The sequence below is a fragment of the Vidua macroura genome, chromosome 3, assembly GCF_024509145.1.
Source record: "Vidua macroura isolate BioBank_ID:100142 chromosome 3, ASM2450914v1, whole genome shotgun sequence".
Classification (NCBI taxonomy): domain Eukaryota; kingdom Metazoa; phylum Chordata; class Aves; order Passeriformes; family Viduidae; genus Vidua; species Vidua macroura.
In genome coordinates, this window is record NC_071573.1 from 9,998,326 (window position 1) to 10,070,414 (window position 72,089).

Consider the following 72,089-nt stretch of genomic DNA (forward strand, 5'->3'; position numbering starts at 1 on the left):
GCATGGGCATAGCCACAGTGCCTCACTGATTTGTGAATCGGTTTGCGGTGCGCTCCTAGCCGGGGCAGCGGATGAGCCATAGGCACCTAACATATACGCTGTGGCTTTGCGTGGGTCCAGTTTCCTCCAGCAAGCCCCCGTCCCTGGTACGATTTCAGTTGCGTCACGCTGGGGCTTCAAGCGCCGCTCTTGTAGCGCACTTTGCACCCAGCTAAAGTTGGTTTTGCAGTAATTTTCAAGCTCCAAGTGTTTGTGGTGAAAGCTGTTCCACACTTTTTGACAAAATAATATGACCGTAGCGGCCGCGTGGTGTAAAATCAGCTGTGCACACAAGTGTGAGGGAGTTCTGCAGCCGAATTTCTTGTTGTTCAGCCAGCCCAGTGGGTTCCCTTCCTTTGTGTTTATTTTAACAGAGTGGGCCCAGATGAACCAAGCAGGGCTTTGGGCTTGTGGCTGTAATGCAGAGAGGAGAGGAAAATACTGGTTGGATTCAGAGCAGTGTTTCAGGCTGTTGCGAGTGGCTGTGGTGGGAGATGGTGGGTGTGTGGTGGGTTCAGATGATGGTGTGAGTGTGTCTCTGTGCATGCTCGAATTCAGAAGCATGGTGTTTTTGCCTGGGCAGGTGTACACCAAGCAGGGAGGGATAGCATGAGTGTGTTTTCCAACATGGAGTCTGTGGCCCTTTTTGTAAATGATGTGAAAGATCCTAATGTCACAAATCACCCACATCGTGGAATTCCCTTACCACCATGAATGTGTCTGCTTTTGCAAGGAAATATTTCCGGCACAGTGGTTGGTGTGTTCTGGTTTCATTAGAAATGAGCACTGAAATTCACCATTTCTCTCAAAAGATATGGTTTAGGGTTTATGTGGTTGTTGGTTGTTAATTGCTTGGCTCTCCCACACGAAAATAACATGTTTATATTGTCTTGCCATTTCTCTGCTTAAGTCTAATCTTGACATAGGAGGGATATTTTCAGACCCTGTCAATGACTTTATGTGCATGACAGCATTCAATGTTTTTGCAATGTGGAATTTTGCTGTTACTAATCTGGAAAATCTTACCTCTTTGTCAGCAATAGACAAGGTTAAATACAGAAAGGGTATTCAGCAGAGATTCAGCATTCAGAAAGTTTGGTATAGATTACATGTAATTTTAATTTAAATATATGCCAGTAGTGGGTGTAGAAGCACCTTACATGTTATTGTGATGCAGTGATGCTTGCCTGGTTAGAATTTTTTTTTTTAAGTGCCCTTTTTTTTTTTTTTAAACTCCACAATAATATTTTTTGTAACATATCTGGTTATGTAACAATAAACAGAAAACATGATATAACTTTAACACAGGATTGTTCTTTTTCTTGATTTCAGTATACACAAAACAAATGAAATGGAGAGTGAAAAAATACTTGATAAAGTATTGATGTGTATCTAAAGGGAGTAAATTAGGTATCATTTTCCTCATAAGGGGACACAATGTATTTTGTAAATCAGACAGACTGAAAACTCGTGTTTTGCACCTAGATAATCCAGGGTCTTGTCTTTTCTATTGCAGTAAATAATAAAATTAGGCAAAAAAGTAGTTTTATTTCTAAGCTTAAATATATTTTTGTGAACTTCTATTCTGTTTATTTTCTTCCTCCTATTTTACAAGAAGGAATGTTATGTGTTAATTACATTGTCTGTGCCTATGTAACTGTAGAAATCATTAAGAGTGTGCAATGTATCACAGTCTTGTAGGGAATGTATTTTTGTGTAAGATGGTGGGTGTGAGACTTTCTTAAGGCATGAGATGGGAAGGTTTTTTTTAAATTAAGCTTAATAAAAAAGCATTTTACTATGAAGCATTGTGGTCTTACAGCAGGTTTACTACCTCTGTGGAGAAGGCATACTTCCTAAATTTGGAGGGCAGGTGTGTAGTGTTTGCCTGGAAGTATGGAGAAACCATGTAACACCTGGGGTTTAGCGTTAAAATGTGTGTGCATTGGGAGCAGGGAGGCAGGGAAGGCGAGCTGGGCATAAGTAAACCAAGGGAAGAAAAACAGAGAGCTCAGATTTCTGGAGGCTGCCAAATCCTGTATTCTTGCAGAAGCCCGGCTGTCCTCAGCTAACGAGGTGACTTCTTTCAGTGACAGAAGCATGAATGAGCGAGAGCCTGGATGCAGGTCTGCCATTGTATTCTTCTATGTTACCTGGTTAGGTGAGAGCAGGTGTTGCTAACAGAGGAGTCTCAGACCCTTTTGAGGGTCTGCACTTTTGTTTTTAAATATTAGGAGAGTGGGGACTAATTCTTAGCTGCTCTAGACTGTGCTGGATATTTGGCCAACTGAAGTGCGCGCTTGCAGAGTTTCATTCAGCTCTTGTTTATCCTCACTTGGTGAAGCTGTGGGTGGATAGACACTATGTAGGCCACAATACAGATTTTTCAAACTTCCTTGGTGCGGCTTTGTTTTTATTCTCCTTCAAAGTATTTTATGAAGGACTCTGTAATCCGTACTGTAACCTTGCCTTTTATTGTGGGGTCTGATGCCGTACGTTTCAGGCTCACTGGTGTGGAGAGGAGATAAGGGATGAGGCTTCTCTGTATCTCCCATCTTCTCAGCAGCAACAGCCTGAAGCTGTCTGTCTGATTCAAGGCACTTCACTGCTTCACTTTACTAAGGGGGAGGCTCATAAGGCTCATTCCCAAATCTCCAAAGACACAGTGGCATCTTTTGGGGAGAATTCAGGTTCTTACTTGAGCTGAATTGCTTCTCAGAAGTGCCCCTTTCTTTATCTTGATTGTCCATGAAGCTTAGGGTAACCACACTGGTTTATTTGTACCAATTAAACTAGCAGGAATTCCAGCAAGGCTGATAAGGTCCTGGTGGAGAAATGAGATATGGTTGTTCACTGTGATACCCAGCATGGAGGAGGTGGAATTTGTCTGTTGAAACTCACCTCTCTGCACTCCCTTTATAGTCAGGAAGCAGAACATTTCTAGGGATCAATTCATCTCTTCCTGAAGTGGAAGTCTACATTTAGTCAGCAGAATCAGATCTGAGAAGTGCTGTTTCTGCCAATTGAATATAAAAGTAGTCCAAACATCTAGCATGAATGTAGACAGCTGTATTTCAGCAGATGACTCCTGACTTTTGACCAGATCTTTCAGGCTTCAGTGCAAGTCAAATGACAAAGATATTTTTCAGCTGAACTTGAAGCAGAGGACTTCCCTTCTGGAATAACCCTTTTGCTCAAAATTGTAGCACAAAAAAACTGAAGAAGGGTCCTCTTTCTATGAATTACTTTTTTCTATGAATGTGTTGAAAGCTAGTGTAGAAGATGTGAAAATGGAGGGTGTTGGTTTAAAAACAAACAAATAAAATATGGACAGTTCTCAGGACCAAATGCAATATGATCTTGTGTCTAAATTATACAGTAATGCTGCTCACAATTTTCCAGCGGTTTCTGAATAGAGTGCAATTCAGCATTTTGGAAATTTTCTTGCAGAGATTTTTGAGCTTGATGGATTCAAGGAAGTAGTAATCTGTAAATTTTCATTGGACTACTCTTTCTTAATTTGAATTTTGTATGAAGATAAGTAAATGCATTTCTTCCACTTCCCCTGTGGTCCAGTTGTTCAAATGGTCTCTGTTGTCGGAAATATGAGATATAGTTGAGAGTTTTCTGTGCTTTGCAAAACTGGTCTCTAAAGAGAGAATTGTTGCAAAACTCTTCCAGAAACAAAGTTGAACTTCTGTCTGCTCAGAAGTAACTTTTAAGATGTGATTACTTTTTTTTATTTCAATGGCACTGACCATTTGCATAGAAGTTAATCATGTGCATAAGGAAATGTTTTCAAGATTTTGATGGTCTTAGCTATTATTAATCAAAGGCCTCTTGAGAGTCACTTTTATGCAAGGGATACTTCCCTTGTAATTACTAGGAGGAGCTGTTTATACTAAACTATTCTCTCTGACTAACACTTGATTATTTGTGTGACTGTTTATCATTCACATTTGTCTTGAAATTTGGTATTAAGTTCTGATTATTATTAAATCTTAATTTGGGATCATCAGGCGCAGGAAACCAAGTTCTGCCCTGTTATTGAAGGCTTACATTGATATAATGACAATCAGAGTTGCACCCAGCTTCTGAATTACAGTTTTCCAAATACTGTCTTCTCAATACAATTAGCTAGAGTATTTATTCCATTTGTTGTTTTATTAAGCAAGTGAATACTGTGATTCCTTAGAGCTCTGAACACTGTAGTTGATATTCATGTTTCACTGATGCAGGTAAAAAAGCGAAGCAGTTCTTCCCCTGGCAGTTCTCAACTTGTGTGTGTGATTTGTGACTTCAGTTTCTCACATAATTTTCTCCATCCTCTGTGTCCTGACCATTCTTTTCTTTCCACTTAGCTTCTGATCCCTGAAACAAACAAGCCCTCTCTGGATCATACTCTGGAAGATCTGACTAAATCAGAGTTAAGGTGTTTAGTGACAGAGGCTTATGTGTTTGTGAGGGCGTGGGAAAGGGAAGGGAATTATTGTATAGCTTGGGTTTTGTGCCAATACTGTAATAAGACAGAAAGAAGTGATCCTTTCGACTCCATTCACAGGAAGAAGTTTGTGTCACCAAAAAAAAAAAAAAAAAAAAAAAAGACGAAAGAATTGCATCAACAGCTTATTAAGAGTTTTGTTAATAGAAAAGAAACCGTGCTTTCCAAAGCTGATTAGCTCAATGGTTACTGATAATTTCCTGGGTTTAATTTTTTTGTGTAATTTCTTACTTCTGAGACAGTCAAGGATCTGCCTTCCAGATGCTATGAACCATCCATGGGGTCTATCTTTTTCAGAGGATCAGATTTAATATGCTGAAAAAGATGACAGTTTTATCAACTTACTTGAATTGATGTGAAGCTGCAAACTGAGAATGGTGGAAAAATGTAAAGCTAAGGAGAATTCAAAATGTTTGGGAAGAGAGATTGGGGACAAGTATATGTGCTGCTGTTGGAACAGTGTTGTAAGCGCTGTCTGGAAAAAATACCTTCCTCAGGCATTGCTGCTAACATGTCTTCCCATCCACTGTGTCATAAAGACTGTTGAGAAGCTTTTCTTTTCCCACTTGTTTTAGAGAGCTGTGCTAGTGTGTGCCTTGGTATAAGTTTATGAGCCTTGATTGAAGTAAAATACAAAGGCCAATGCTTGAGCATTATGCTGAGTTGGCGTTTCCATGTAGAAGGGGCCTTTTCTGCCCAGCAGTGCAGTACTGCCTGGTACAGCTTGGTCTTTAGCTGCTGCTAGCAAGTCTTGAGGTCACTACTTGCATTCTAGGGGAAAAAAGCTCTCTCAGCTGACGTGAGAGGCAGAGCTATACGGAAAGGGGTGATATTTTAAGTACCTGACATAGTTGCTTTGGTTGGAAGCTATGACTTTGGGGGAATTGCCAACTTGCCCTATAAATAAATTTATCCAAACATTTAAAAAGTGGAGATGACTTTTTAATTATTTGTGGGCACCTAGATATTTCAGCTATGCTGGTCATGTAGCATGAATGGTAATGCTATAAAAACACCCAGTGAGACAGGAATCGTAATTTCAGCAAAAAAAGCAGTGAAGTCTCCTGAGTAGCTATTAAAAATGGTGCTTTGGTTAAATAACCAGAATTTCAAGGACAAACTGATCTTGAAGCTTTGTCGTAACTGTTTGAGACTCTGCTTTGGGTTCCATAAAATTGCAGAGTAGCTCTCATGATGACAGTGCTGTAGTCTTATTTCCATCTGTGTGAAGGAATGTCCACCCTGGCTGGCCCCAGCCTGCAGGTGGTGATACTCCAGTGTACTAGGATGTGTTAACTCAATGTAGCAACTGTTGTTAAATGGAAACAAGTTGTGCAGTTGGCTGAGTCCATGCCTGGTGGTTGCTCTCTCTCTACGTAGAGAGGCAATGGGAAAAGAGCAGCTTTGAAAATGGCCTTCAATGAAGACATCCTCCTGACTGCACAATGAGCCTGTGTGGCCTTCCAGAGAGGACTAGGACTATTCTTTGGAGAACCTGGCCCTCAGCTGGTCTCAGGTGCTCCCCTGACTGGTCAGGTGCTGCCTGGGAAATGGAGAACCCTGGCTGACAGAGGAGGAAGACTCTTGATTTGGGATGGCTCCTCACACTTGAAGAAAAAGCTAAATAGGGAGGGCAGCATAAAGGTGAGAGAATTATAGAGGAAGTGAAACAAAAAAATGTAAAAGCATTGCAGGTTTCCTTTAACTTCTGCTAGAATGAAAATATGTGTGAATCTCCTGGATTTCCCAGGAATGCATTGCATTGTTTCTGTTTGGTTTTTCATAGCCATTTTACTCCTTCTGCAAACAAATAAATAAATGAAGTTGCTTCCCTGTTCCTGGTCAGCAAAGGAATGTGCATCTATCCTTACCATGATATGTGTGAGGGAGAGTACTGGTCCTGTCCTCTGTTATAGTGTCCACATTCATCTGATCACGCTGTGTTGACAGGAGGATGAGTTATATCGATGATACCACCTTGGATGGTTTCTGAACATATCTGAGTCCAGAGCTTCTATGAGGGAAGGAAGGAGAGATGCAAAAGGCAAGTGACATGAAAATGCAGATTTATTTATTTTTTAAAGGCATTGTGTTGTTAATACACAAGAATAGAGACTCTGATCTCTAATGAAGCACTTGTTCATTAATGAAGTCACTAAGTGTTTTCAGCCTGTGGCCCTAAAGTTTCTGAACTATTTGAGCATAATCCTGTTTTTAAGTTACTAATGATAATGTAGAAAGCTTGGCAACTCAATGAGCAACAGTTGTGGCTCTATTCTGGAGGAGAAGAGAGATGCTGTCTGGGTTTGATGGGCTAGAATACAGTTGGTTTGTCTGATTATCACTTCAGTCCCAGTGTGTTGGCTAAAAATGTTGATATTTAAGGAGTGCCCACACACTGGGCAATTGAGCTTGTGCTGCGAAGTCCATTCCTAGTATGTCTGATCACATATGGAATGAGCAGATGTATTTCAGGTATCAAGCTGTATTAAAGCCACCCAAACTGTGTTTTACTTGAGTACTGTATTAGAGCTGAGGGGCAGCTGGTAATGGATTGATTCTTACATTGTTTTTCAGTTTGTATTGGGCCCAGATATAATAAGCAAAAGTTAAAACCAGTACAATATGAATAAGAGGTGGAGGAGTCATGTATGATAGCACTATGGAGTAATAGTTATAACAAATAGCTCTTTTCTCATAGTCATGATGCCTTTGTTTTAGTCTTATGTAGCTGTTAGGTTAGAGTAACAAATCTGACTGTTCTATATGCAATTGGGTTGGCTTTCTAGGCTTTTCCAATACCAAGAATGATTTATTTTTCATTTTTACTGTTTATTCACCTGCATTTTTTTTTCTGTTATACTTCCTTTAGTATAGATACAGCCACATAGGCTTATGTGATAATTATTATTAAGGCTTTGCAGATCTGCCCTGTATGTTGTTAATCACCTTCTAATGTTATGCTTTGGAACTAAAGATTGCAAATTAGTAAGTTCAGATAGTACGTCTCTGTTTTAACAAAGTTTAGTCCATGCAAGCTCTCCAGCTGTCTTCAGGGAAAATAGCTAATGACTTACAGGCGGGCTTCAACTTTGTGTGACCTGGCCATAAGTGGGACTAGGAGCATTCACACCTAGAGGCTGTATAAAAACGATTGAATCAGTGGTCTTCCTACTGCTTTTCAGCTCTTTTGTGCCATCTATATAAGCCTGCATGAGTACTTATAGCCTCTTTCAAGGGCCAACCTAACACAGGTTCCTAGAGCTGCATTGTGGGAAGTCTTATCTGGGAAGTGATAGCTAACAGCTCTACGTGCCTGCAGAGCATGAAGAGTGTCCTCAGTTGTGTGGAGTGAGCTGTGGACTGTTCTCTCTTCTTCGCTGATCTTCCTTGACTTCTTAAGAACCTCAGTAATTTCTTGGAAACATGAGAAATGTTGTGCAGGCCAATTTTTGCATTCATTAACTTCAGCCCCTTGCCTACAATGTTTTGGAAATGTTGGTGGACTTTTTTGTTCATTTTGCTTGATTATTTTCACAGTACTTGAAGAACTGCAGCATTTTCTTGCAATGAAATTTCTGATTCCAGGAGATGGTGCTGTGGCCCATGTAGGGTTTTGAGTCGGGTCATGTGGATTGCATTAGGTTCTGGTCATGGTACCTGAAAAAGGTTCATTCTTGGTATCCAGATACTTCTCTGCAGAAAGGCCCATTTGAATGTTGGCTATTATTGTATAACTTGTCCTTTGACTTGCAGAGCCTGGTCGTTTCAAACAGTATATGCTTCCCTTGGCTCTTGAAAGTGGGACACTTGGGATTTCAGTGCCAAGAACCCACATGCTGAGGTTTAGGCAAGGAGTTGAAGGTGCACAGGAGACACAAGAACCTGACCAGATGAAGGGCCTATAGCTGGCACACTGACAATGTCAGCGCACAGCCCTGCAGATTCAAAACTACATGGGAAGATAACTGTGACCTGGCCACACACCTTCCTTTGCCACATCTGGCAGGAGGAGACTCACTGCAGTTAGTCTGCAGTGATAGTTAAAAAGCTACAGGTCATCATCATTTTCTCTTTGCTCTGTGAAATACAAAGCCGCAGTCCTGGCTAGTGGTAGCTAGTACTTGCAAAGAAACTAAACTAAAACTAAATTCTAAAAAAACCTGCACGTACACCTAACCTGCATGTACACCTCTGCTAATGCTGCAGATGTAACCTTGGGAAAGATTTCCTGAAGATTTGAAGCTGCTAAATTGAGGGAAGGGGTAGATTAACACTGGGAAGAGACCAATGTAGTTATACATATATATATGCTGCATGCACCTTTTTTTTTGGGGGGGGGGAGGGGGGTTTGAAGGGTCAAAGCATCTAGATAATCCTTTATTTAGGCCTCAGAAGCTAATGATGTAAGTGGCTTCTCATATGCCACTGCCACATTCTCACAGAATGCTTTTGACAAATGCCATTCATTCTGCAACTGCAACCCCGGCATTGGGTGCTCCCAAGATTTTCCTTGGCAGGCCTATGTCTTGTTCCCTTCTCACTCCCAGGTAACTGGACAGTAATTAGGAAAAGGCTGTGCCTCACTGGTTTTTAAAGGCAGAAGATATGTGGCACTTAGCCTTTTTGAAATCATTAAAGAATTATAGTAGTCATTTTTGGCTGGGAAACTGCAGTATAAGCAGTGCTAATCCTAAAGCATTATATATTTTTAATTCGGCATTATAATAGGCTAGGATAGGAAGAAGAGAAAATTGTACAGCTTAACATGAAGGAATATTTAATTTTTATTCAGGAGACTTTTTGGCAAAAATCCCCTGGATCTGCACAGAACCTACAGATTTAAGATGTCTTTGCACAGCCAGAGGCTGAGATCATGGCTGTCTTACTACAGTTGGATATTCTCATATCTGCCAAGTTTAGCCTTAAATAAATAAATGAATAAAAGGTCATGCTTCATGCTTTGTTCAAACTCTTGAAATGGTTCTAACTTAATTTCTAGAGGACAGTGACCTCCCTTTGAAGATTCTGTCCTCCTGCTCAAAATCCTGCATGGAACCAAGGAAGTAGCTGTTTAAATGAAGCCATGAAATGTCTGAAGGTACTTTCTGGAATTCTTTTAAATGACCCTGGTTCAAGAAATATGCTCCACTTACTGCCTGGAGTGCAGTAAAGTCAATCACTGGAAATCTATTAGTTGTGGGCAATTGCAAGCACGTTACCCAACATTAACCCACAAAAAAGAAAATTAACACAGTTAAGAGTCGTTCTTGCCAGAGAAAGATGAACAAATAGGAGCAGAAGCTGAGTGGGAAGCTTCTAGCAGCAGGAGGAGGGAACTGTAAAGATCATCTGTTCAGACATGCTTTTTTATTTCTCCCCCCGCAACTCCCCAGGTATCTCTTTCTCTCTCACTCCTGATTTTAAAGACACAGATGCAAATATACCTAATAGCTGCTGTGAAATCTGTAATAACAATCAACTAGCCAGGAGGCAGTTTTCAAGGACCACTGTGATTGAGGGTAATGTTTTTACAATGAGGTCATGTCCAAAGGCAGCCTCAGCTGATGACAAACTTGTACTTGAGCACTGAATAAGCACCTTGTCTTGTGTGGTCCCTGCCCCAGAGAGGCTGTAATCTAATAAATCTGGCACACACATCTGGCTGTATTTTTTAAATTGCTAATTTTATGTTTTTTGTTTTTATTGTGTCTTTGAAGTTACTGTGTTCTTCTTTCTTTACTGCCCTCCATTTACTTATCTCTTCTCTTAATACTTCAGCAAGCCAGTTTTGTCAAAAGTGCTTTTTTTGACGCATAGAAGTACTATCAAGTTGTGTGAAGACAAACACGAGATCAACAGAAGGGACGTAGCAAATGGGGCAGAGTGTATTTTCTGGTAGGTCTGCAAAGAGAGCAGGAAGCCTGGTCTGCTTGCTCTTATCTTCTCCTTTATTCAGCTTTCTCATACAATTTCCCTTTTCCTCAGAAATGCCCATCTCTGTGAAAGTTCAGCATCTGTGCTTTGTGACACCGTTGCTGTTCAAATGGCAGGATGGGGAGGAAAGTACCCAAAGGCAAACAAACTCAAGTAGGATTTGGCCAGAGTGTTTTGCATGGATACCTGCAAGCCAAAAAGCCGAGGAAAAATGTCTTGCTGTGTGCTGTGTTCATAGTCATGGCAAACCACAGAGTGTCTCACGTGGCATTTTGTGAGCTCCAAACCAATGAGCTGTGTTTCCAAGTACCTACAGGCACTTCAGGTCTTTGCAAGCTTGTCGTGACTCGGCTTGAATGACACCAGTTAGTTTATACAAATTAAAATGTGAAATAGCTTATGGCTCTTTCCAGTATGGTAAGATGGTTCTTTGCACTGTGTTACCATTTGAAGGTGACTCTTCACTGAGTTTAATATCCTATCTCCTTTTAATAAAACCAAAAGTCAGTATTTTTAAAAGTAATTATGTTAGACATATGTAAATTCTTTTTTGATGAACCTTTCTGTTTGAAACGAAGTTTATTTTAAAATAACCAAACATTCTTAGTATTTTAGTCTGTTGTAACAAGTTTTTGTACTATTCCGTAAAAAGAGAAACTCATTGACTCGTTAAAACACCTTTCTAGGGGTACTTAGACACACCTTTTGTTTGCCATCAGAGAGTATTGTTTTAGGGAGGTTGGATTTTTGTTTATTTTCTGCTGCCCACTAAATATAGTCCAAGGGAAACAAATCCCACTTGGTCATCATGAAGAATGGTTTGCTGGTTTTGTGTTTTGTGGGTTTTCTTTTTTTTGGGGGGGCAGTAGTGTTTGTTAACTATAAAAAAAATTACAAAAGTTTAAAAAATTTTTGTACATTCCATGCAAAAGAATTTAGAAAAAGATAATGGGCATGGGTAAGTGTTACTGAGGAGGACCTCAGTAAGGCTATAGTAGTACAAGTTTACTGTAGAGATGTGTTCAACCAGTGGAGCTCTTTGCTGATGGTTGTGGAGGGGTTTTCAGCATGGCTCTTGAAACACAAGTTGAATTTTCTTCCTCGCAATAAAGAAAAAAATAATGATTTTTATGCAGATTTATTGAGAGTAGAAATCCAGGAAAAAATCCAATCAGCTGTGACTTTGTTTTACAGCTTCCTCCACCATATTATCGTTTTTCCAAGTTGCATTATTATTTTTTTAGTTTTTATGTCTAAATGATCCTCCAAATTCTCTTACGGAACACTGTTTGGGCTCTCCTTCTCTCCAGTTGTTCATGCTTAATTTACAAAATTTGAATAGTGCTACAATAACATATAAGCTAATGATTTTCCTTAACCATTTTCTTCCATCCTCCAGATGTATGGTACAGAAAGTTAATTTTGAAATGAATGAGCTGGGATGGACGATATAAATTCCTTAACTACTTGGATATCAGCTGAGGGAAATCATGTCAGGTCATCACTGGAAACTGCTGGCACAGCTCTGATTTTCAGTAACTTTTAGTTCTCTTAAACTTTCTCATTTTATTAGAAATCAGAGACATTAAGTAAGTGCATAAAAGGGGATGCCATGGTGGTGCTGTTGCAAATGCTGTTGAACTGTACAGGTATGGTACCAGGGGTCAGTAGAGATGGCGGAATGTGTGTGGAGCGTGGTATTTGTAAAATTTCAAAAGTTATTTCTGAAGTCCTGTTTTTAATACTTGTAATTATATGCCTACACATTATTAATATCAGGTTAGGTTTATGGGGGGGTTTTGTGGTTTGTGTTGGTAGTGTTTTTGTGGTTTGTTGTGTTTTTCTTTAAGTAGTTTTTTGTTCCTTAACTGTCAAGTTATGTCTCAGAACACTCCACTTATTTTTATTTAAATTATGACCAGATATGATAGGTCTTACATTATTATGACCAACCCTTCAGCTGAGGTCAGAAATTATGAATGTCTTCAGCTATTTCATCAGCTGAGTGAACTTGGAAAAAGCAGATATTCTCTCTTGCAGTCTGTTAATCACTGAAGAGCACAAAGACATCAGGGTGATGCTAAATAGCCCCAAATGTCTCTTTGCACTGCCTACATGTAATTGTACTTTTACCCATCTTTGTTCATTTTGTTTTTTCTGCTTTTTCAACCTGGTAAAAACTCCTCTTCTTCCTCCTTCTCTTTCTAAATCTACCTTGTTTTCTAGAGCATGGACATCTTGTCAGATCTGTGACTTGGTAAGGAAGCAGTTAGGGAGTGAAGAAGAAAAGAGGGATGAGTTTTGGTGTCAAGTCCATCTCATTCTGTAGACTGAATTCTGTGATTTCTTATACTGGTTTGTTTCATTTGGGCTTTTTTTATTTTGAAATCACTTAGGAGTTTGTCAGGCAGCAGAAGATGAGAAACACCAAGTCAAAAAAAACCAAACTTGTATTTTCCAGGTGGAGCAGATGATACTTAGTGTGAGTTAAAGTTGTATTGAAAGTATGGGGGAAATGGTTACAGGACTGGAGCAGGATATTGATACAGTTATTTGTTATTATAATTTTTAAAAAATTATACACTTGTCAAGTCTGAAATCTCTCCCTGGAAAAACTGCTTTTGTCCCTGTTCTCTTTTCTTACTCCAGAATTCCTCTGCTTGACTATTGGATTGGTATTGGCTAACTACAGGCCATAACTCCTCCATCTGCCAGAAGAGATATTTCTAGTTGCTGGAATCTGTTGATTTTTTTTTTTGTGTGTTGCTTCTTAAAGATGGTGACTTTTACTAGTGATATAAATTTGGCAGTTTTAGATATTATATTGATATTTAGCTATCTTTTCAAAATCTAAATTTTTAAGTGCAATAATTTGAATTTTAGCATAGCTAGGAATATAATTTTTTTTTCTGCTATTCACTTCATCCTTGTTGATGTGGTACAGAATATATGGTACATTAAATTAAGCCACATCTTTACATAGGGAAAATTGTTAAAGTTAGCCCAAAACAATTGGGCTTTGCTTAACTGATCTAGAGCAACAAATGATGATACTTGGGAAAAGCAATTTGAGATGAACATTCATTTATTGTTCTCAACCCTGCTTGAGCTGCTTGGCCTACTATGAATATTTTTGATATTTAAGGTGATTAACTTGAATCTGGTGTGAGACTCTAAGCAACAATTATTGAAATAAATACTTCCTTTTGAATATAGTGTGTAATAACCCCCCATGTTTTTATTTAATAAGCTATTATGGCATATGGATGCTTTCTGTTGTCATTTCATGAAAGTTTCACATTTGAAACCCATTACACATGTGAGTGTTCTTTCAGGAGGTGAACTATCCAGATTATTGCAAGTGGATTTCTTTCTTTAGTAGGAGTTGTAAGCAGCTGTATTCTCTGCTGTAATTGTTCTACCTACAGATTAGTCAATTACTGTTTGAAAATCTGGCTTTGGAGTTGTTCAGACCCTTTTTCCCTCATGTGGGGAGATTTTCTTTTACCTCCAAAGTGGGTTGTTAATCTTGCGGTAGCTTGAACAGATGCTTTATTTCAGGGTTACTGGCTACTCCTGCTTCTTGTCTAAGTGACAGACAGGTAATATAAACAGACCCTTCCCCTTGGAAAATCCTTTGGATTGCCTTGAGGTGAAAGTGAAGGGAGGGGTGGTTTTTTAGGGGGGGGGAGAGAAGGGCAGGATTGTTTGGTTTTATATAAAATGGACATTTGAGACGTGCTTCATGTTGTGTTTACTGGAACTATCTCCCAGCACTAGAATATACTGGAGGAAGCAAAGAACCTATATTGACTTTGTTTCCTTTGTGTTTTCACATGTGCATAGGGATCAAAGTAGCAGGTTCTGTCAAGTAGTTCATGGCAGGATAGCATTGGAAAAGAGAACACTGAATGCTTTTCTACTTAGGTTATGTAGATCTTTCTTATATTCTAAGAAGAGACCAAAGACAGCCTGAGAAATGTTACCTGGTGTTTTCTGGCAGGCTCACTGAACATCCAAGTCCTAGATAGGAGGACCAGCTTCCATGTTGTTCCAACAACAACAACAACCACCAAAAAAAAAAAAACCCAAAACAAAAAGAAAAAAAAAACCCAAAACAAAAAATTCACAAACAAACAAAAAAAATCTGAGAGCATAGTTTCTTGTAAGTTTGTAATAGGAAAATGTTTTTCCTCATTTTTTGCTAACTATATGGACCACTTGTCATTAATATTTAGCTTGAAGTTAAAGACCACAATCTATCGGCCACCTTTACAAATCATCTCTCCACCTATAGCAATCTGCTCCATTGAAATAGTTCCATTCTGGCCTTTTCTGTTGGAAACATACAGAGTTTGTCACTAGAAGGTTTGGGGACATCTCTAGGAATGAAGCAGTAGGACAGCATTTGGGGGTTAGCCACTGTCCAACCATCTTTCATTTGCTGGTATCTCTCTAGGGTAATTAATGGTATCTCTTTCCTTTAAGGCTTAATCACAATTAAAAAGTAATAGTTATTACAATAGCTGAATAAAAAATAAGTAGAATATCATGGAACTTTTTTTAATTTGCTGCTAACAGTCATCATATGATTTTTTTTTAATAATAATTTTAAGAATCCTTGTTACTTGCTCAAGTTTTCTGTCTCGATTTAGTTTCTCCCAGGGCACAGACACTAGCTACAATTAGGTGAGAGGTGTGTGGTGTGAAATGTGAAAGAAGCTTGACATGAAGGAAAAAATTGAAACTAATTTCATTGAGGTCAGGTAGTCATGGAGCAGACAGGTTTCTATATCCTGAAGTCTGCTCATGCCATTGCATGTACTACTTGCTATATGTGCTGAAGGCAGGCAGTTCTAGGGAATTTGCTTTTAGAAAAGGCTGATATGCTTGAGGGTTTTGCTTGCCTAAGCTCACCCTATTTTGCAGTAACATTCAAAGTCTGCTGACTAGTCCTGCTGAAAGTGTATGGTTCCTAGACTTTGAAATGTTAGTTTCTCCACACTTTTCTTTCACTTGTTAGTAAAACAATTTAATTGCCTGCAGAGATTTCTCACCTGTGCCTCCATTTCCCAAAAGAGGGAGGTGCCCCCTTTCCCAAAGTCTTTGCTGTAAGTCACAGCCCTAGTAGGTGACATTAACCCAAGTGCTGTACAAACAGAAATTATGCAACAATTTATTTTTCAAAAGGTATGCAGACACTACTCCCCCCGCCTTTCCCCTGATAAAGTGAATATTTAGGTAAAGCTGGAATCTGGATCTATCTAAGCCTTTCTTAAAATGCTTGCCAACTTCATCATCTTTAGAAGAAAGCAACAAAACATCTACTATGTGTTGGTTCCTTTCTCAGGAGTAGATGTGGGCTTGGTCCATGCTACATGCACCAGAAACTCTGTGGTTTAATCTGGAGACTTTTCAGTACTGGAGATGCTGAGGTTTGTCTTTAGGCTCTGTCTCCAGAAAGGAATTTGCTCCAATTTTTCAGGACCTGCATAAGCTCCAGTGTGCCAGTATCACCCTCAGAGGTCCTGAGGGGTCTCTCTGGTACAAAAGATAGATGTTCTCATTTGTGGAAAGAAAGAGCAGTGTTTTAAAGAGACATTTAATTGGGAGACATATTTCATAGAGTTTAATAAACATCTTTAGGACCAATAGCAACTTTCTGCACTGGTTATGGCGGGTACTGTTACATTACCTGAAACGTTGAAAGTACTTAAGCCTTGCTTTTGATGCCATTCCTTCCAAGTGCAGCTTTCAGCAGCACTTCTGAGATCCCTAAAACAAGGTGGTCTTTTTTCTTCTGTGTTTTGTCCGGCCTGTCTTTTACACACCAAAGCTTTCAGGGTTCTTTTAGGCCCTTCTGTCTTGAGACTGTATTTTGAGGGATTTTCCCCAAACAATACAATTGCTTCTTCCTTTTTCACCTATGAAATGAAAGTATAGTCAGTCAAGGTTTTGAAGTGTAGGTTTCTTTCTTTCTTTTCTTCTGATGATAACTACTATCTCTTTTAAAAAAGATTCTTTCTCTGTGTCCATTTGCCTAAACACTTGCCAATCAGAGACAAGAGAAGGGTGAAGTTATGAACAGAAAGGGAAATCTGTGGTGCTCACTGATCTTGGTGGGTAGTTTTTGGTATGCTGCCTGTTGCAAAATGTATCTTGGCCCTGGCTATGCAATATCCAACCCTGGACTGCTTGAAGCCTGACTTCTGTATAAAGAGAGGCAAAATAGAGCCTTCAGTGGGGCACATGGTAGCAAAAGGAGAAGAGATGGAGTGGAAAACAAATTAATGTTAGGTAGGCAGCAGCAAAAACAATGGTCTATTTGTGAAGAGTGTATTGCTAGAAAGGCTGACTGGGGCGTCTAGGGTTGATATGGGACATATTTGCTTGGCTTGGGTTGGGAGATTAAATAGTGACAGATGGTTCACGTGGTTTTCTGATGCAGGAGAAAGTATGAAGCACATCTGTGTTTGTGTGAGAGAGCGCCAGAGCTTGGAGGATTGATTATGTGTGAGAATCTTAACATGTGAGTGCAGTGTTTGTGTGCAAGCATGCAAAGGCAGGAGTGTTTGTGTCGAAGGACGTGTGTGAGAGAACTTGTCTAGTGGTGTACAGACGTACACGAGGGATATTCTCATGTTGATGTTGTAGTAAGAGAGAACCTGAAGCATATTTATGTAGGCTGGTTTTGTTGTGATTTTTTTTTTTTCCTAAAGCTGATGTAACTTGCCTCACTGTAAAAATAGAAATGCTCCAAAGATGTATTTCCTTGCTGAAATGTTCTTTTCTGCAAATATTACAAGTTCTTGAAACATCATTATTTTTAATAAAACATTCTGTCATAGGACATAAAAATTTCTCTTCCTATATTTTAAAGTATGATGAAGCCAAATTTTGCAGTACATACCTAAGGCATAACATATAGAAAGCACTTAATTTGTGGACCATTACAACATGCTGTGGGTCATGTTGTGGCCAAAGGCTGTGGTTTAATTTACCAAAAAAGTATTGTAATCACATTGAAATGCACTTCCTGAACTCTCTTACTGTTGTTTTTTTGGTGTGGGTTTTTTTTTTTTTTAATGGCCTTTTTTTTAAAGTTTTTCTTTTAATTTTTACAATAGGAAAGCAGTCAAGCATGTGCATTTATTGGGCACAATGGACAAGGATCTGGAATTGCCAGTAATCTGTCAGGAGATTATAGTTCTATCCAGAGTTTTCCAGCCATGTTATAAAGTGTAGCTATATATATTATTATTATTTATTATTTATTGTTGTTGTTGTTGACGTAGTATATAATTTAATTAGATTAGTTCGCAAATAAATATAAATCAAGGTTTGACCAAGAGTGCTATGGCTTAAAAATTATTGTGGAGGATGATCAGATTGTACAAAAGCTTTATGACTGCTTCGCAGCTGTGCAGGTCAGTGAGAGTACTTTGGAAGAGCAAAAGCAAACATATAGAATTTGGACAAACTAAGAATAAGTCTTAGCAAAGCCAGTTTGATGTTATTCTATTTTCCTATATTCTGTCTTGTGTGTTTTATCATCCTTCTCAGACCTGCTCTGTTCTTTCTCCTCATTCATGGCCAGAGCATTAAACTTGTTCTGGGAAATCTTCTATGCAAGTCCCTAGATTCTTCTAGGTATAACACAAGCCATCCTTCAGAAATTGTTCTGGCTTGTTGTTTTTTTTCTTTTCCTGCGGTTAGGGTTGGGATTGTTTTGTTGGTTGGTTTGTTTGTTTGTTTCTTGTTGTAGGGCAACCTTTGATTTTTTTTCTTGTTTATAACAAGTTCACTGCAACAAAAAAGAAATCTATGAAAAATTGAAACTCCATCCTCGTACAAAGAGTCTAGTTGCAGACATTAGTGCAGGAGCAGTTTGTTGGGAGTAGGAAACTGAACATTTTTGAAGGATGGCCTCACTTTGGCTCTCAGCTTACTGAACACATTGTAAACTTTTTTATTCTAATATATATAAAAATAGCGTGCCAAGAACAGCCAGAGAGTGAGAGGTGTTGAGCATGAAGTTAGGCTATTCTTTTTTTAACGTATTAGATAGTCTGACATGTTAGGAGAATGTGTTCTGCCACAGTCATACTGCTCCCCAGTCAGCATTATCCTGCAAAGCAGGGAAAACCATTCAGTGGGAAACTGCCAGGTCAGAGTTGGGTGTGATGGAGAAGTCACCTGGAGGGGTCCATAACTACTGTGTGCCTCAGGAGTGTCCTGGCATGCTGCTTGGAACAGGCAAAACAGTTCCAGCAGGAACTGGGAAAATTTTGTTTTGTTGAGAGGTAGGAGGAAAGGTCTTGACTGTTCAGGGACGAAAGAGTTGATGGTGGACAGCAGATGTAACCGTGCTGTCTCAGGTGGTCTTGGATCCTCCCAAAGAACAGGCAAACAGTTCTTATGTGGGGAAAGAGAATTAGAGGAGCAGCTTCTGATATCTGTCAGCAGAGGATGAATTTTTACCCTGGAGCAGAATGATGTGAACCTGGCACCATGATGTTTCCATACATCCATTTTAAACCTCAGGACATGAGAGGTGTAAAAGAGCTGTTCTCGTTTTACTCCTTTGGCATGAAGTTAACGTTGACCCTTAATTGCTAAATTGTTTTGCATGCTTCCATACTATTGAAAAGTCAGACAAAGCTGAGAGAGAATAAGCTGGTTTTCAATCATCTTTCCCTTTTTTTCCCTAGTTCATTGTATCATCACTAAATGGTTTTGTACCTTTTCATTATTCTTGTCCTCTTGCTTGCAATCTCTCTGAATGTGTCTAGTTACTCTGCTGTGATTAGTGACATGTGGCCTAGGAGAGTTAATTGATACCTCATTTGAGTAATGTTTATAATGTTTCTTTAAGAAGACTGGTGCTCTGTAGGTGTCTGTCTTGTCTCCCTTCCCTCTTTAGGAAGTATGCAAGTTCCTATTCTCCAGGTTTTTAAGAGTAAACCTTTAAGATCAGACGTCTAAAAGTTTTATCTCGCTTAACTCTGAGATTCTCTGCTTCAACACTGTCCCTCTTCACATACTTGAAGATATACTATTTTCTGGTGTAGATCTGAATTCCTGCAAATTTTGAATGGAAGAGTGGTCTGAAAATTGCCAGAGCTTTTACTGAATGACTCTGTGTTTCCATGTTACTCTCTTGAGTCTGTGCCTTCCAGGTGCTTTCAGTGTTTCCTTATGTATATGTCAGCAGTGCTTACACACTGTGGTTGAGAATGTCAATATGCAGTTAGACTGGTTTTGACCCAGTTTTGAAAATCTGGAATCTTTTTTTCTCCTTTGCCTATAAATTATTTTTCAAAAACATTTTAAAAATTGAATTCCTGTTTACTCAAAATAATTTTTTTTAATTCTGAAATGCCTTTCTAGACTGAGACTGGTATTTGTGTAGTTTTGATAAATGGCAGTTGCATTTACTTAGCTGTTGCTCAGTAGTGTTAGCTATTTTTCATATGTCTGATGAATGAGGTTCTCTGTCACTCTTACGTTCCAAAGCTTGATTAAAAACATGCTTTCACTTTCAAATTGAGCCAATTTTTTTTTTTGTCACAATCAGGGCTAGTAAATTTGCTGAAGTAAATCAGTGATGACTTTGATTTCAAGTTATATCACAAAATTGTCCCCACATGAAAGTCAGTGTTCAGCCTTTATAAGTTATAAGGAAGCACTAAACTCTTTCTACTGATCTGTGGAATTAGGTTGGAAAAATTTTGAGTAGCCAAGCCAGACTAATGACAGTTTCTTATATACCTCGTCTTCTGTTTTCATAATTATGGCTGTTTTTTTCTTTTTCCTATGTGGAGGGGGGATATGGAGACTTTTCATAGAATGACTTAATACTTTATGGTTTTACAGTAGTTACAGTGAATTAATTTGAGATCTCAAAAGTTCAGTCATGCAAAATAGGATGGCATTTCAGGGTAAGACAAAATATAATAAAGTATGAGAGTTGTCAGCACAAAGTACTAGAAACTATACAGGAAATAAATATTTTCCCAGAATGTGTGATTAAAGCTGACTACCTGAACATGCTGGAAGATATTTGTAAAGACTAAAACTCATTCAAAATTCTAAGAGCTTGCCCCTGCAGATTTTGATCTGGCCTTATTATAGGAAGAGCATGGGCAAGCTTCTTTTAAAACCAGACATCTTATACACATTCTCACATGGGATTCAATATTTCATAGTTCTCAGTTCAAAAGAAAAATAAGATCTGATGGTATTGGGTATTTGTCAATATAGAAATTTTAATGCCCTAAAATAAAACCCAGAATCTGAAATATATTTGTTCACAGGGAAATTTCCTATCTTAAAATTAGCTAACAGAATGCCTTGTGAGTAAAGACTAGTTCTCAGAATAAGCATGTGTAAATTGGTCTCTGTTCATTGTAAAATAATAAAGTTTTCACATTTGCATAGCTGAAATGTTAAAAGTTCCAACAGTGGTTCTGAAACAGCAGTGAAATGTAAAATCTTAGGTTTGGTGGTTTTGGCAAAGACTTCTGTAGGATTGACTTTTCTCCTTTATCAGTGTAGACTGTTTTTGGACCTAATACATGTTAATAGTTTTGTTAAGTTTTGATTCATATTCTCTGAAGATGCTTGGAACATTCTCTTCCTTATTGATGGCCAAGTGACAACAGGGCATGAGCATTCATATTTGAATTTGTTCTTCTGTGACAGGGAAGTCGTTACAAAGAGGGACTGCTTTCTAAACTACCAAATAGGCTGCTTTGAGAGGTGGTGCTTGGCTCAGGACCATTTCTTATGAGGAAATATGTTTGTCACTTGTCTCTCTGTCCTTCCACTCACCACTTGGCTTGGTCAGGGATGTGTTGAGTGACTTCCTTGCAGGCAGGGCTGGTTGGAGCACCTGTGAGATAGTTTCATAGGCTTTGTCAGCTGTGGCAAAACCAGAATTATCTTTTTTTGGAAAGTACTTGCTTTCATCTTGGCACACCCACCTTTGTTTCTGCTGCCAAACAAAGCCCATGTAGTAGAAGTTCATTGCTCCTTCTGTTTTATCCAGTTGCCTTCAACCACAGTTTTCTGTGGTAGTGCTCTCATTTTGGGTAATTTTTTGCAGCCAGGGAACTTCATTGCCCCTGTGCAATGTACCAAAAAAATGGGTGCTAGATATCAAGCAAACAACAGGGAAATTTGCTTTGGGAGGATCTGTGGAACATGGAAAATGGAACTTAATTAGTGTATGTAGGAAAAATACCATGTCACTTAGGAAAAAGTTACACTAATTTTACTAGTCAGGTAACCAAGACAGTTATGTAGACATTAATTGTTGTTAAAGTGGCTTTTAAAATTCATTTAATACTTTTAATTATAATTCAATTTTTCAGATAGAAGAAAAGAGGGTCATTCTGTTGATGTGGAGGGCTGAAAAGAACTTTGTTTTTCTTTTTTTTTATCTTCTTTTTTCTTTCCTTCCAGCTTTGAGGAAGAAAGAAATGTTTTCTAGCTAATTACTGTTTCCAAGGTCCAAAAAAACCTGCAACTTCAATGGTTTCTACTTATTTGTGTTAAACATCTGTGGCTTTTCTTGTCAATAAACATTTCAGACAGTTCTAAACTGTGTTCTTAAATAATTTACAGTTAATAATAATAAAAATAATAACAACAACAATAACAAATTTTGAAAAATAAATGACCTGGACATTTAAATTAATTCTCCTTTATCCAATAAAGGATATCTCCTTTATTTCCTTTATATCTAATATATAAAGCTGTGATGATAGAAATTTCCTCCTGCTAGGGAAAACCATCTTATCAGCTTCGAATTTGTCAGCTGTTTTTAACAACAAAATATTACATATTGTAATATATGTAATATATTAAATAATAATCATAAAACTGTACCCATTGCATTATGAAGAGGATTGCTCATATGGCATCAAACAGTTTAAGATAGCTGTGTAGCTCTAATTCTAAGTTACTTTAATTTTTATGTGTTATATGAGGGTTTTGTCCACCTTCTCCCACAACTGAGTTTGGTTATTAAGGAAGTGGTACATGCCCTAAAGGGGTAATATGTAAACAAGGCAAGAACTCTATCATTTTGGGCACAAGTCACTAATGATGATTCCCATCTCTTAAAATTTACAGATTTCTCACTGTAAGTCATTTAATCATAGCTGGTCAGCTTAGGTTGCCTTTGTATTCAGTGGAGAATATTTACAGTGAGACACAGGCACCACCAGATGGTGATTCATCTAATCTATTTTAGACACCTATTTTAAGACAAGATGAATCACCCACTGGAGGAGCCTTTCTCATAGAAACACAGAAAAATTTAGACTAGCAGGGCCCTCTTAAAGTCACTGATCCAACCCCTTGCTCAGATCTTGGCTAACTTCCAAGTTAGATCAGATTGCTCAAGGCTTATCCAGCTGAGTTTTGAAAATGTCCAAGGATGAAGAGTTTGCAGCCCCTCTGAGCACCTTTATCAGTACTGAAACACTTTGATTATTTTTTCCATGTGTCTGATCAGAATTTCCAGCATCACAATTTGTCACAAATTTTCTCTTCTTTTGTAGTGCACTTGTGAGAAAACTCTTAATGCCACCTTCTCTATAACTCGCCTTTAGCTTGTTGAATTCAGCAATTGACTTTTGGTTTACTCCTTTTCAAGTAACCTAACCCAGTTCCTCTAGCCTCTCCTGGCATATCATCTAGCACTTTCAGCTATTTAAGTAACAGTCTTAGGCATTTGGTGCTCCACTACTGTACTTTCTCCAGTTTGTCAACACCCTGTTGTTTGACATCTGTTTTTGCAGAGCTGCTGTCCAACCAGTTGGTCCCCAGCTTGTACTGATTTTTTTTTTTTCTCTCTGCTGACTAAAAAGGAAGGCAGCGGTGACTAGGCTTAATGCTAAAGTTAGGTCATGTAAATAACAACAGCTGATTTCTATATCTAGATTAAAAATTAAATTCAGATATGCTGCTATACTTTTATGCCTTGAAATCCTGTCTGCTTGTTCAATGCTCAGAGTTTGGATGTACCAGATGGGTATGTTCTCAATGAACATATAATAAGTCTTCTTGAACTGAGTACCACAGGGGTCTATCCTGACACCTGTCAATGAATATCTTTGGCAGTGACCTGGAGGGGATGATGGAAGGCTTGCTTTTAGTTTGCAGATGATACTAAACTACCAAACCAGTCAAAATGCTTAAAGGCAGAGCTGCCTTTGAGGGACCTAGACAGGATGGAGGGAAGGGCCAGCAGGAGCTTTATGAAATTTAGCAAGGACAAATGCCAAGTCCCACAGCTGGGGTGAAACACTACCTTGGAACAACACAGGAACAGCTTAGCAGAAAAGAACTTTAGGGCCTGGTGGAAGACAAAGTGCGTGTAAGTCAGGAGCGTGCCTTGGCCGTGGAGGCTGCAGCTAACAGCATGCTGGGCTATAGTAACAGAAGTATGGCATGTAGGTAGAGGGATGTGGTTATGTGCCTCTACTCAGCAATTGTTAGGCTGCCCCCAGAGTACTGTGTCCAGTTTTGGATCCCCAAGTACAAGAAAGACATTGCTAAATTATATAGAGTTTAGAGGAGGGTCACCAAGATGGCCATGGCTGGAGCACATGGCAGGTGAAGAGAGGCTGAAGGAATTGGGCTTGTTCAGCCTAGAGAAGAGGTGACTACAGCTGCAGCTACTAGTAGTCCACCAATTTCTAGAGAAAATCTCTGAATTTCTTCAGAGCAGTGCATGACAGAAGGACAAGAGACCTAAGTTGCAACAAGAGGTTTAGGTTGACTATAAATGGAAAGCTTTTTCACTCTGAAGTCAGTCAAGCAATGAAGCAAGTTGTTCAACTTTCACCACTGAAGGTTTTCAAGACTGAGTTGATGAAACCCTGATCTTAGCTTCATCCTGCTTTGAGCAAAAGGTTGGACTAGAAAACCCAGAGACCTGTCCAAGCTGAATTATTCTATCATTTGTGTGAATTGCATTTAGCATCTTTATCTTGCCTTTTAAAATTATTTTTTGTTCCCTTTGGGGAGAGGAGGCAGGTGCAGAGACTATATATTTTCTTCTTAAAATCTCGTGTAGGAAATAAGAAGTAATTGGTTGATGAAAATATGGTAGTTGGTGAAAATATGACATTTAGGCATAAATTTAATTAGTCACATTTCAGGTATTTCTATATATTTCAGGTATTTCCATATATTTCAATTGCTATATTGCTTTTTTTTCTATATAGTAATAAGTTCTTTAAAAAACACCTCTAGAAAGCAGTAGTTACTGAATGGATCTCCAGATGAATTGGTTAAGATGCTATTCATACAATTACTAGATACAGATAAAAGTAATGCTTTTCAGCTTAATGAGTTTGTCCTTCATGCAGTCCCAAAACACTCGTGAGTACAGCATTTCTCCATTCTGTGCTGTTCCTTTAAAGAAAAATACCACTGGGCTAAATTCAGCTCTGCAGTTACTCTGATCTCAGATAGATGTCTGCAATCTTGTTGATTCAGCTTTAGCGATATAAAAAGAAAAAAGCAGTTGAATAGGTTCTTAAGACACTAATGTTACGGCTATCAGGGTATTTTCAGAACTAACCTTAAAATACTTGAATGTGGAATTAGGCAAATATCATGCTTTAAAAAGATGGTTTCTATGTTCAATCTTGTTCCAAAGTGGACCTCTGTGTCTGTGGATCTTCATTGCAAAACTATCCAGCATCTCAAATTTGTAAAGTTGGGTTAGAACGAGTTGCAGGGAGGAGTAAAAAAGGGCTCTTTTTGTTCTCTTAAGCAACCTAGATCTTTACCCTGCTCAGTGGATCTGTGAACCTGTCTGAAAGAGCTAAAATCAGCCACAGAAATAATGTTTTGCAGCAACTACTGTCTGGGGCTTTTGGCAGACCTTGCTAAGCCGTTGCAGTTTTAAAAGCCCACTCACGACCCAGGCAACAAAATGCACAAGTGGGAGACAGTTTCTTTACTCGGCTATACTGGATGTGATTGACTCCTTCCAAGCTGGCTAGGTATTGGAGGATCTCTTGCCTTCCCCACGCCTGTGAGGTTCATATGACATGACTCAGCAGAATTATATCTGTCTGCCTGCTCACTTGAGTGCTTAAAGACTTCCTGCCTCAGTGGTGTCTGTGTTGTTTATGCCCCGCAAAGCTCTACTGTCATCAGAGCAGTGTCAGCATGCTCACATCTCTAAGCTGTGGGTCACATATGTTTTGAGCCTTCTGACTGCCAAAACTGAGGATGTATCCCTTGCTTTGGCTCCTTACACGCCTGCGTTCCTTAGTTCATTTCCTTGGGATATTGAGGTGGAGGGGCTGAGGTGAGACAGGGAGCAGGACTCACCCGGGCTCTATGCTTGCCTCCAAGAGGTGGGAAATTACACTGAGGTGAGGTTTAGCTGCTGCTAACTTTTTAACAACAGTTTATGCGAGTGTGTAACTGGCCTTAGGGAGAATAAATAGCTTCACTAGAATGTATGGAAAATGTATACTAATCATAGCAGGAAGTACCTTTTCTTGAGGAGCAGATGGTTCTCTGGGTTTTGGGCTAGAAAAAATGATTGCTGCCAGACTCAAGGACAGGAATCTGATAGGAACTGCTCTCTTATAGCAGAGTAGTAGAATGATTTTACTGTATTCAAAAAATTTCTATCCAGTTAACACAAAACAGCTTTCCTTGCTAGCAGTTTTGATTGTTTTTTCCCATGTCTGTAAAGTACAAGTACTGGAACTGCACTGCAAGGCTTTAAGTGACTCTCTGCCTTTCTGGTGTGGAATGTCCTGTGTGCCACACAAGTGTGCTGGCTGCAGATTCTTTCTGTGTATTTGTCAGGCATCCATACAGGCACCCTTGAGCTTTGTCCTGTGCCATCTTGTCTGGGTAACCTGTATGTCTTGAAATTCCTCCTACGTTTTGTTCCTGCATGCTGACTCCTCACACCACCTTAATTCCATATCTGGTACATGTAGCCTAGGTGCTGTGTCTCACGTTAATTGCTACCTTCTGACAAGGGCCTGTGTATCACAGAGGACACACTTTATTTGCTAGGGTCTTTTTTTGTCCTGATAGTTTGCCAAAAGGCCTTTGAGGTAGGGATTTTCATAGCATTAAAAAAAAAAAAATCAAACCCATAAGCAAGATGTGCAGGTGCTTCTGGGCTACACGTGTAAAATGTTAAAATGTGTGCTTTGCCTCATATGAAGGGATTTCCTTGAGTCAAGCTCACAGAAGCCCAAGCATACAGAAACCCTCTGTATGTTGACAGATACACATTGATTGATGTTGGATGATGATAATATGCTATTTGTAGATACATCCTTTTTAGATATATCTTGTTACTTTCCTTTCCTGGTGAGGTAAGCCTGCAATAGTGATGGGCACATTAATTCTATCAAAATTAGTAGTTTCCATCATCCAAGTAGGTTGATTATTGATTATACTTAACTAGCATTCTGATAGCTAAATCACATTGAGAACAGTTTCTTGACAAGATTTTAATATGTCTTATTGCAATGGTACCATAAACATATATAGAAATTACAACAGTAAGAAAACCCAAGCCCCTCAAAAAAGAAACCCAAATTGATGTTCCGTTATAATAGACAGATTTGGTCAATATCTAACAAGAAAAATCAGTATCAGTATGTTACTTTTTTCTTTCTGAGACCATCTAAAGTAAATTCTTCAGTGAGTTTAAATTTGTTGAAATTACATCTTCTTTTAAATAATTATAAAAATTAATTTTTTTACCTAAATTTTCTTTAATCATGAGAAAATTCTTCTGTCCATCAATCTTGATAAATGCTACCAGTGCTTTATACAAAGGCTGTACCCAAGGCTATACACCATTTGACATATATGTGTCGTAACTGCATTTCTCTAAAACTTTGATCAAGTTCTTCAAGCAGTCATTTTGATTAAAAAAAACAAAACAAAACAAAACACCACCTCTTTTGACGTATCTATGACAAAGAAGACGTAAAACATATGAGGTGAATGTAACCATAGCAGGGAGGGTTACCATACAACACGCAAGAGTCAGTCCTTGCGGTGTAAATCACAGTGAGTTGTGGATCTTCTAAAAATGTCTCTCTTGCAAATTCAAACTGTATAAAGTGTAAGGCTGTCCCAGAAGTTTCTACTTTGATGAGCTTTCACCATAATCCAAGTATCTTGCTGGCTTGCTGTCTGCACTGCGGGCTCCAGGGCCTTCACACTCCATGAACTGGGCAGCTGCTCCCTGCTTGCTGCTTCAGGCTGGGGGACTCTCTCACACTTCCAGCTGTGGCAGCTGCTAGGAAACCAGTAGATCATGAGATGAACATCTTGATAAAAGGAGCTGGAGGAGTTCTCGCCCACTGCCTGCTAACTCTGGCAGCAGCCAGTGTACTTGGGCTTTGGGAGGCTTGTTCCTCCCTCCTGGAGTGGAGTGTACTGCAAGCCTTTTGTAGCAAATTCTGAGTCCTGACCAGCTGCCCTAGGAACTACCACATTTAGCCAAGTAAGTTGGATACTCTGGAAAAAACTGGTCAGATGATGACATGTGTTGACATGAACCATTCTGTGCCATACTTTAAAAAAAAAAAAAAATCAGAAAATTTACCATTACTTGTGAGTTGCATCTCATTTTCATGCCTGCTATTTGGGGGTGTGTTTAACAGCTGTGTTCTCTCTGTATCTGTGGCACAGGACTAGGAGATCTGAGAATGTAACCTGAGATCATGAAAAAGAGTGGTGGAAAATTTTAGGAGCCTAGATAATCTGAGATGACAGCACTTGAAACAAGCCACAACCAGACATAAACTTGTGATGGCTTGTGCCCATCGGGTTTTCTACCACATCGATTTCTCCAGAAGGGCTCCTCTTGTCCTTGGAGTGACAGGGGTGCTGGGCACTGCTTGCAGTCTTACCTTGCTACTGGGGTCTGTCAGGAGCTGGCAGGGGTGGTTCAGTGCTTCAGTCCCAACCTCCTTGTACCTACAAGTCCGAATGTGCTGCAGAACCCCGATGAAGTTTTGGGTTATTTCTAAGTGTAGTTAAAAAAAAATAAATAAATCCCTGAGCACTGTAAAAGACACAGCTGGGCTGCAGCAGCAGCAGCTTTCCATGCAAACACGGTATCTTATTTAATGGCTGTGAGCATTTCTTGTAGTAGATGGGTGTGTGACAGGAAGAAAATGATTTAACAGTATCCTTCTGGACCAATTTTAAACAAAAAGTGAAGTTTTTTTAGCAACTAAAATATGTGTTGCTGAAGAGACAAAAAACACTTCTGGCATTTATCCTGCAGCCAAATGTAAAATAAAGATATGTTGTTCTTTTATGTAAGGCTGACTTGTTTCTGTATAGATAGTGGTCAATTTTGCAAAAACATCAAAAAGATTTTTAATGAATGATTTTAAATTTGGAAATTCTTTGAGGCATTAAAATGGCAGACACTGATCTGTATACCCCTGAATATAAATATTATAGATAAAACCATTATTAATGATTTAGAACCATAGAGATTTCTTAAATTTAATTTTGTTTTTTACAAGCGTGCATTTCAAATTCAACTACACTGTGTGTGTGTGTGTATGTATGTCATTGCCCTCTACTGGACAGATCTAGAGTAATTTTTTGAGCAATGCTGCCAGCTTGCTTGAAGTCTGTGGCTGTTACTTCACCACAATCAGAAGAGGGATGCCTTCACACTCCAAGTATTAAACAAGCATATGGAAATATCTCTGTAAGGTGGGTAGGTTTGTCTTTGTATCTTGTGTGTTTAACCAATAGTTTTTAATTTTTAATTTGTAAAAAACTCAGATGTTTTGAGATCTTTGTTTATATTGTGGAAAGTTGTGCAAGATAAGACTGCTTATCCTTATTAAGAGCAATCACTTATATGGGATGGATGTGGAAAATTCTCTTTTGTCTTGGTAAAATCTCTCAAACATTTCATAAAATGCAAGGATTCAGAAAATTACATTAGCAGTGAACATAGAACTGTAATGGGCAATGTACTTGTGTTGTAGTTCATGGCTAGGTCAATGTCATATATTCTAATCCTTAATTTTTTTTTTTTTTTGATTAAATGTTAAAATGTACAGGATTAGAATGGGTAAATAATTAAAACCAACTGTCTCACTGTTTTCACATTGCAGTTGGGGAACTTGATCCTGCCTTGTGCCCAAAGCCCCTGTTTACCGGCAGCTTGGGCAGGATCAGCTCTTTTTAGGTTAGATTTTTTTTTTTCTTTTTTTTTTTTTTTTTTTTTTTTTTTTCTTTTTTTTTTTTTTTTTTTTTTTTTTTTTTTCTTTATTGGTACCTGACTTTCTGCTGTTAACAGGACCTTGCCTGGAGGTGGCATCATTTGATACTGAGCAGGGACAACTCTCTGATGCTTTGAGGGTTTGGGTTTCTGGGGAAGAAGAGGTGCAAAATAATCACACATTGCACCTCCCATTTAGTGAGGGCTGCTGCAACATGCAGCTTTTCATGCAGGACAGGAAGGATGGGTTTGGTAAGAGTGGAAGGAAGGTGACAGCTGCCACTAGTGAGTGGCACTTGGGAGTGTATCTTGTCTGGGGATGCTTTTCCCTCATCTGCTCCCCCAGTTGATAGCTGTTCTCTTCTGTGGCTAGATGGACATCTGTACACACTAAATGGAGAGGAAAATATTGCTGCTGTCTCCAAAGACAGTAGAGTTGAATTTTTAGTACAGTGCCACATAGAGAATGTTTGGTTGAACAGAAGATGAAAAAACAGGCACTACTGAAGCGATACACGGAATAGATAAATAGACTCCATAACCTGGGGTAGTTATGAAGTGGGTATGTATGTCAGCACCCGGCACAAGTGAGATAGCTCTCCAAAACTTGTGCCCCGAGCCTCAGTCTGACCCACACTTTTATTCTCAAAGATATTCTATATGCAATACATTGCACAACTTTTTCATGCATATTCAACCCCTGGCCCCGCCTGTCCTCGCCTCTCATGCTAAATAAGTCCACGCCCTTCTGGGCACGGGTGGTTTGCTGTGGTGGTCGCACGGGGGTCTCTCGGTGGTCTTGAGGCTGAAGATTGTAGTCTTCCTCATGATTGAACTTTTGAACTTTTCCTCTCTGCGCGTGCGCTTTTGGTCCTTTGGTGCTTATCTGAGTACCTCTGTCAGTCTTGATAGGCTTGGAGACAGAGGAGCTTCTTTACCTGGGTTCTTTGCCTCTTCTGGTATTGTTCTTTATGCAAGAAGCTTCATTAATTTGCATTTTCCTATGCCCTTTGTACCAGGCAGAGGTTTCTTAAGTAAAAGGTTAAAATTAAATATATAATTCTACAAGCTAAATTATAAATGCTTAATTCATTTTGTTAACTTAACTCCAAAAATCTCTGTTTCACTATATGATACAAAAGGATCTAAAGTTGGGATGGTGGCAGGCTGAGAAAAAGAGGGAAGCCCCAAGCTTGCTCTGTGAGGGTCTACTAGTGGAATTCGCGAGGTCTTGGGTCTCCAGCAAGTAATGTTTTGATGTTGACCTCTGGCACGAAAGTTGGGAGTAATGATGAAATGATGAATGATCCCAGAAATTTGAGAGGTGCTGTAAACACAGAGGAGGGTTGAGCTGTCACACAGAGAAAAATGTACTGTCTTGAGGTCTTCAATAGCAGTAGAAATGGGGAAAGATTAAGTATGTAAAGAGCAATATCATATTTGAAAGGTTCTTTTGGTCCTTTTCTCATCAAGTAGATATTGAACAGATACTGGTCTACAGGCATAACTGTCTGAGATATGGTAGTCAGCATAGCTCATTTTAAAGCAGAATTTTATTTTAATAAATATAATGATATTCTGCTGACAAACTACCATGACTTAGTTTGTAGCAGATTTTAGGACTAGTCTTTGGTCAGCAATGACGTATCATCTTTCGAGCCGTGTGATTTTGTGCATGTCCTGTTTATTTAATTAATATTCTTCAGTTATGACCACCAAACACAGTAATAAAGAAAAGGGAGATACAACATCTCGCTGATAAAAGAGATATACAGTAAAATAATACACAGAATGGAAATTTTACCTGGACTTTGTACAATCCTTGCTATTGTGTCTGAAGTGTTTTAGAGCACCACTGTGCTCTTACGGCTGGAACACTAAGAAGCAGTATGAAATGAGACCTGAAGGGAAGCAAACCTGCACTGAGTCTCCTGTAAAGTGATAGGCAGATGTTTTCAGTTTCCTTATACACACAGTTCATTGGAACTTGTGTACATTAAGATATCTATCACTGTGCATTTAGTATAATCTGAACAGAAACATCTAGGCAGAGCTTAATCTCCTTGACATTTCAGAAACAACTTTTTTTGCTAACATTTTAGAGTGTATGAATTGGGATGTTCAATAAAACAAATTAGCATAATGGTTTGCATACAGGATATGGATCTTTTGACAAGGTATCAGATTATAAATGAAACTCACCGGCATCTAGCCAGGATGTTTGCTTATATATGTTTGCTTATATAACCTGACTCCCTCACTATCAGTGCTCTAGCCCTTACCATATTATGCCATTGAGAGGGAGACTAGCTTGAATCAGTCATGAACTATTTTTAGCTTATATTTGGCAAGGGCTAGGGTCAAAGGAAAGAGGAAATTTGGGGTAAGAGAAAAAGTTGTCTGCCTAATTTAGATGTTTAAATGTTGTATGCTGGTTATTAGAGGTAGCAAGAGCTAATAGGGAGTAATTTTTACTAAAATTCACAATGTTGTGTATATGGCTGGGGTTGATGCTGGAATCTGGAAGAGATTTACTACATAATCTTTTTTTTTTTTTTTTTTTTTTGGTTTTTAGTCATACCAGCATGGGATGCTGAAGAGAATAGGGGACTTCTACAAACTAGTAAAATGGTTTTGGTACACTACACTTTGCATGGTATGTCAGAATGTAGAGACGAGTGCTTTATGCATCCTGAAACTGGAAGATGCCTCTAAGAGTGAAGTAGAGATCAGGAGGACAAGTAATGGCTAAAAACATGCTGAACAGCAAAGATAGTTTCTGTAGATAGAACTGTGATGATAAAACTGTGACAAGCTGATGGCTATTGACATATGAACACAAAGTACATGGAAGGATCTTCTTTTTTGGTGACTCCCATTATTGTCCCAGAAAACCAAGCTAAATAATTCCTGCCTGTCATAAATGGCAGTCAGTAAGGCTAGGAATGTTACTCAGTACATCAGTTAAGTTAATGAAGTGTGGGAATATTTTTTCAAAAATTTACCACCTACATGCCTGACAAAGTTCATTTTAGATCTATTGATGAACAGAAGTTATGTTAAATAATTTAATGATAACTTACCAGTTTCGGTAGAAAACATGATACCTTTTTTCTCACTTCATGGGCTGAGTGAACAAACATGCAACTACATCCTTGCTGCTATAATTTTTGAAGGAAAAGAATTGGGATTCAACAGTAGAGCTTCAGAGGATGTTGGAGAAGCAACATAGCAAGAGCAGTTAGGAATGGAACTGCCTCAGGAAGGAAACAGAGTTTCGTACACTGGTGGAGTCTATCCAGACAAAATTGTCCTTCATGCTGTGAGGCTGGGCTGGATCTAAAGCAAGCAGAGATGGTGAGGGTCCTGGCTACAGCACAAGAGTGATTCAGGGTGCTGGACATAGTGGTATGGAGGTTGAAATATGTGCAGGTTACCATTTATGAGAGGTGGCTAAACACAGAAGGCAGCTAGTTATTAAAGCACTTGGCAATTTGTTGGAGGATAGCTGCAAACATCTTGAAATGACAGGGGCTTCAATTAAACCATACTTTCTGTTCTTCCCTCATGCAACATCTTAAGAACAGTTTGAAGACATAATTCTACCACCTAAACTTTGTGTTCCTTAGGCTCCATTCACAGAAGTCTTGCTTCTTCCAGTGTAGAAGATACAGTGCCCTGCCTGGTGGAGGAAGACCATAAGGAATTAGTGTATATAAAGGAGTATAAACTCTTTAATTTTGACCAAATAATACAATGTCTGTTTGCTGTCAGAAATCCAGTCATAAGTATACTGGGCAAGATTTTCTGTCCATCTCACATTTACTAGCAAGGGATGTCGCTACCTATTTGAAACATCTCTGATTTTGTAAAAGCATTATTCTAACTAGTGTTAGTTTGTTTTCTTATTTTTCTAAATCAGTCTAGAGAAACTCAAGTTCATGGCTGAGTAAAATCTTAATGATAAGCAGAGAACATGTTCAAGTGGTAGGCCCATGTAATCTTCATTAAGTCTATGTTAGAAATGCCAAGAAATCAGAGTCACTTCAAATAATTTAGATTAAGGTCTCTTTGATCTGTGTGGCTTGTTTCAAAGCCAATATCCTGCTTTTACTATGAGCAAGGAAATCCTGCTGATGTTAGTACAATTCCAGGCATGCTTGCCAGGATATCAACAAGAAAGCCTTTTGCATTGACTTGGACTGGAGAACACTATTTATCTTGCCTCTGCAGTTCCAGGACTCTGAAACTTGCCCTGTTTCTTGGATCAAAATATTTGGTGATCTTGCAGTCATTCTGGGGAATAAACTTGTTCAACAGGATTTTGGATGGAACTAACCATATATGCCACGCAGAACTGAAAAGCTGGAGTGGCAGAAAGGAGCTTTTAGTTTTTCTTTTCTTAGATGAAAAGTTGGCAGAACCATTATTTCAGATGCTGCTGGAATTCTGTTCAAATACTGTAAAAAGACTGCTTTGAAGATTTTGTTGTTGTTTTAAACAGGAGAGAAAAACCATTTAGTTAACGCGCTGGACCTGTGCATCAAAAGGAACGTGAGTGTCCTTATCCCTGCTTCACAGCTCAAGGAAGTGAAGCCTAGGGAAGTAAGCTTGGCCTGCTCAAGATCATGCATCACAGAGAATTGGATGGAGTGGTAGAGCTGGTTTTTTTACCCTGAAGGGACATCCAGTTTCCCAGAGACCTAGAGACTCCTAGAGAGTAATGCTGAGCTAGCAGCCTACTGTCACTAGGTTCTTTTAAAAATACCAAAACTTCCATCATCAAAGACCTGACCAAATCAAGCTGTTTTGAAATGAACTCTTTGAGTTTAGTTAGAATAATGTGAGAGAGTCAATTCAGACTTGCAGCTACTAAGTAAGTGTATATCAGAATACAGCTTGATTTTCTTTTTTCCTTAAATTGAAATTTGCTGGAAAAGACTAAAGCCAGTAGCAAATTTCCACTTTGTTCTTCCAAAATATTTAATTTATGGAAAATTTGTGAAGAAAAGGGGGAAGGGTGATAGCTGTACATGAACTTCTGTTTTTTCATCTGTTGTAATTTTGGAGTGATTTTGCATTCTGTTTGACTATAAATTAAAATTTAAAATAAAGTTGCAGCATTGGTGTCAGAGATAGTTATTGCTCTGGTGCCTCTGCTCTTAGAGATAATTTTTCCACCTATTTGCATTTTTGAGTGTTTAGGGTCTTTATGCTCTGCATCAACAGATGTCAGATGAGGAATTGGGTGTAGCATTTCCCAGCAAAATCTGTAATGATTTCTTTTGTATGATTTTTATTTTGGTAGTATGCTTATGTATTCAAAAGTTAAGGTTCCCATAGCAATGTTAACATGACCACACTGCACATATGCAGCATTTCCAATAACTGTTAATTTATGCTCACTCTGTATCTTGAATGTTGCTGAATTACTGTTGCTGTGGGAACCTAAACTTTGAGCCTTCTGACTTCTTTGCCTAGCTTAATGCCCATTGAACTCCATTCTTAATTTCTTGAGAGCTATATATATTAGAAAACAGTGGTCAAAGTCAAAACCAATTTTGAAAGTATTTTCGAGTAAACAGTTTTAAATTTAAATTTCTATCTAAGGTAGTTACCCTAGAACAAATAGCACAATAGCTGCATGGTCTGGGGTATGCCCCCAGTTCCTTCAGAAATCAAGTGCTGCTACAGGTGCTGGCATATTCCTCTACTCACATTTACCTCAACAGGCAGGAGGGTTCTTTGAGTGTAGACCAGGGCCATCCTTGGCAGCAATTCCTGACCATGTGAGTGGGGAGAAGGCATTCACTGACATGGATACTATTTTCAAATCATGTGATGAGGTTCATCTACCAGTAATAATATTTGTAGCATGCTCTGAAAATCACTTGATGTATTTGTAATTTATTTTATTGACTGCTCTCTAAATGATTTAGGGGAACTATTAACCAGATGTAGGAGATTGCAGGTTCTTCTGGAAATTAAACAGTAGGGGTCTCCAATTGTGCAATGACAACTTCTGCACTGTTCCTTTCAAAAGCACGACGATTTAAGGATTTGCCTGCATGAGGAAAATTGATTGGCAGGACTGTTCCCTTCTAACTATGAGGGTATAATTTAGCTGTTCTAGAATAACTCCCACATGTGGATGAAATATTCCAAAATAAAAATGATTTTATTCTATAACTATTATTTCACTTTGGGAATGGAGTAATTATCCCAGAATAAAATAATCACTCTACTTCCAGAGCAGAATAATTATTACAGAATCAGAGTTGCTTATTTTGGACTAGTGCATGAGCACTGAGAAGCTGTTAGGGAGAAGTTGTTTTTCTATATTTGCCCTCCCTAGTGTTCACAGGCAAGTGAATCTTGCTGGTCATACTGTGCAGCTGGTGGCCTTGAAGTTGTGTTGGGGAACATAGGTGCTGCAAAGAAGGGTCTTCAGTCATATAACCTGAAGTTCCATTTAAAAAAACCCATCTTAGTCTAGAAGGGTGTTTTTAGAGGTTGATTTTTAGTACAGGTGATTCCATAATGGTTGATTTAAATAATGTGTCCTTTCCTAATGTGACACAGAGGTCTGAGTGATTTTTGATACTGGAAGCCTTGCTGGTGGGTTGGAGATTGGAGCTGCTCAAGTGAGAATGAAGCTGTGCCTGTAGAAGGTTTGTAAGGCAATGCGGAGGAATACCAAGGGGATGGGTGAGTTGCTCTTTGCTAGGGTCTTCAGATCAGGATATCTCGGACCCTACTCCTGCCCTGGCCAAAGCAGTTCTTCCCAGGAGAGGATGAGTGGTCGGGTCCTGTGGGAGCCAGGTTAGAGGTGCTGGCCTGTGGCAGGCGCAGGAAGTCTCGGGATGCCAGCGCCTGAAGGGAACTTGACATACTTCCAGAGTCAGTGCAGTTCACTGGTGACGACATACAATTGCTGTCACCTAGGAAATGAAACATGTTCCCATGGCAACCCCAAGGCTGCGTTATTACTCAGCTTCAAAATGTTGACAGTTGGAAAAAGGCCTCTTCAGATATCACCCCCCGCCCACCCCAAGGGGTTTTTTTCCTCCTTAATAAATGTTCTTTATTATTTAATCTGAAACAGTCAGGGGAAAGGCATATATTTAACTCAAGATACTTCATGGAAATACACCTTTAGAAGAAAAAAAGCAAGATGCTTTAGATACTTAAAAACTCCACTGTCTCCTAAAATAGTTACAGATCCTGTGAAGGTAATTTTAATGAAGTGTATGGCACTTCAGTTGGCTTAAATCATCAACCAGCTTCTGGATTTTTTTTTTTTTTTTTTATTCTTTTACATAGTTTGAACACTCTGAAAGTCTCCGACTGTAAACTCTTAGCTTTGTTTTGTAACCATATAAACAATCTGGGAATTGAAACCTTCATTTTACTGCAGTATGAATGGAGACACACTTGCTGTATGCTGCCTTCCACATTTCTTCAATTTTTTTTCCCATTTTTTTTAACCTGGCCTGGTTACATGTGCCTTGCCTCTGAGATACATTAGACTTTTGACCTGTTTGCAAGGTTTTTCCCCTATGTTACTGATAACACAGACAAAGCATTCACCTGAGACCATATTTGTATTCATTTTTGCCCTGTGCCAACTGCAATGTGCCCTTTCTTACTCCACTTCATTCTCTTGTTTATACAGACAAGTATATCTTGGCCTGATTTTTTTATTGTTTTCACTTATCCTTTTCCTGCTTGATCTCTACTATTAGGGAGATTCATTCTTTACCATTTCAACCTGTTTTCCATTACTTGGTAGGTTTTCATCTTACTCTTAGTATCCACCTCCAAATAGTTATTCATCCAGTGTATCTGATGCCCCTTAACACAAGCCCTCAAAATTACTGAAAATACAATTTTAGAATTAATGCCCTGGGTACCTCTGACTTAGAGAAGTTCCAGACTTACTTCACATTCAAGTCCCTGACATCCTTGATCCATCTGATTTTACTAATAGAGTTTAACTGAGGTATCTGTTTTAATTGTAGAAATCTGTTGTGGATTTTTTTTTTATATTTCTAGTTAATTTTAAAGGGAGGCCTCTTGTGATCCTTCTGTCCAAGGTCATATTCTATATTTATATTTTTTATAGTGTCCTTACTGCTCACTGAAAGCAAATCTAAATTTGCTTTTCTTAGTGCATTGAATAGCTGAAGAGGTTAGAGTAGCTGATTGTATCTGTCATCTTTAGCTCCTTAATTGTATGAGAAAAAGGATCATCATTGTTAATATTATTACTCTTTACTAATGCTGTTGAACAAAATCTATCATTTTACTGTGATATGTTTTTATTTCACTGTAAAATATTGAAATTAAACTTCTGATATAGTCTGGAAGAAAGCAATCCAGAATGGTTCATGATCATCCGTTCACTGAAATTTTCTGTGTTCAGTGTCACTATTACAGTTTACATGTAGTTCCACTTCATTCTGGATCAACTAGGAATCAGTAATACATGCAAAAAGTAGATGGTGATTCCTTTACATTGAGAAGCTTATGTGAACTGTTGCAGTGTTTCACTGTTTCTGCTAAAATTAACCACAACTGAACCTTAAATAGGCAAAGGACTTCTGTCTTGAAGTTTGAGCAACCTTTTATCTGGAAAGGCAAAAGTATTTCAGTATGTACCTCACTGTTAACTTTGCACATATGGTTGATATTGGCAACACTCCCATCAGCTGCTGATTTGGGAGGTGCTGACTAACCTAAGCACTGTCAGGTTATCTCTTGGCTGTGACCTCAAGTCAGCTGAGATGTCGTGAGGTTGTAGAGATGGAATGACAGGTTAGTCACAGGGCCCACTGAGATGGATTAACTCTTTGCAAAGAACATAGAAAGTTTTGCCCCAGAATCTGGTTGTATTTCCATAGCCTAACACTCAGAGATGACTTTAAATAGATGTTAGGCTTCTAACTGGAGATGTCCTGGTCTACTGGTGCCTACTAAGCTATCTCTGTCACACTGAACTGTCTGGGAAGGTGGAATCATGATGCAATAAAAATAAGAACAGCACAGATGCAAGGTGCATTACCCTTTGGCAGGGATATAAATGCAGATATCTACATTCCAGGAGGGATATTTTTTTTTTTCTCCATCATTCATTAAACCCAATAAAGGTTAAAGTATTTGAATAGAAGTCAGATATTGAGGAGTGGTTAAGGGACCAAAGCACAGGAATACATGTAATGTGGTTGTAGATTACTTGTGGTACCCCACACCCACCCTCTTCTAGGGCAGCAGCTGAAAGCCCAACTGAATACCTTATGACTTCTAAAAGCACCTAAATTTCTCTCCAAATAGCTCTATGGATCTAGGCTTTACCCATTGGTGTCACTGCTCTGCTGGACATTCACCTGCTGAGCCCATTCACACAAATGACTGTGTTTGTGAGTGCTCTGCTTGCAACCTTTGTTTTCTGATCATTTCCTCTCAAACAATAAGCTTTTCCAAAGCTCAGCTGAGTCCTTGCTGTTCTGCCTGACAATCCTTATTCTTCTAAAGAAAGATCCTTGTCCAGGGCTCATTAGGAAAAATGAGAGACTATGATCATAAGGTCATTGATTCCTCTTTGCTGACCTTGACAGAAGGTGAAGGGATTACAGATCTAAATTTTATTTTATTTTTGCAAGATTCCTCAAGAGAGAGGACTTTTTTTTTTTTTTCTCCCCGCTTTGACTTTTCTCCTTGTCCCTCATGTTTTCTATTAGCCTTTTTTCCCCCTAGGTCAACATCCTGTCTCTGGTTACTCTATAAAGTATATCTCCCTTAAACCTGTGTAATCATTGAAGGGCAGAGTGTCCTGCAAGCTTAGCAGGCAGTGCTGTTTCTGACTAGTGAGTCGTAGTTTGCAGACTGATCATGGTGAAGACCAGTAAGATATTAGAGAACAGGGAGATTGGGGGGGGGGGGGGGTAAAAAGGTTGCTCAGCAACAATGTGACATAAGCATGGTTGCTATCTATTTTTACAGCAAGAAGGTTGCAAAAGACTATAGGAAATGCTCATTTTTTCAGAACCTTATTCGTATTTGTGGGATGAGAGTGGCCAGTGAAGGGAGGAAAAGCTGTACAGACTGGGCTAATAGCTGTACACTTTTAATTGCCTCATTGTACAGCAATGTTGGCAGCAGATTAAGAAAGAACAGCCAAGTACAATGGTTATCACATAGTTTTTGAGGGAAAAGGCCATGGCTATAACACAAGGAGATATAGCAGAAAAGCACAGCTGAAGGTAACATCCAGAAGTCACTTTCCCCCCATGCATCAGATATGTTTTTTAAAAAAAAAATCTTTAGAAAGTTAACAGATGAGTATAAATTTCCTTTGGCCAGCCAAAATGTCTGCCAAACAAATTGCTCTGTGCCTGAGACAAAGGCATAAGCCTTTTTTCCAGTTTTTCTTTTCACATTCCTTCCTAATCTCCTAGTAACAATTTTGCCACATACACACCCCACCCTCCCTCTGATTTTATCCAGTGATCACAGAAATTATCATGCTTTTCTAAGGGGAGAGCCAGGAGGGAGTGTCAAGTCTAGCTGTCACAGTGCACAGATCACAAGTTTGATTAGCTGGAGTCCTGAAATCAGACTGAGCCATTCCAGTTTATGGCTTCCTCAAATAAGTTTCATTTATCTTTTTGGGAAGAGGTACTTTGCAAACAATTGACATCACCTATAACTACCAAAGCATATATTGATTAGTTTGGCATCATACAGAGAAGCAAAATAATAAGGTGGGAAGAAAGCAGAAAAATTTAGAAGCAGAAGCAAATGTGGCACAAATTTAAAATAAATATTTAATCTAAACTTACTTTAAAACTTTAAACTTCTTGAAGGGTTGGTGAGGATAACTTTGCTCAGTGGTAGTTGAAAATGTCACTATTAGATTATTTGTGTCTTTTCCACATATGTTGTCCTCGTTTCCTTATCTTCTTTTTGAGCTCCTCATTCTGAGAAGGCTTAATAAAAATGTTGAGACACTAATTGTGAACTCCATGCAAGATATATACACAATTTACTTAATTTTAAAAAATGTTTGCCTGGGGCAGGTGTCCTCAATCAAATGAACCCATCTATGTAAAACATTCTGCATGCATTTTTAATGTACCTGAAGCAGGAAGAGTACTTGTCTCTTGAGATGATTTTTGAATTTGTTTCCTCTGGCTTAGTTTTTATGGATGCCTTTTCAATATTAACACATTTAAGCAATATAATCCTATTCAATTGCAACTTACTGTAATTCCACACAAATTTGTACTCCATCTCAACTTTGCTGATTATTATTTACTTTGGATCAAACAAAACATCCTGCCAATTGCAGAGTTAGTTTTTGTAATGGCATCCCATATAATTTGTTTCCCTTAAACAATATTTTTCTAAATGCCTTTGACCTCCTATGGTGTCGATTCATGCATTACTCTGTTTATGTGCCTGAGAACATGTGGTTTTGGATGTGCATTTGGGAACTTGGATTCAGGAACTAGTCCTTTTGTTTCAAGTAACAATAATATATATAAAACAACTGTAATACTCTTATTTTGTCTCTGGCCTAGCTGTTTTCTTTATATTCTAACATTTGCTGCCATCCTGTGGTACACGGAGAAAGGCACACATACACAAACAAATGATAGAATAACATAAATGTGGAGTGTTTAAATACTTGGATGAATGAAGGAACCTGTAGATGTCTTGAGAGGAGATAACACAAGCGATCTTCACTTGTTGCTAGTTTGAGCAGTGTAGTGTGCATCTCCTTCTCACATATATCGAAAGGAAGACCTAGGTATCACAGCAAGAATGAAGAAAAGTTCTGGGTAGTTCCACTGAAGGTGCAAAGGAAATCTGAGATTTGGATTTTTAAAAACTGGGAATTCTTCTTTAAGGTAGAAAAAAAATTTCAAACACCTTTCCTCCTTGCTGCTCAGCTATTACATTGAAAATTTCTTGAAGAGCTGTCAAGTGCCAGATGCTTGAAAAAATTGTTCACAGTCCTGCAAAGAAGGAATCTTCATGCAAAGGCTGCTTATAACAAAAACTGGCTTCTCATACTGGTTTGATCTGCAGTGATGAGGAAAACCTAGAGCCAGTTTTTGTGACACACAAAGAAAGAAGGTCATGACATGCTTTAGATTAGCTGGTGTCTTACTGGCTCATGAACTTGCATTGATTGTGTAGGATATGTCAGACACTCATCTGTACTTTTTCTTGTAGGATTGCTACCTTTGAGAGTTAGATGGGTACTCTTTAGCAAGATAGAGAAGAGAAACATTTTCATATTGCTCTTAACAGTAAAGTTAAGAGACGTGTTCCTGATGAATGGTTTGGGTGTTTACTGTGGAGGGCCTTGGTTTCAAAAAATCAGTGTAGTCTGATGATAGAAGTTCACATCAGCTGTAAAAGTAGTGCTATATTCTTTTATAAAAACATTTCACAGTGGTATGTGGCACTTGTCATCTGAAACAGAGTAAAAGCCTTGGAGAAAAACTGAAGTGGCTCTTCCTTTTCTGCCTTTGCTCACCTGCTCCATCACATCTTCTGACTCTAGCCTTCAGCCTGATAGCTGGGGCCAGCCTGGACAGGACTTTCAGAGGTTTCTCGCATTCTGCAGGGATCAGAGAACCTCTTCATAACTCCTGGGTCATCTTATAAATCAGTCAGCATTCCCCAGTCCTCTAAAGCATTTAAAGACTACTAAATAGGTGGATTAATTCAGGCTCAGACTGAATGATTTTATATATATATGTATATGAAAAGTGAGATCAAAGGTCACTTTGATCTGGAGATTGACAAAAAATCCAAAATGCACAAATAGTTCTGTTCTTAATTTATGTATTCAAGGTGGTATTTTGTTGCCTTTCCTAAGGCAGACATACTTAGTTGTGTACAGAAAAGTGAAATCTTGTAGAACTGGACTTAAGAGTGTGAGGAAACGGGACTAAGTTTGAGTGTAGAACTGCTTGGCTCTACCTCCGAAGTTTCTGTTACTTGGCATTGGTATTTCCTGATAAGATTTGTCCCCTTAAACTACTTGGCAATCTAGGTTTTTCTTATTGCTCTTTCCTTCTTGCCTTTTCAAGGAGTGAGAGATGGTGAGATGTTTCAGGTTTTTTTTTGCAAAGTAGCAGGCATTCAGATTTCCCCTTGTCCACCAAGAAATGAGAGCTGAAAATGTAGTTATTCTCTGGTGTGGACTGTTGCAAGTACTTTTTGCTTCTGAGCTCAGTAGAAACTCAGATGACATGGCTGGAAAAAGTTTGGTCTTTCCATTCTTCTAGAGTGAGAAGGATGGAGAACAGAATTGATATTAGATCTAGCAAAGACTTAGTGATGCTGTAAATGTTAACAGTCCTGCAGAAGACCCGAGGCAGTGAGACATTGTCCCAGCTCTCTAAGCAGAGAGATGAGTAAAAGCATTGCAGGAGCAAATTCCTCTGAAAATAATATTTCCCCTAGAAATAAAGCATATTAGGAATGGGAGGGTGATTGGGAGTAGTTAGCATGGATTTATGAAAGGCAAATAATTGACCAGCTGGATAAGTTCCCATGATGAGATGACTGGCTCAGTAGATGTGGTTAGAGGAGCGGATGATGCTTATCCTGATTTTAACAAGGCTGTTGAAACTGTCTCTTCTGATATCATCATTGACAAGCTGATGAAGTACAAGCTAGGTAAGTGGACAGTGAGGTGGACTGAAAACTGCTGATTTCCTGAGCTGCTGATGGTTTGTGACCAGTGGGATGAAGTCCAGCTGGAGTTCAGTCACTAGGATTGACACTGAGACAAATACTATTTAACATCTTCATTAATGACCTGAATGATGGGACAGTGTATCCTCAAGAAGTTTGCAAATGATACAGAACTGTGATGAATCTGATGGTTATGCTGCAAGTCAGACAGCCTGGAGAAATGTGCCAGCAGGAAACACATGAAGCTTGACAAAGGCAGATGCAAAAGCCTTGAGCTTGGATGAGCTCCCATGCATCAGCACAGGCTGGGAGCTGGCTTGTCAGAAGACCTGTGTTTTGTGGTGAATAGCAGGATGGACATGCGACAGCAAGGCACACGTGTGGCAAAGTCAGTCAGCAATCTCCTGGGCTGCATCAGGGAAAGCAGCATCAGTAGACAAGGGGAAGGTGATCCTTCCCCTCTACTCAGCACTGGTGAGACACATCTGGCGTACCAAGCACAGTTCTGAGCTTGCCTCAGAGGCGAAAGGTGTGGACATGCTCGGGGTGAGTCCAGCAGAGGGTCATACAGGTGGTTAAGGACTTGCTTGGAGCATTTGACACCTGAGAAGAGGCTGAGAGTGCTCAGTCTACCAAACAGAAGACTCAGGCTATCCAATTAATGTCTCTGCATTCTTGATGGAGTGGAATAAAGAAGATAGAGCTCGATTCTTCTCAGTGTTGCCCACAAAGGGTATAAAAGGCAATGGGCACAAACTGAAAGACAGGAACTATTTAAATGTTAGAAAAACTTTTTTTAAACTTAAGGGTGATTGGACAGTGGTGCAAGTTACCCAGAAAAGCTGTGGAGTCTCCATCCCAGCCCTGAGCAACCTTCTGTAGCTGACTGTGCTTGAGCAGTGGGGGTTGGACTGGATTATCTCCTGAGGTTCTTTCCCACCACCAAGATTCTGTGACTGCTGAGATGAGCAGCAGGAAAATGCTACTAGATTACCTTTCTCCAAGGAAGGGAAAAAAAAAAAAAAAGTGAGGGATTTTATGCAGTGGAAGGTACTAGATATGGGGCTATTAAGAAACAGAGACTCTTGTTTGATGGGCGAATTTGTTTTAAACAGTGTCTTTTCATCCTAAAGCATGTTTTCCTTTTTTTGTACTTACTGCAGGCTTTTCCTGCCACATTAGTAAAGCAGAACCCACAGATCTCCCTTGGATCAGCACCTCAGAAAGCTTCATAAGTTTGGTAGAAAGGGGATGCTTAAAATATAAGTGTGAAGCATGCTAATATATCCTGCCTCTTGTTCAAGGGTAATTTTTTTGTTTGAATTGGAATAGGCTGAAAGTGGGAAAGGCTAATGGTCTGTGTCTAGGGAATGTGTGCAAAAGACTGAGGATCCCTGCAAATGGGGTGTGGTGTGTTTATTGTCAGTGGGCACCACCAGGTCTGGCTGCTTCTGCCCAACCCTCCAGAGCCATCAGTCCGTGCCCCAGCGACGCTGCAGCCACAGCAGCGCCTATCTCCAGCTCCCCACAGCCCTGCCCGGTCTCAGCCACACAACAGTCCCAACCTGGGCCCAGCCCCAGCTGCCTGCACCTGGCTGGGGTGGTGGGATGGGCCCTGGTGGGCAGACCATGCCCTGACTGACCCCATGAGCAGCACTCACCTCCTGGGGCCCTGGTAATTGTTCCGCCACCTTTCTAGAGATGTTCTGAGGCTGTTTGTTAGTGGTGTGTTCATTTGAAGTTAATGCCTGCCTGGGGTTTCTCTGGGACCCAGGTCCTGGCCAGAACTCTGGCAGGCAGGCCGATACCAGCACCCTTTGTCACAGCAGAGTCCTTGGGTGAAACCTTCTAAACTTTACCTATGTTTCATTGACTTTGAAAGACACTGTGCTGGAATCAAATTAGCAAATGTAATGTGGGTACCTGGAGAACTCCGTTCCTTTTATTTCTGTGACAGAGCCTTGCTATTAAAATAGAATAATAGATGTGCACTAGGTAGTGCATTAGGAGAAAAAACAATGGGTAACTAACTTCTGAAAGGCTATAGATAGTGCATTAAATGGTGGCTTTTTTCTCGCTAACTTGGGTATCTTGTCATATGTTAATTAAATGCCTGGAAAAATCTTTAGGAGATAATAAGAAGATAATAGTGCATAGACTTTAATGTAAATTGGAAGCATTACGCTGTATATCTTCTTCTGTCTTACTTTTTAGTAAGAATTCTTAGCTCAAACAATTGATCTTAATGTACTAAAAAGTAAGACAATTTAAAAGTAAATTAGAGAGATGAAAAGCAAGCTTTTGGAATTCAAGTGATTTAGTCTGTCTTCATTGTTTGAACTCCCCATTTCCCACTTGTTTATGTATCATTTCAGAGTTTATATAAAGGCAATCCTTGTCCTAGCTCATACTGTCCCACTGGGAAAAATCAGATCTCTTATGTATTTCTTTGTTTCTCTTTCATGCCCCTTTTTCCTTCCCTTTTGGAAGTCTGCTTCCTGTGGTTTTGATCATGAGTGTAAAACTATAGTCTATGTGCATTCATGCAAAGGCATTGGAAGGATGTCTGCCATGGCCATAATGAACTGAATTCTGCTATCCTTGGCAGGGAGATGAGAGAAGGACACAGCTTCTGATTATTCTTGTGGCCGTGCTAGCTGGAGTTTGTCATTGTAAAGGCTGATACTTGGATTCCAGCAGGGCTTGATTCTGTGAAACACACAAAGGAAGCTCACCATTCATCTTTGTCCTTCTCAACACTAATTGAAGAGAGTATGCTTTGCTCTGAGGAGGAATGCTGGGCAAAGCTCTGCTGCCCCATCATTATTGTCTTATCTTGCAAGAGTGGATATTTGTTTACATTAGATCTAGATAATAGAAAGATGTTTGGAATGAATGTCTGGCCAATACATTCATCATAAAAGTTCCTGAACACCCTGATGCTCTTGTCATTTTAACATCTTGTGTGGTCCTCTGAAATCCTTCAGTAGAAGAATACGTTTCTCAAAACACAGGGGAAATAGAAGTTTCTTTTACTTAAATTCTGATGTCACTTCAGTTCTTTCCTTCCCTTTCTTCCTTCTTCCTTTACTCCTGGAAAGGGAGACTTGACACTGTGCTCCCACCTGTTCAAAGCATGAAGATTAGAAGGCAATCCTGGACTTCTCTTCTAGCTGTGGTGTCCTCAGTTAGAAGGGACCCTGCTAGTGGCCCCCAGGAGGTTTCTTCATAGTTAGTGATTCATGAAGCCTACAGAAACGACCCAGAAACTTGAAATTCCAAACAATTTCCATGGCAGTTCAAAGTGCTGTTATTTACTGTATCAAAAGTAAAAATTTATTTCCATGATGTCCAGAGAGTGTTGTAACTTAGATCAGAAAACAGGGATCCCCCTTTTCCTGCATTATAGAATAGTTATTTTATGCAACAGTTTCTATCTGATAAATGTTTGCTAGTTTTGCCTGGTTTTGGCTTACAAAAGAAGTAAAATAATGATCCCTTGAATTTGGAAGATAAATTTCACAGAAACTGCCTTATTCTGTACAGCAGCAGTGGTGGCTGCAGCCAAAGAAAGACTTAAACTTTACCAGATTTTCTCATTCATCTACAAATCTCTCCAAAGGTGCTGGTGCTTGTCTGAGACTTTGGGATAGTGGCTTAAAGGTATGTGCAGCTAAGCAAGAGAGACTTGTACTACTTAAATATTTGTGAGAAACCCTTAGAAATTGGAAGTAATTATGACTTACATGTTCCTTTTCAATCAAGATATTACAGTGGTGGAAACACCAGATTTGGCAAAAGAATTCCCTTTTCTGTACCATTATCAGTGATTTTGGTGACACTCTACACCAAGCAGGGGCTCTGTGTAGGTGGTTAAAAGCATAAGTCACATTTGTTTAGAAGACTGTACTTTAGGACCTAAGAATTCTTCATTTTTATCTTCAGAGATATTTTTTTCTTGTTTTAAAAATATCTAATTATTAAAATAAAAAATTAGTGTTTTCTGGAATTAGTCCAGAGTGACATTCATCTTTTCCTTTCCAGCTTGGTCATCAGCCATACTGTGATATTTAAGACAGCCTGAGCTCCCCTAGTGATGAAATACCTGGCAACACAGCTTGCCAGTCTCCACTTCAGAACACACTTGTGTGTAAGAGTAACAGAGTTTTCCTAAAAAAAAAAAAAAAAAATCATTGAGAGTATATCTTTATTCTTCCTTTCCTGGCATTTAAATAATCTTGTCATAAAATTAATGGGCCCACTTCTTGAAGTGTGAGATTTTAATGAGTTTCATTGTTTTCAGCCAAATAGCATTGTGTTAGAAATTGTAGCAGACAGAAAGGTAAGTGAAAGTACCCCAATCTGTATTTCTCTTTTGGATTTCCTGTGCTCTTTTTACTTCACTGATAACAAAATTATAGCTGAGATTATATAGCTATGTAGCATGTTTCGTAAAAACAATGGACATAAAAAGGGAAAAGTTAAATTTCATTATTTCAATTTTCAGAAATTCTGTTTCTACTTGCATAAATGCAGTATTTAAGTTCTTAATTTATGGGACCTATGTGAAAGGTTAATTCATTGCAAAACAGGTCTTTGGAGTACTGAAGAACCCATAGTAATGATATGTGGAAATCCAAAAGAAAAAAAATCAAAACAAAACCTGACAATTTACCCATCATTAGGATTGTTAGGATATTTATTAGGATTGTGATATTTTGGCTGTGTTACAATGTGTTCAGACCATCAACCTGTCTCCTGTGTTGAGGAAAAAAAATAAGTACACTAGGAACAAGGGTGGTTTCTGCAACAGTAACTGGTTTGTCAAGAGGTGTTGTCTCTCTGTATTTTTGTGATTCTGTAATCTGTAGCTAAACAGGCAAATTCTATTTCCTGCCCTCGAGAGAGGGACACCCAGGTCCTCCTTATATCTCTTTTGAAGATACAGACATCTGGGATATAGACATTCACGGTGGATTCTGATGGTTTGAGGAACTTAAGTGTGTACATTGTTGGTGAAAAATCTATGGGCAATTCACCTATAGAATGGGAGCACAAAAAAGTTGACTTCTGCTTGATGCCAGTAAATTTCTGGTTTAACTAACTGGTTGATCCCAAGCAGTACTGAGAAGAGTTTTGCAACATACTCTTTTTAGAAATTATATTTAATAGAGGCAAAGAGTTTTATGAGTTATCTTCTGTCACAAGGGACATGATTTTTATACCTATTTTTAGAAATGTACATACAGATCTTACTTGAAGTTATTGCAGAGTATGTTTTCTTTCATTCTGCTAATAGCAGGGTCTTCAAAATCTATTGAAACATCTCCTTTAACTTTTAAATTTGTAGCGTCACATGAAAAAGTATATTTAACTATTAATCACATTGCATGTATTCATAGGAGCAGCTTTAAATGGCAGAACCAGCAGAAAGAACTTCAGACTTATGAAACATTTGAGTATATGTATTGTATATAAGAGAGGACATTAATTGGTTCATGCTGACAGCCTTTAGGGGCCCTATATGGGATCAGGACGCTGTTGTGCTGGTGGTTTTGGAACTGTGGAAGTCTGTACCATTCTAGAACTGTATTATGTGTTTTTATACTGTTTGAAAAATACTGAGCTAAAAAAAAAATCAACTGTTCCCTGAATATTCAAAGCATGCCTTTCAAATAAGGGATGTTCACATCATTGTCTTTCCCATCCTTTTAGTATACCATGTTTTACTACTTCCTTAGAGTGGAATCAATCTGTGAAGCTGTGTTAAATCAGCTTTTTAGAAGTGGCTGATACTCAAAATGCACATGTAGAAATGGCAGCACAGTCCAAGCAGATGATGAGCAACACCAATTGACGTATTTCTCTATAACAAAAGAAGGGAGGTAAAGCCAGCTAGTTGGAAAAAGTATTGTTTCATCAGAGTTTGGTAGGTATTTCCTCACTTTCTCCCCTTTGTCCTCTCTCTTTTTGGAAATAAGTTTTTATTTTCTGAAATGGGAGAAGAGAATTGACAGAGTACTTCACCTTCGTCTTTCGCTCTAATTCAGCAGATGAGATAATAACTTACATGTACTGTATCCCACAAGTGTCATGCACAAGTAAATGTGTTATCTCTGTTTAGTCATGATATCCTAAATGAGATATGCTAACTCATGCAGCAGTGAATTCAGCACAGGGTTTTACCTGCCCATGCTTTCCAAAAGCAGTCTGAGTATGTAGGAACACCTTAATGAACCCTGGGCTGAAAGGTGCAGCACCTTCTCTAACCAAGAGTACCATTTGCGTCAGCATGGAAATTGGAGCCCAACAATATTAATTTTGCTATTTCCTGCTGGTTTTAATAATTCTATTTGCACAAAATCCCATTCAGACTTCTTAACAACGCTGTGAATTTCTCCAAAGGGAAAACAGGATTTATGTTGTGGTTACTTGTGTAGTAGTTTGGTCGGTTTTGCTTCCTGGACTCTTCTCCCTTACTTGGGAATTGGTCAACTGTATGTTCTCTTCTGAAATTAGATTAAGAAATTACTTTTCTAAGACAAAGTCATTTGGCATACTACAGAGTTTGTTTCTGCCAAAGTATAGCTAGATACGGCAGTTAACACAGTTTCTTTTGAGGTCGCTTTGCTACTACAGTTGTTCCAGGAAGCTTTATTCCTTTTCTTTTTCTTAGCATTTAAACAAGTCCCCCCAGAGGACTGATTATCCCAAAAGCAAAGACTGTTCAAGTCAAGAAATGCTCTTTCTAAAGAACCTTTACTTCTGCTGTGGCTCTCTTACTTGGGTAGTAGTTCCTCTAGTAGTAGTAGTAGTTCCTTGGGTAGTAGTTCCTTAACCTATTGTCTGAGCCAAAAGGAACACAAGCTGCTGCTGCTTGGAGTCCTGCTGGCAGGGTGATCCAAGCTTTCAGACTATGCTCCAAAACAATGCATTTGCTGTTTCTTCCTCAGCTGCTGAATTCTTTGCTGTTTTCAGTCTCATCTGGCAAGGAACAGGGCGACAAAAACATTTCATTCAATGGTCATTGCCTTCCCCAACCATTATTTCGAGGGTGCAACTATATTTAAGGAATAGCCATTGTCTAACAGCAGAGCTGAGGAGCGTGGCCCTGCAGAAGGATGAAGTCTGTCCAGATGAGATACCATGAGATGGTATGATATACCAAGGTTTCCTCTGTGTAAGGCAGGGGAAAAAGATTTCAGTTTTGGGGAAAGATGAGAAAGAAAGATCAGCATATCTAAGAACTGAGCAGATTCTGCCACTTTGATTGTCATTTCAGCCAAGTTCACACAATGCTGAATCAATTGTCGGTCATGTCATATTGGGATGTATTTCAGATCATAATGATAGAGATCAAATGTTGAGCTATACTGAAATCACCAGCTGAGATTCTGGTGCAATGGGGAATCAGTACGAGGCTCACGTTCTGAAATACCAGATTTAAAACACCAGACAGATTCCTTGCAGATTCTCTGGCTGTGTGAGAGTGAAATATGAGTGAACCTGACTGCTATAATTTTTTCTTTCTGTGGGCCACTTGTTTTTTGTATCACCACTGCAGTGATGACTGCATAAATATTCTTCAGTCTTTGTTATCATTTACTTCAATGCCCAAAGGGAGAATTTTACTGAAAATTTTGAAAAAATAATTTAGGTGTCTGTAGAACACAGAAAATGTGCATACACGTGTGGTGGAGAAATCATTCACTAAATATTGATGTGTGCATCTCTGAGCAGTTTAACAGCTGAAGGGATGAGGAAGACAGTCTGTGGTTTGTGGGGATTTTGTTTGGTTTGTGTTTTTTTTTGGTTTGGTTTTTGTGGAAATACATCTTTTGGATATATATCCACAAGTGTTCTGGAGATCTCTTGTTTTGATTTGTCTGTATTATTTCATATTTGAACAGGACAGCTATCACACTTCTTTCTGTAGGTCCCTTTGGAATTAAGAGAGGTTTCACAGTTAGAGGCTATGAAGCTTGCTTAAAGGAATACTGAAAAAAAAAAAACAAAAACAACTGCCTCTGAGGTGAAACTCGATAAAATCCATAGGACTCCTCTTGTTTACTTCAATGTTCTGTGGACTGGAAACATGGTGAAGATACAAAATGCAGTGGATAAAAGCCTCTGAGGAGGCCTGTGGTCTTTATGGCATGTCCTACCATGCTAGCAATGAAAATCAAAGGCTTCTTATTTGCATGCACAAATTTGCGAGCAGAATAGAAGCTTTGCAGCTGTCTAGCATATTTAAGGACAATCAACCTGGAAATCTGTTAGGGGGTGCGGGGGGCATGTCCCACTGTTTCTTGGGAAACAGTTACAGTTACTAAATGCCTCTGTTATTTATTAGTTCTATGTCTTTCACCTTGCACGGTGACTACAGCAGAGCATAGCTGTATTGCCTTCCTATCTGCTGGCTGAAAATACTGCAGCGCAAACTCTTGGAGGCCCTCCTTAGGCTTTGTAACCCTCCTTTGTACCAGAAGCTGTTTAAGCAGAGCTTTCTCTTAACACCTGTCATCATGAACCCTTATTATGAGATTCAGCTGATCATTTTTTTTTCCCCAGTGCCGCACTCAGCTGGAAAGGAGAGGATGAGCCTTGGATCTCTTGATCCCTTGAAAGGGGGGAGTTGAGAATGGAAAGGAATCAAGTGGGTGGGAGCGAGGAGGGGAGAGATCTATGAAATGTAACACCTGTTTTGTTGTGATTGAGAAACTACTCTGAACATTGCCAATGCAGTCATAATCCATCTGCACTCTCAGGCACAAACCAAACTGTACAGTTGACCTGATTAATTCCATTTTTATCTTATTTTTGTATCTGGAGGCATAGACTGAGAAACAAAACTAAAACACATGAGGAAAGCTAATACAAAAAAACTTATTTTTCTTTGCATTTCCTTTATTTATAATTTTTGTCTTGTTTGCTAGCATAATGATCCTGTTGCTATTTGCTTTTACCTTTGCTTCTTATTATTTGTTGATAAGCTAAATTGCATCTCTTTCAGTGATGCTCTTGCTAAGCCTAGCCTGTGCATCACAAACTCTACAATCAGCTGACGAGACAATGGTGCTCATTCTCTGCCTCCACTGTGGTGTTTCTGCGTGCCGACTGTGCGCTCTCCTCCCTGCCTTCCTGTGGGCACAGCACCAGGAAGCAAAACTTGCCAAGATGCTCAGCATAAACTCTTTGTTCTTCAGTTCCACTGAAGAACTGAACTGCTCTTCAGATTGAACTGAGGTTGGATTCACTGCTGGCTGTCATCATTAGCAGCTGTGTCCTGCTGTGAAAGTCCAGTGTGCAGATGCACGCACTTGGCTGCTGAGAAATTAAGGAGCGTGGGTAGAACCCTTAGAAGTCACCTGGAGATACTTACCTGAGGGAGAGGACTGTGCACTAGCCCTGTGCAGCTGGGATATGTTCCAGAAGAATCCAGTCACACCAAAGCTTACTTTCTTAAGGAAGCTGCACTGCAGTGTGTCTGGGTCTCCTCCCTCTGCCCTTCCCTTTTCCCCTCTTCTCTCTCTGACTTTTGAACTCTCAGGCTAAATTTAGCTAAAGTTTGAAAAGGGATAGAAGTTTAAAATAGGATTAGTTTCATTACTTTCCATTGCAATGCTTATGGAAGATAATGACCCAAATTAGTTCCCAAAGGAAAAAAAAAAAAGCATTGGGCAAAATTCAACCATGTGATCCTGTATTTGAGAGTCTGCAGATGGTCAGTCCTCCTCAGACCAGTCAGTAACCAAACACCTAAGCCCATCATAACTGCAACATGTCATCTCTCATACACAAGATATTGCGGGGTTTGATGTTGTTGTGGGAGTGACAGAGGTTTAAAGGATGAAAAAACCAAATTGACCAAAAATTAATCTTCCCTAGTTCATGGGACAATTTTGCAGTTAGCTATGAAGAAAAGATCTTATCCTCTACAGGCAACTGCTGTATATTACCAAATATAATTTACCCCCTGGAGTAATGCAGCTTATCTGTTTTTGCCTTCATGGTGTGGACCCTCTGTGGATATTATTTTATCATTTCATGTTCTTTTGCCAGAGTAGGAGCAGCTAGCTTGCAAGCTCTTTGGTTATAACACTTTGCCAATGGAGTTCTGTGGGAATAATTTTCTATATTTCATATATAAGAGTAGAAAGAGCAGATTGGGCAATTGTATATCTTGGTTCACAGCTTATGCTAGAGGTTTGCTGTGTTCCAGTGCAGCTAACAGATTGTCTTGGTGGTTTACATTTTTTTTTTTTTTGTTAATAAATATGTGATTAGGAAACTATAGGGTATACTGCTTCTTCCAGATTCTTCCTGGAACAGATTGAAGTATTACAGAAACAACTTCTGTCCAAAACCAGCTAGAATGACAGTGGACATGGAAAATCTCATGAGCTTTGATAGTCAGATAATGCCACAGCAAGTCACTTAGGTGGTTTACATGTTAGACAATTGCATGTCTTCAGTTGCTAGCCAGTTTTATTATTTTGGAAAAAATCTGTTGTATATTTTCATCATTTTAACCAATGAAAAAAGATCGTAATATATGATTTTGTCTGCAAACAAAACTATTCTGAATACACTGTCAGTTTTGCGTGCCAGGTTAACAAAAATCTTTGCTTTTAGCAGTAAATATCATTTAACAGCATTATCCAGTTTAATCAATTCTAGTTACTCTCCAACATTTATAATGCATTTACTTTATATTATACCTGAAATATCTGATTACAGCTTATTATATCTTATTAAATTCTGTAATACAATAAGCATTACATGCTTATTTTGAACAGTGACACAAATATTTGCTGTCAGGGTGCTCCTGCAGTATCCTGTTTTCCATGCTTCCTGCTGTCATCATCAGTGTCAGGCAGTGTTCAGACACAGGGAGGTTCACAGGAGAAAGGATTAAATTACCCCTGAGTGGCAGAAGGCAAAGCAAAGAGTTCTGACCACCGGTCAGCATTGTGCTGCTCCACACAGTGCTAGGACTTCATAGAGGACACACGCCACGTCACAGAAATCCAGATTAGATGCTAAAGGTCAGATAAACCATCTGTGTTATTAAAGGATGGGTTTAAGCTTAAATGGAGGGGGTTTGCCAACAGTATCATTAAAGCCTTTAAGCAAGCAGAAATTGAGGGAGAATGACAGAAGCTGTTAGAGAGATGGTGCACTGCCTGTAATTTCAGCCTGTGGGTTGCTCACAGACTGCATGGGGTTGTCTTGTTTCATATTTGCTGTTACCAGTGGAGCAACTGGTGCAGGGAAGTTCCCTTTCATGTTCTGTTCGTCATTTGTTTTTAGAATACCTGGAAATGCTTCACAGTGTTGTGTGAACAAGCCTGGTTGTGACAATGCAGGACTCGGGAAGAAAATTTTTGAGAATAGCAAAGGGCATGCTGAAATTGATGACAGCCTTCTGGTTTAGTAGCCAGGTAGGCACTGGAAGCAGCCCTCTTGCTGGAGAGGCTGTGTGCCCCAGTTGCCACCCTTCATGTGCCATCCTGGGTATGTCCAGCTGGAATAGAAAAGCCAGGGGCTGCTGAGGAATGCCCCATGGCTTTGACAGAAGTGACAAAACTCTGATTTGACCTAGCATCTTTTGTTTTCCACGGACTGTCCAAGAAATAACGACTAATTGGTGATTGATGCTTGTTCATAGTTTCCTTTCAGATGTTTTGAGGTTAAACATAATGCTATGATTTAAAATCATGCAGGAACCAGAAGCCTTGTTGCCATACAATCCTTCTTTTGGCTTCTTAGCTGCAAACAGGCCCTGCTGCCAACTGTTTCTACCAGATCGAGCTTTCCCCAGTTTTCCTTTCAAGTGTAAATTCCATACTGGTCAAATCAAGTGAAACATACACATCTTTCCTCCTTTCTTGTGTCCTGTCTTTCAGCTTAACTCACTCCTGCTTGGCAAGAGGTCTGGGCCACAGATTATTGCACTTGTTAGACTGCAGTGCTGGAATTGTGAAAATTATTGTATGATTGACAGTCAAGAAAATGAATCCCACAGCACTAAAGCAAAATCCCTCCACTTTCCTTGGCAGCTGAGTATTGATTTCAGCTGTACTTTGCTTAAAAGATACAGAATTTCTCAGGGATGAAGAAGCTGGTCATGTTTATTCCTGAAAGCAGTGTGTCTGTGTATATTCTCCTGAGTCACAGGTAGAGCTTTCTTGCAAAGCCACAGGGAGGGACAATGTTGCCACTCTCTTTGTGCAATGTCTACTGGCACTGTGGCATTTTTGGGGGGAAAATGTTACTTATACTGAGTATGAAGTATCTCTTAACATGGTGTAATAGTGATGCTTTCAGATTTGAAATATTAAGTGATCAGAGTTCACTGCTGTGAAATTCCTTAATTAAAAACAAATCTGCTGTGTTTATAAAATGTCTAAATTTGCTGTTATGGTTAGAAGAACACATAAGAGAAGGCTTTGTTGAAATGTAAACACTTTGAATTATTACTGCAGTGTGCTGTCTGAATGCTCTCATTTAATGACACAGCGCTCAACATTCAAGTGAATCTAATTGTAGCAAAGGGCTATTAGGCTTAGATTCAGTGTTTAGGCTCCTAACTTTCCTCTGAAACAGTTTATTGAATCCAGATCCTTTGTTAGCTCTTGCCCTTTTTCTTTTTCCTTTTAATTTTTTTTTAATTTCTGTTTTTTGGCATTTCTTTGAGCTTTTTTTTCTTTTTTTAGGATGGTTTCTTATAGTGGTGAAAACTGGTAACTTACTCTTTTGAATGCTATGGTGCAAGATTCATTTGCTGAGATTCAGGCACTTTTGTAAATGAGATCTTCATCACTGCATTTTCCTTTAACACCCTGAGAAGAAATGGGTCCATCAGAACACTGGGAAGGTTGTGAGAACTGGAGGAAAATGGTTCTTCCAAAATAATAAATAAAAGGACCTTGCTTATTTAAGTCAGAATATGAATTTAAACTAGCTTTGTCACTTGTCTGCAGCCAGCGCAAAGCAGAAGGCAGCTGTTGCAGCAGGTTCATGGGTGTAAGCAGGGTGGAAGAGCCTGTTTGAGAGGTCATAGGCACAGAATCACAGAATAATGAGGTTGGAAGAGACCTCTAAGATCATCAAGTCCAACCTATGCCCTAACACCTCAACTAGACTATAGCACCAAGCGCCATGTTCAGTCTTTTTTTAAACACATCCAGAGATGGTGATTTTACCACTTCCCTGGGAAGTCAATTCCAGTACTTTATTATTCTTTTGGTGACATTTTTTTCCTAATATCCAACCTGTACCTTCCCTGACGTAGCTTGAGACTGTGTCCTCTTGTTCTGTCAGTTACTGCCTGGTGAAAGTAAGATGCCACTGGACTCCTCCAAAAGCTCTCTTAATGTTATTCAGGTGTGGATGCTCCAAATGATAAGGGAATAGTCTTCTCTGGTATCATTACCAGTCTTAGGAGCAGAGGTGAGACTCTTCTTCCAAAATGAGAGCTCCTGAGCAATGGCAACACAGCAGGTATATAGCTCAGACAGTGGAATGGTGCTGACTGAGGACTGTGATCACTAAAATCCTTGCAAGCTATCTTGAATCTCACCAAAGTGAACAACTCTACATCTGACCATCTTTAGAATGAAGTGTAGAAACTGGGTGGATTTCAGAAGGAGAGTAAACTTGGCTTTCTATTCAGAATTTGCCTGATGAAATTTGTAATTGAGTCATCTCTGGTAAAGATTTAGTGCTCGTGGGCATACCTGAGTGTTAATGTTATGCCCACAAATTTGATTTTAGTTGGGATTTTGAAGAATTTACTACAGCCACGGTAACAGGATATGTGAACAAGCCATCTGAAAACCATGCCGATGGGAGCTTCTGTATTTTAGTATAGGCTAAAGAGCTTATCCTCAGCTTTGGGACTCGGGGAATTTGGTCAATAAATGATTTGCTTTTCTGAAGTTACCCACTGTACAATTTTGCTGATTTGAACTAATGAAAACACAAAGTCATGCCACATGCAGAGTTTTCATCGGTTTTGGAAACTGCCGAGTTGATACAGATCTTGCTGAAATCATCCCCAAAGCTAAAACCTTGCCTGTAAACTGTGCAAATGATCTTAAAAGGAGACCATGATCTCTGTCTGTCTAGTATGTTGCTGGGAGTACCAGGGTGAAGGAGAGGAGGGGAGGTGCTTTATCTGTCGAAGCGAGGTGTGTTTAGAGGCAGCCGAGGCTCGGATGCTGCGGCCAGTCGGGCTCCCGTACCCAGCGCCGAACAGCAGAGGGCACAAACTCTCCAACAGTCGCCTCTTCTCTCCCGGCTCCTTGAAGGCCAACCTTGGACACAAATCCAAATAAAAGCAGGCTTAGAAAAGCAAACGCGAAACTTCACTGGAAAACCAAAGGGGAAGTAAACGTGGTAGCAGCTTCAGAGCACAGATGAGAACTTCACATGTGGGATGCGTACAGCTGTGCTATGAGAACTTATGCCAAGGGCACTTGTATGATACACATGTGTGCAGGTTTATTTTTAAATGCAAGGAGATGTGTTAAATGCAAGGAGGCGTGTTAACAGTGTGTTGCTGCCACACATAGGTGAGAATTGCTTTCTATGTGAATAGAAACATACATGGGTTAAGCAGGTCATTCTGAACCGCTGACAACCAAAATTACTATATAAAATGCATTTTTTTTCTGTAGGTTGTGTTTAGTAGAAAGATCATTTATGAACAAGATAGGATGATTTTGAACTATTTACTTACCCGATTGCCTGTTTCTCTTTGTGTGTCAGAACCAGGCACTTCTGATGTCATGGGCTGAGTTGCACAGCATCACTGGAAAATTCACTGGTACTAAGTCCAAAGACTTTTCTAAGCCATACATAAAATTATTGTCATGCTAGTCTCTCCTAGCTAAGAATACAAGTGAGAATTTTTAAGTAGATACATGTCAGTTTTCAACAGATTTTTAAAGTGAATCAGTAGCCAGACTGTGGTTTGGAGCCAGTAGCTTGGGACCTTCCAGGCCTCAAAACAAGTGTTAGCTGTCCCTTTGTCAAGCTTCTGTTGTAGGAGTGTATAATACTCCTCTTTCAAGCTGTGTGATGCTGTCAGCTTCACAATGTTAGAATTAAATCTGAAAGAAATAGACTTAAGAGCTGACTACAATTTATCATGTGATACAATCTCAGTGTATTTTATTTTAAAATTGAGTCTAAAATGGGTGAATAAAGCTGTAATCATCCTGTCAGTACATGTAACTACTTTCAAAATTAGATACTGATCAGTCTAACTGAGTAAAATTTGGTTGCAATTTCAGTAATACCATTTAAACTTCTAATTATTAACAAGTGAGGCTGGTCCAGTGGCCTCAAAGTACATCTATAATTTGGGAGACCCGAATTTAGTCCCAAGGTGTGCTATTAGCTTCCTACTGGACACTAATCCCTTGGTGCTTTAGGTCCAAGGCCCTCAGGGAGAAGATCAACTCTTTCAGGAACCTGGGCAGAGTCCAGGATACCCAAACATATTGTAAAAGTGCAATTGAGGGTCTTCATCCTCTGGTCTGGTGCTCTCAAAAAGAGGTGAAGCCCCTCTCAGTAAACTCATTTAGGTAGGAGGGAAATCCTTTACTTGGGTTTTGTGTTGCATTGGGTGTGTAAGAGTGTGTGCTAGTGTGGAAAACCTGAACTGTTCTGCCTGTGTCAGATGTCCTTGTCTGGACATTTGGTGAGTATGTGGGGCTTCATCCTCCTGCATCAGTCAGTGCCTTCCTTTACATCATCCATAACTGTTTTTTGGAGCTGATTTTTTCCTTTTTATCTTTTTCCTGGCAAACACTTCATTACAGGATGCTGTGGGCCAGAGGCTGCATGTCAGCCTCTGGAGCAGACATGATTAGCTCAGTGTATCATGGCAGGCTGCTGACAGATCATGGCAAACTGAAAAATCAAAATAGAATTTCCTGGAGCTGCCCAGCTCTCAAAATGCCAGAAGGTGTGTTTTCCTCTGTGGCAGGTGGTAGCCATAGCAAGAGCGCTTCTGTCTTATGCTCTTGGTCTTTTTTGCCTAGGGCAGCCTAAATCAGCAACTGTGGAAGAATATTCCACATTGGGAAAGTTCTTGCTCTCCCTACAGGATTAAATGACACAGTAGTGGTAGCAACAGGGCTTCAGGCCAGATCTGTGCTGGGTAGGGATCTTGCCTGGCAGTGCTAGAACAGCCAGAAGACCTTTCACTCAGCAGGAACACAATGTTATCCCTGGGGAGGAGATCCCCAACAGAAGTGTCCTTTCAAGTTGGCTCTGAACCAAAATCGTCAGTCCCAGGTGGCAGGAGTGGCAGGTGCATGCTGTGAGTGACAGGGACAGTCAGAAATGCCATCAGGGCTCCCTTGGTGTTAGCACCCATCTTATGCTGGTTAATATATTTCCCTTGGGCAGTCTAAGCTCCGCTACGGTCATCATTGCTGAGGCTTCCTCTAGTCCCCTGGTGCTCCCAGTCCAATCTTTTGCATTTTTTGTAACGACATAATTAGTAAATCTGGTGGTTAGCCACGTCTTCCAGCTCTTTCTGAAGCCTGAGAACAGGCTGATTTGGACAATGCAAGTGGAGATTGGAGAATGTTGATACAGCTGCAACAAGTTATTTGCACTACGCCTGCCTCCAGCCTATGCAAATAGCAGAAGGGATTCCTTGCTTCACATGACCTGACTTCAGGTGGGCATTCACCTATACATTCATTCATTTATGGAACATAAACACACTCTACAGCAGAAAGGAGAATCTGTGAAGGTGCACAGATGTACCTGTTCTGTCCCTGAGACTGAAAAGACACCCAGAAGAGCAGAGCATTTGAGCAAGCTGAAGAAATGGCCTCTTTTATAAATCTGGTTCATTACCCTCTATTACTGAAGATTCTCTCTGAGATCTTAATTAATCCAAGCAGAGATGTGTGTCTGTGATGTGAGTTAGGATTAGAAATTAGCTCTAAAAACAAAGCAGCCTATGCAAAATTGATGAACACTGGCCTATAAAACAATTCAGTAAATGAGCTCCTGTTTGTAGTGTGGCATTCCTTGAAATAGGTGGTTGACAATTATTGGCCTCCTCGTCAGAGGCGGTAGGAAACAGTTGGCTTTCTGGGCTGCACGTGCACATGGCCAGGTCATATGGAGCTTTTTATCCACAGACACCAGGGCTAGTCTTTATCCTTCTCCTTCCACCCTGTACCTGTGCTTGGGAACACCCCAACCCAGATGCAGAACCTTGCACTTGGCCTTGCTGATTTCATGAGGTTTGCAGAGCCCTACCTCTCAAACCTGTCAAGTTCCCTCTGGATTGAATCCCTTTTCTCCAGCCTGTTGACCACATCACACTGTTTACTGTGATCTAAAAACTTTCTGAAGGTGTGCTCAGTCCCACTGTCTGTGTTGCCAACAGAGATGTTTAACAGTGACAGTTCCTGTCCCGACCCCTGAGGAATGCCACTTGTCACTGGTACCTGGGCATTGAGCCATTGACCACAACTCCCTGAGTGCAACCATCCAGCCAATTTCTTATCCATCAGATCCACGCTTGTCCTGTTTATTTTCCAGGATATTTTGCAGGACAGTGTCAAATGCTTTGCATAAGTCCAGGTAGTTGACTTCTGTTGCCCTTCCCTTGTTCACCATTGCTGTAATCCCACCCTAGAAGGTCACCAATATTGTCAGGTATGGTTTGCCCTTAGTAAAGAAGCCATGGTAGTTGTCACCAGTCACCTCATTATTTTTCATGTGCCTTAGCATGACATTTCCAGGAGGTTCCATGATCTTGTCGGGCACTGAACTGTGGTTAGGATAGCGGTAGAAAGTTTGTAAATGTTATGTTTAGGCTTTCAGTGCTGCTCCTTCTAAGCACTTTAAAAATTGGATACCTGCCAGTTCATACTTTTTGGTTTAAGAAAACCCACAAGAGATTTATTTTGTATGGTGTTCCAAAAACTGAGCTGTCTCTAGCTCTCTGACTTTCTTCCTTGTTGGTTGGTAGCCACCTTCATCCAGCTAAAGCAATGACTACAAAACACTCAAGGCAGACACTTGATCTCTTATACATTCTTCATAGATGCATATTAATAGGAATAGCAGCGGTGGTGCTCTAACCAAGAGTAGGGTCATTTCCTAATAAACATATAATGAAAGGAAGGATTACAGGTAGTGGTCTTTCAAAATTAGATACTGATATTATTTCAGATAGATATAGATATTATAGATAATTAGAGATATTATTTTTTTCTACAATGTGCCTGTGATCTGGGAGAAAATCAACTAGATCTCTTAATGTTTGTAGTCATTCTAAATGAAAACATAATTCTCTTTAGGATATGTAATACTTTTATTTTAACATACCTCAGCATTTTAAATTCAGCTGCATTCACTAGGATGCTTCTAGGTTTGCCTGGAGATCAAAGTTTGTTTCCCTGTGAAAGTAGTGAGTATTCTGGTAGGGGGAATTAAACAATATTTTGTTATTGGATTTTTTGGCTTCTTGCCAAAGAATAGTGCCAGTAGGGCACTCACTTTTGTTTATACGATTTTCATTGACTTCAGTGGGCATTGAATCAGGCCTTATAAGCACAATTTCCTCATTGTTAGCAGCTGTTCATTGCTTAGCATTACTTGAGCCACTATTCAGCTGGCCATCTGTGATCTGGGACTTCTCAGACTGCAAGAAAATCATTATCTGTTCCATTTTGGCAGGAGAATATTGTAACTTATTTTCGGGATGTATTTGTACAAGGAGTAATAATGTTTTTCCCCAATAGCTATTGCTTGTTGCTTGCCCATCTGTGGTTCTAACACACAAATGTTAAATAATAAATACAGTAGCAGACCCAGGGCTTTGTACACTCAAATTAATGTTTATTTCACTAGGATGCTGAGATATTAACTTAGCAGGAAAGTGTCCATTTTATCAGTATACATGCTTGTTTGTCAATCTCTGACAGTGGTCAGTCTAGAGAACCTAGTAAAAGCTTAAATAATGATGTAAAAAGGTCTCCCTGTCCTGGAGACCTTGGTGAGTTATGACATCAAATCATGACTGAGAGTTTGGGATGAAGCTGGATTTAAGGGGTATAAAAGAAGAATTGAATTGACATTACCTTAAGTGTTAGTATGGCTGAGAGCAGCCATTTAGAGTTAGAGGTATTGTCCTATAATGATTCTCCAGAAAGAAGTAACTGTGGAAGTGGAGGGCTGTACTGATAAATCAGCATTTCAGTTAAACTGTTGAATGCTATCCTGTATGGCTAGGTTTCTTCCAAGATGCACCTGTTCCTACATTCTTGCCAGAACCAATTACAAATTCCTGATAACAAATATTCACCTAAAACTAAGCCCCATTTTCTAAGAAAGTTTAAAGGAATGCAGTAAGGGTCAGAAAGAAGGAAAAAAAATATTTATGTAAGTATACCTATCTCAAGGAAAGGACTTATTAGCCCAAGATCAGAAGTGATATGTACGGAGAGCTTGCTAGGAGGGAAATTATCTTTTTGTTTAAGAAGCATTTTACCTATTTATGATAATTCCTGGGCTAAAAGCCAGTCCTGATTGCTCATGTGATAAAGTAAATGACAGCAACTGCTAGTTAGGCTCTGGAGAATAGCCCTCTGTCCCTGATGTGCTTTTAGTCATGCTCTTGATAGGTACTGGAGATGCACATCTCTGGCATTGAACAGGAAAAATCTGAGCTTTTTCTGGTTTCTGAATTGAGCTTCTTTCACTTTCAAATGTTCATCCAAAACAAGGGAAATCAATTTCACTGTTGCTGATGAAGCTTAACTGCTCATTTACATGAACAAGAATGACAGAAATGAAGCGGGGGAAGGCAACTGGATTTCCCTTACTTCCCAAAACCGGGATTTCCCTGTGCCCAAATTTTCTATTTCTACTTCTGACATAGAGCACTATTGCCTGGTGGCGAGAAAAAAAAAATTACAGTATTTCATCAGTTTCCCAGACTATGTGAACTTACCAAGTTTCTTGCAGATTTCAGAAAGAGTTTTCTGGATGCCAAAATAAATGTCTGACTTCACTATGCCCTGGGAGGAGAACCTGCTGAGCTCTCCCACAGGGGTTGGGAGGGTCTTGCACTGTATTAGGATTTATGTTGACTCTCTGAATCCATCAGCAAAATTCTAGAGAGAGATAATATACAGGATTGTACCTTGCTCTGGGGACTACCAAGAGAAATACAAAGATTCCATCCTCTAAACAGGACATGAGACACAAATTCTCTAAGCCAATTTAACAGTTCGGGGACTATTTCCACCCCCATCAGGTGACAGGGAAGGTAGTGAGGAAATATTCATGCATCCTCCAAAGGTTATTTTAAACCCAAAAGGGTTTCAAATAATGAAATAAGTTTTCCCCATAGTTAGGCTTTGTTTGCCAAATTGGGAAGTCTACATAGTAAGTAAACCATATGAAAATGTAATAAGTCTTCTACATATTTAGCAGATGTTCATGGATTTATCCACTATAGGAAGTTATATTTCAAACTGTACAATTTTGGTGCCTGTTTTGTGTACTCTGCGAATCCCAGACGCGTTTAATATTTCTCCCTCTGAAGTTTAACAGTGCACAAATAATATTTAATAAACAACCTTTAACTTTAAACAAACTTCTTCAGATAGATGATGTCTGCTCAGATCTCATGTTTTAAGAACGCTTTAAGAACGCTGGACCGGACTGATCAAATCTTGCAATATGTCTTTAATTTACATGCGTTCAGTCTCTCTCCCAGCAGCATCACTTTCAATGTTTCAGTGAAGGATGCATTACTTCTGAACTATTGTTTCAAAGGTGGGCAATTCTGCAATCCTGATTTGCAGAGAATTTAAACTTGGCACATTAAATTCCTATCCAAGAACTATTATTTTTTTTCCCCAAATGGATTCAGAGAAACAGTTTATTCTTCATGTTGTTAGGGTGGAAAAACAATCTCTCAGTGCTTTTATTCCTCTGATGCTCAGGCCTATGAGCATGGTGTTTTAAAATGGAAACTTGTGACATACACAAGAGGATCTTAGGCTACTTTTCAACTAGAAAAATAAAAAAAAAAATCCTCAAACAAAACAAAAATATATTCCCTTTACCTCCTCCCATGACTGAGTTATTTTTGGATTTGAAGCTTCAAGGCATTCAGCAACTCTCATCGCCTAAATTTCAGGATAAAATTTTAATAATGGCAAACGGTAATCTGAGAACAAAACAAGGAAGATATCAGAACCCAGAGGAAAAATATACATGATACAGGAAAATAAAGAAGACAGATTAGTGTGTATTTTTAAAAAATAAACTCTAAGCAATCAACCAAGAAAGTGAAAACTGGAAATTGCTGTTGATAAGCAAATTGCTGATGGGCCTCATATTCTTCAGGTGTCCAACAATAACTAGTTTTCTCTGGGTTGCTCCAATGTCCCTAAGAATGAGAATTAGCTGAGGAGGTTCGTAGGATTGAGAAGCTACTTGTGGTAAGGCACAAGGAGTAAAAAATCAGCCTTTCTCTTTCTTCTCTCTCAAACTCAATTTGGTTTGAGATCCCACCCCCTCAGGTTTTTTTCTACTCTTCCATACTTTATAATGTTTCCTGGAATGAAACTCTCACCACTGATTTCAGTAAATTTTTAGATGCTCAGCAATTGTTAACATTTGACTCTGTGTGGCACTGCTCGGTGTAAGGAGCCTGCTCAAAATAAGTGGGGATGAAGGTGGGGCTGATCAATAACCAAACCTTGAGCTACTGGAGATACTAACTCCAGCCTCTGGGAGTGCTGGATTGTGATTTCTTGACTGCAGTCATGTCTGCTGGTTTTACTGTTGCTCTCTGCAGAATACAGATGTCTTCTTCAGCATTACTCTAACGTGCATGAAAGGACAATTAGGAGTATCTGTTGCTTATCACTTGTTTTTCTTAGTGTGCAGTGTTTTTTCTGTGATCATATGAAAACATGTTTGTTAGCATTTTGATTAAATTACCTACAGTAAGACTCTGTAGTTCAAAGAAAGAGGCATATAGCTGATGTACAGTAGCTCCCAAAAGCACAGGTTTATGATCATTTTTATAATGCAGCACACTGTGTATCTCTTATTGCTAACGAGGTCATTAATGAAAGTCTAAGCTTGAGTGCCCAGCGGATATCAAGGCAGTCATACTTTATGTATTCTGCTTGTTAATGGTAATGGTAAAATATCTATTACATGTTTAAAACTGCACTTTACCTGTTCAGGAAAATGAGAGCTGTTCGCAGTTTCATTTCATATTATCCACTGCCTGCTTTGCACAGAGCTGAATAGGTGATTAGGTAGGGTGTGGAGATTTTTCTTGTCCCTAAAATGCCTATTGCTTGAGAAGACAATTGATGGTAATAATTCTTGCTGTATCTCAGTTGGTGAAGTCATGTGCCCAAACATGGCAGGAAAGTGTTAGTAAATGCTGTACTTTTGTCTCTTGGTTGAAAACCCCAGAGGAGCTTTCTCAGATTAGTACTCCAGAGATGTGTGAAGAAAGCAGTGCTCTAAAACAGTTTTCTCTTGGATTTGAGAGCACTTTATTGTCAGGTGCAAACATCAATACCACTACAAGTGAAATGGGCTTTCACATAGGGTGAATTGGTAGACACCCCACAATTTGTTTTTCTGCTGGCCTTGCTCAAGGTGAGGTTGCATTACCTGAGGGAGAGAATATTTTCAATTTAGAACTTCAGCAAATAGACTGGGTGCATTAATTACAGCATTCCTACAACCAGGATTTCCTGGATTAGTTGTCAAATCATAAAAATGGCATAGTGGGAATTCTAAATATTTTGTGTAAATGTGAAACATTGTCTTAAATCTATTTAATATTTTTAACTTATTTTTCTCATTTTAATTTTTTTTTCATTTTAAAAATTCTCTGTTATAGCAGAACATGGACATGTGTAATAGTGTGGAAATGAAGCCTATCAGCATTTCTGAAATGATTACAGTTAGAAAATGTTAATATAAAACCTTACATTGTTTAAAAAAATTTCCTAGTCTTCCTGACCAAACATTTTCACTAGATGTGACTTGACATGGGAATAGTTCTGTGTTTGCCCCCCACTCCTCGCTGCCCCCCTTTCCCTGAAGTTGTAGGGTTTGGCTAATTTTAGCTGTTTATGAGAAGGGAAAAGGGAAAAAAAAAAGGCCAAATCTGGCTGTACTCTTCCTTTACTTTTATAAACTTTGACTTCACTGCTAAATTAAGATAAGTTTTATGCATTTCCCAATGGTATCCTCTATTCCTCAGATTTTTAGAGGTCAAGGAACAGTATGTAGGCAGGGGAAAGCAAAACTAGTTAAAAGGAATAAATGCAGACTAGTCACGTGGGTTTTCTGCTTATTGTGAAAGGGCTGAAATAATTCACCCCAGTGGAATATTAGCTGGGTTCAGGTGTCATGCTGTGTTCCACAGCTGGAAGAGTTACTGCACCTGAACTGAGCTGCAGAAAGCAGTCAACTGATGTGGTAACTTGAGGCAAGCCTGAGGTGAGGCAAATTTGTCTAAGTGTCTTTTGATGATGATCTATGCTAATGGTTCTACCTGTACATGACAAGTATGCTCAGCTGACATCACTGTGTCCTAATAATCAGAGAGAAGGATCTTATTGGTGAAACACACCAAGGGCCTTAGGTATTGTGTGAATAAAGGCTGCCACGACAACACATCGGCAGGTTTTGGAATGAGGACAAAAGGGTGTGTTTTTTCAAGTGGGCTTTTTCATTCAATATGTCAGCTAGTTCTCAGTACAAATCAGGCCCCGCTGCAGCAGCACTGAGCAGTGCAGATCAAGACAAGGGAGCTAAAAGAAATACTATTTTGTGGCACCAAGGATACAAGGAGCATTTGCAGGCAGCAATCCCCTTTCTTTGTGTTCATAACCTGTCTTGCTGAGTACAGGTCCTAGCTTGAACTATTGCAGCTGTAGAAGGCAAATGGTTGTGCATGAGGCATCTTGATCAGCTCCCAGCTGGCTGCTGCTGTTCTCCCCATCCCCCTCCGAATTACCAGGGTTACCGCCTGGCTCAGATTTGCTCAGGGTTACGTCTGCAAGCGTCACCTCTGCAACTGTAGTACAGATAAGAATTTACCAACAATCTTGAGAGACATTCCCTGGCCTGAAGTGCTCGGAGGCATGTGACAGCAGGATTCAGGGTTGTGCTACCAGTGAGACAAACAAACACAGTCACGTCTAAGCGGTTGTGTTGCTTTGTCAGACCTGGCAAACCGATGATATCGCCTGTCCTTCTGGGCTCTACAGAGAGCTCGGTCTGGGAATGGTTTTATGCAAAGGTTTTATAAATGTTTCTCTTCTCTTTTCTGAGGTTTTCCTTTGCAGATGTAAGGGAAGAAGGAAGTTGGTGTCCCAAAAGGCAGTCTTGGGAAGCTGCTAGGTCAAACTGAAAAAAAACAAAACTAGGCTTAACTTCAGATCTCTATATTTTCCCTTGCAAATGTGTTTGTTTTGTAACTGGTGCATCCTTACATGAAGATCTGTCTGATGGCTGCTATTTAAGTTTACTTCTGGCTCTGGTTGCCACCAGGCTGTGCAGAGGGACTTAAACTTAAGAGCAGCCCTGCTTTTGCTGTAATTGTTTTTTTCCCCAAGAGTTTTTGCTAGTTTACATACCATTTTCTCCCAGTCTAATTCTACTGGGTGAAGGGCAGGGATTGAAGAAGATTAAAATATGTCCTCTCTATCACACCAAAAAGGAGATTATGAAAGACATGGACTGTCAGCTCTGGCACATTCCTCCTCTGCTGAAGTGGATGATCAGGTGACCTGTGTGCAGCAGGAGAATGGAGACTAAGGGCGTAAAATCACATATCCATACTGATGATAATTCATGCTCAAAGACTTTGTCATCTGAATGCAGGTAGAAAAGAAGGTAGCTAAGAAAAGTCTGAGAAAGGGAATAGGTTTACAATATGGTGTTGCCTGCTGCTGGGGCTCTGGCACCTCTGTGGCTCAGGAAACTCACAGGAGTCCTTGGATCCAAATGTGGTGCATTCTGAGGACTCCTTTTACACCAGGCTGTGAAGCCTTTATCCATTTTGTGCAGGATTGTTTTTTTTCTCCTGTCTGGTTATTCTATTCCTAAAGTAATTCAAATAAATGAATACAATATGTTTGGTGAGTATATTACTGTTGCTAAGATTCCCAGTTGGGTTTCTCATTTAAGCAACAGGATGGTTGAGAGAATTAAATTAAGACTTGGGTATTCCTCTGTCCTAACCTTGCTCTGCAGAGTTATTCATGGCACAAGCAGACCGGCATTTCCAGACTCAGGTGCCTAAAGACAGGCACTTGGACATGTACTTAGGCACCCACATGAACACTGTTTACTTTGCAAAGGTGAGAAGGGAGTGTGTTTACAGGCATTTGGCCTCTCTGGAAAAGGAACCAAGCTTTAGGCACTGAAGAAGAGAAGAAAAACTTCGCACTTTGGGTGGGCACAGTTCACTTGTGAAAGTAGTAACAAATACTTTGCTGTATCACAGGAGAAGGCTGTGAGGCTGAGCTGCTGAAGTTGGCATTGCAGCAGCATTTTGAAAGTAACACAGCTTCTTGTCCATATGTGCTTGATGTCAGGGCTCACAGGAAAGAGCATACCTTTATGATGGGGAAATAATAGATAAAGGAATGGAAGCAGAAAAAAGAGAATTTTGACTTTTCTGGCTTAATTGTGTGTTTAAACCTCAGACATAATAAGGGTATAAATCTCCATAAATTTATAAAGCTTTTTTCCTTTTTCTTTTCTTTTTCTTATGCAATATGGGAAACAATGGATAGGCAAGTGCAATTTATAAGGGAGGAAAATTCACCAACAGGGTTTGCTGAACTGAGCAATTGAATGGTATTCCTGTGGAGTGGTTTTACAGTGTCACTTGAACACCCCCTGGTTATGCAGTCTCCAGGTAACTGGAGGCAGGTCTGTTTTCCATAATATACTGACTAGCCTGGAACTAAAAACACACACATAAAATTCCCCAAACCTTGCTGTATCCATTTCTGGCAAAGGTAATGGAGCCTGTTTAAAACCTTGTGCTTTTTATCCATGTCAAGTGACTTTTAAAGAGCTTGGTACATAAAGAAAATGGAGATTTGCTTGGCAAGTTGTTTCAAACCATACTTATATCTTGGTACAAGGCATTTGTAAAATATATATGCTTTGCGAGAAGTGCGGAATTAAGAAAAAGATGTGATTTTTTTTGGCTTTGGGGGAAGTAGGCAACAAGGTATTAATGAAATAAAGCCTTACATGGAGGGAAGACAAGCCTTGTTATGAGAGGACAGAAAGGTGATGGAAGGCCAACGAAAGTGTGTACAGCTAGGGAAATGTGATGTGGGAGTCACAGGAGAGAACAAAGGAGTTGGTGGAGGGTGCAAGAAATGTTGATCAAGAAGCAGAGTTTGGTGAAGCTGCAGAGAAGGGCTGGAGGAGACTCAGAGATGGCAGTGAGGCACAGAGGAAGCCCAACTAGAAACAAACTGAAAACTTTTCCTCAAAATAGCGCCAGATCCTTCTGGCAGTCTTGCTGGCTGGTGAGTGTTGGAGTTCATGACACTGTTTGTGGTGTCTGTATTCTTCCTTGGATACAGCTTGGAGGAGGAAAATGCTGCCAGTCTGAATGACTGTTTATCCTAGACTGGTTGCAGGAGACTGAAAAGGAGGGAGTTTTTACTACCTTTTGCCACAACAGCCAGGATGGGAGAGTTACAGAGAGAGAGAGACTCCCTTGAGTAAAGTGAATTTTGGACTCTGTTAGTGATACAAAAGGCACAGACTGTGTATGTGCAGTAGTTAAAACTGAAAGGGAAATGGAAGCATGTTTTTACTTCTAATTCAGTCATTCCTCACTGTAGGCAGGTTGACTAAATGTTGGATAGCTGCATTTCCAACAAGGAGGGAGCTGACACCGTATCTGTTGTACCATCTGTTTACCAGTTACCAGTGTACTGGGGAGAAGCTTCAGCAAGGAGTGGGAAATCTTCCAGAGTTCGCAGTTGTGTTTAACTGCTTGAATGCCAGCGATATGAAGTCAATGTATTGGCAAGCCTCCTGTGTTCTGAGCTAAAACTACTGTGTGTAGCCTCTCCTTTTCAGCTAGTGAAACTCTGCCAGTTGGGTGCTTCTCTTTGCACATTGCCATTGGTGCCAGAAGAAAACTGGCCCCTCCTAGCCAGGCTGCAGCCAGGAAGACACTTTCCATGCCTGTCTTTTAATTGTTCTTTGCACAGGGAGGAAGAAAAAACCCACCTCAATCCTGCTAACAGTGGTACCAGAATAAAACCTGGAGAGGAATGTTATTTTCTATAGCTGGTGGTCTGCAAGGTGCCTTGCTGTTGCAGTAGCACTGGGATGCCAGTTTATTAATGACCTGTTCATGTGAAATTACCAAACACACCATAACTAAAAGCTCAAAAGAAACTAGCAGCAGCAATTCAGCCCATCATCCTGTTGCCCCTGGTTTGCAGTTACACTTCTGGACTGAGAAAAGTAAAAAAAGCTCATGAAATCATATTTGGGCAACTCTGCTTTGGTTTCCTCTCTCAGCTTTTTCTACTCCAAAACTGGCAAAACCTGGTGACTGCAAACTGGCCTGATTGAAAGCTGTAGGTCCTCTCTAGCCCTTAAGAGTAGAGGTTTCAGTTTCAAAGTTCAGTGCAGAACTAGATACAGAGCATGAATTTCCTAAATAAAAATTGTGATGCCGTAGGAGGAATAGCAGAATTAGCTTCAAGCTGATAATGATTTCAAGCTCAGGAAGATGGTACTACCTTTGCTTTCTGAATACTTAATTTCCTTATTAAGTCAGTGCAGCTCAATTAGTCTTTGCCTCTGACTCTGAGTGTCAAAATTTGGGCAAACTCACAGTTAAATTTGCATGAAACAGTTTTGGTCTTGCACAGATCAATTTCCATTGTGGTCAGTTTTGTGTTTTGTATTGCATCTTTGTCAGGCTTGAGGCTAACTGCCTTGCTCTTCCCTCCAGCTAAATATCCTTAATGTTCATTTATCTTGACCTAGAGGCATGCATGAACCCTCCAGATCAACTCTGTGTTGGTTCATAATGTCCAGATAATTTCAGACACCTGCAATTCTTCCTCATCCACAATGAGACCCACAGTGAGGTGGACTCATCTGTTCTGCAGAATCTCTGGGACAGAAATGAGCTTGTTCACCTTGAGAGCTGCATAGTGGTGGTTCATGAGCCACTGAGGCCCAGTTAATGCCCCCACATATGCCCCTGAGAGGCAGGGTGTATGTTTTTTTTGCTTGACATTAGAATAACGGAACCAAGCATCTTGTAGCAAGCTCAAGACCAGGCAGAGTGAAGTGATGTCTGTCTGCAAAATAAATTGAGCTTCAAGTGATGACTACATTATAGAATTTATTTTAATACTTTAAATTATGTCCTGGGACCAGACCTTTTAAGAAAAAAGGTATATGTGCATAGCTGTTCCTGAGGCTCTGCTTTTACCAGGTTTTTAGGACCTGTCATCTTTGTTTCTTTTCCTTGAGCAACTCTAACTTCTCTGCCACCTGAGAGAGACCCTTTTAAAATCACTAGAGCCC